At 49.1% G+C, this 72,089-nt stretch overlaps 1 protein-coding gene across 1 annotated transcript; it reads left to right on the top strand.

Annotated features, from left to right (window-relative positions):
* Nucleotides 1-33,076: 33,076 nt before the first annotated feature.
* LOC142664650 (uncharacterized) lies at nucleotides 33,077-63,393 on the top strand. Its single transcript, XM_075843849.1, has 9 exons — nucleotides 33,077-33,234; nucleotides 33,723-33,896; nucleotides 33,981-34,104; nucleotides 36,665-36,819; nucleotides 37,311-37,484; nucleotides 37,560-37,683; nucleotides 49,330-49,427; nucleotides 49,592-49,706; nucleotides 61,046-63,393. The coding sequence occupies exons 1-9, from the start codon at nucleotides 33,157-33,159 to the stop codon at nucleotides 62,857-62,859; spliced, it is 2,856 nt and encodes a 951-aa protein (XP_075699964.1). The 5' UTR covers nucleotides 33,077-33,156; the 3' UTR covers nucleotides 62,860-63,393.
* The last annotated feature ends 8,696 nt before the right edge of the window (nucleotides 63,394-72,089 follow it).

Below are 72,089 nucleotides of genomic sequence, written 5' to 3'. Positions count from 1 at the left end.
CACTGGATCCATATGTAGGAAACACACAGTGACTGAATACCTGACTACTGTATATCTGTCTATATATATCACACACTTCCCTCTACACCTGCAATTCCATGTTTATTTAATCAAAGTCTAAATGTTGCGTCCTGAGATTTGCGGATACAGTTTAAAGTGGTCGGGCGCAGAGGACATTTATTAAGAGCTCCCTGACAACCCAAAAAAAAAAAAAAAAAAAAAAAAGTTGCCTGGTACGCCCCGGGACAATGACACCTCTGCTTATTAGGGAATTCTACATTTCAAGAGAGGGAACCCACAGTGAAGACCCTCATCTTTTATTAGTCACACAAAGTACCTGTATTAAGGAAAACAACTACTCCAAGTTTTCTCTCCACAAGGGATGGGAAACCACTGAGGTGTTGGAGGAAGCTCTACGGTTTTATAACACCAAGTTTCCTTTTACCTGGTGCGGTTATGAAGAATGAGAAAATAATATATGATTACATTTAGTTAATTGGTTTTCAGTGAGCCCATGACTGCACCATTAGAGAGACGGCCTCCCTCCTGGACAGGAGACAGAAGCTCTATAAAGAGAGGGAACACCCCCATCCTCCTCTGTAGCAAGACTCATGGAGCTATTAGGACAAATACGTCAATATTTGTATTTATTTTTAAATGAAGACGACCCCCACTGTCCTCCTCAATATATTCAATAATCAGCCATAACATTAAAACCACTGACAGGTGACGTGAAGAACATTGACAATGGCGCCTGACAAGGGAGGAGATATTTGGCAGCAAATGAACAGTTTTTAAAGTTGATGTGTTGGAAACATGGCAGGCAAAAGAATCTGAGCGACTTTGACAAGGGCTAAATTGTGATGGCTAGACGACTGGGTCAGAGAATCTCCAAAATGGAAGGTCTTCTGGGGTGTTCCTAGTATGCAGTGCCTAGTACGTATCAAAAGTGGTCCAAGGAAGGACAACTGGTGAAAGGGTCATTGATGTGCGTGGGGAACAAAGGCCTGGCCGTCTGGTCCGATCCCACAGGAGAACTACTGCAGAACAAACTGTTCAAAAACATAATGCTGGCTATGATTGAAAGGTGTCGGAACACACAGAGCGCCTCTCATTGTGGCCAGCCGCGTCTACACAAGCGCCATTTCGCAAAAGCGCCTCATTGCGGCAACTTCACTATGGAATGACCACTTGCTCCATTTTGCCTGAATTTTGGATAATTAAATTTACTTCAGAATTATTGGATTTTTGGATTCGAATATTTTGCTTTCTGAACACATTTAATTTAGGGCGGAGATTTTGTTGGATAATATAACGCACTGAGGATAAGGGGCCACAACTTCTTGTTATCTTTAGTTTCAGACACTGAAAATAAAAGATAAAAAGTAATGTAGGATCATATGATCTACCGGCTTTTAATCATGAGCGGATGTCATTTAATATTGTACTACTTACAGGCTATGTACACCTTTGAACTGAATTCTTTTTATTGTTCATTTGCTTCCCAAATGTCAAATTAAGCAACTTACTAAATTAAAATGTCATTAAAAAGGTCCTACCACTTGGCTGCTGTAGAGTCTGTGTAACTCCTGTAGACAGCTGGTCTCCTGCAAATTGTAACTCAGATCCGTCACTCCACTGCTGCTGACGGCTGACTCAACCGCTCTCCCTCCTTTCTTTTTTTAAGTGTTAGAGATAGCCGCGTGTGTGTGTGTGTGTGTGTGTGTGTGTGTGTGTGTGTGTGTGGGGTGGGGGGTTTGTACATAGCAGGTCAGAGTATAGAGAAATCATCTTGATAGCCTGTGTGCTCTCCTTCCGATATTCACTAATGATACTAATAGCGTGTGTGATCTTGTCTGTGCAACCCTCCGCTGCTATCTCTAACACAGAGAAGGGAGGGGGAAGAGCAGTTGAGTCAGCCATTAGGAGCAGTGCACTAACGGATTGGAGTTAGAATTTTCAGGAGACCAACTGTCTACAGGGGTTTTGCAAAGTCCACAGCAGCCAAATGGTGGGAAATTGTAATGAAGACTATTTAGAAAGTTGCTTCATTTTGCATTGAGAAAGAAAATTAACAAAGATAACAAATTCAGTTCAAAAAGGTGAACATAGCCTTTAAAAGGAACTGGTTAGTAGGTTTAAAGCCACTAAACCATGAGTATGCCGTCATGAAGTCGGAGTTTAGTGCTGTAAACTTGCTTACCTCAAAGAGGACATTTAGGGAATGGTTAGTAAGGTAAATGACAACTTACCGAAATAAGTCCAGCAGCATCGGGTGCATGCACATATGAAGCCGAGGACACTACACCTCACTTTACATGCGCAGTGAACTGTCCTCTGCTTCATATGCGCCTGATGTCGCTCCCGAGCTCCTTTCGGTAAGTTGTCATTTACTCTACGAACTATTCCCTAACGTCTGTTTATGAGGTAGGCAGGTATTGAACACTAGACCCCGGCTGTATATCGGTATGCTGGTGGTTTAGTAGCTCCAAACCTACTGACAGGTTCCCTTAGTTATTATTGGTTGATCAAGGTTTCTTAGAAGGTGTGAACCTCTACTGTTTCGATATCAATGTATTTCTAGGTTATTCATTATGTATAAAATCAGTTGCACATCCCGAATAGGTTATAGAATCACTGGTTGTGCAATTCCCAAAAGTCTGCTGGACACAGCCGGGAGTAAGCGTGCAAATAAAACCGCAACCCCAAATTAGTCACAACGCTGATCGAAAGAATCTAAGGCTACTTTGAGGTATTCGCCAGAGCCCACCGCAAGGCGGGATGGTTTTTGATGCACAGAACCCAGGTTGTTCTAACAGAGTTCAGTGTTGGATAAGGGGTGCAATGCAGGCTACACCTGAAAAGGTAACCAGCCAGCCAGAGGGTAAACAGAATGTCCAAAACGGAGCTAGTGGAAATCAGGTACAGCAGAGGTCACAACCAGCCGGGAGCAGATAACCAAAACCAATAAACAAGGGGTTAACGAGAGAAAAGCGGAGGTCAGTTTCCAAGTCGTCCAGAAGCCTAGGGCACAGGGTCAGTGAGAAAACGTTATATCCCAGATCTCAGCGTCTACCCCCCGATCCCATGCTGCCCTCTGATAGGGGAATATAAGAGACCTGACACATCCACACTAAATGGATTGTTCTAACTGGACAAATATTCTCAAAAAGGAGGCTGGTCCAGAGAGTAGGCGTGCGCCATGGGTCCTGCTGCTGAAAGATCCGACAATCAGCTCATATCACCGGACAAAACTGCGGGCGGTCACATAATTAATATGTATGTAATATTACACAACTCCCAATCACATGAACCCCAACAATATAATACAATGGAAGTCGCTCTTTAACCCTCTCACTGCTTGTCCGGAGCTGTGCTCATGCAGGAGGAAAGGAACGGAGCACAGCTCGGACAGTAGTGTTAGGGTATGTTCACACGAGGGCGTCCGTAACGGCTGAAATTACGGGGATGTTTCCGCCTGAAAACATCCCCGTAATTTCAGCCGTAACGGCATGTGCAGGCGCTTGAACGCCGCGTCCATTACGGGCGTAATTGGCGCCTCTATTCTTTGGAGTCAATGAATAACGGCTCCAATTACGCCCAAACAAGTGACAGGTCACTTCTTTGACGCGGGCGTCTATTTACGCGCCGTCATTTGACAGCGGCGCGTAAATATACGCCTCGTGTGAACAGACAAACGTCTGCCCATTGCCTTCAATGGGCAGATGTTTGTCAACGCTATCGAGGCACTATATTCGGACGTAATTCGGGACAAAAACGCCCGAATTACGTCCGTAATTCGTGTGTGTGCACATACCCTTACTGCAGGGAGAACGGCGTGTAATGAGCAGCAGCTTCTCCCTGCACAGTAACAGTAAAGTTTAACAGTCCATGACCACCCTGACCAGGTCTTCTACATTTCTAGCGTCCTGCTGCAGGATTACACTTGTTCTTGAGTTCAATCCCCCTGAAACTCCATTCCAATAAATTGTTTAAAATAAAATGTAACGGAGAGTAAAATAAATAAAGCATTATATCTCCGCACACACATTGTTCAACCTGTTTTACTTACAATCGGACAGATCCCTGGATCCGCATTCCTCATTACTACCAGTGACCCTGTGTATTGTGTCTTACAAGGAAGATCTTTAACCCTTTCTTATCTCTCTCCACACCTTACCATTACCAAATGCTGTGGGAGCCGGTTCCATGACTTTACGGTTCGGACAGTGATGTGTGGCATTAGGACGTTGTCATGAAATTGCATTCAACTCATCTGAATGTGGTTACTACAAATTCATGCACCTACTGCAGAAAGAACCACATTCAAATATATGGAAACTTCTGCGTGTGAACATAACCTAGTGCAGCACTGCAGCAAAGCGAGGAACGTGTGATCAGAGATCAGGAATCACCTGTTTATACTGCACATGATGAAATTAACACTTCAAAAAATAAACAAACAACATATAATATCTGTATCTTCTCACCTTGTGATGTGCACGGCCGGTAGTCCTCCATCATCACCTCCTCGTACAGATCCTTGTGTCCTTCTAGATACTCCCACTCCTCCATGGAGAAATAGACAGTGACATCCTGACACCTTATAGGAACCTGACACACACAATGATACAGTCATCACCCAGACACCTCCAGTGCTGTTACTGTAGAATTTCCCAGCATTCCCACCTCTCCAGTCAGCAGCTCAGTCATCTTGTTCTAAGATCTTCTTCTCATGTATCCGGGAGTGAGGGGGAGGCTCTGTGATGGGGCTCTGACTACTGCTCCATCCTCCTGGATGATGGGAGTCGTACAGTCACCCGATGTCTTCTTTACTATTGTGTACTCCTGTGTAAGGAGAGAGACACTTAGAGAACTGAGCACAGTATTTCCCCCTCAGTAGAAAGAGGGAGATTGTGACCCCACAGCTGTAATACTGGAGACCTCACGTACAAAAACACATTGAGAAAATAGAAAGAGGCCAAAACTAAAAAGGAAATAATATTGGGGGGACTAGATGGACCATGTGCTCTCCTCCTGCCGTCATCTTCTATGTTTCTATATAGAGGTCATCCTGATCCTCCTGGTTCCTTGTCATTGCTCTACACCATTACTATTGCTGCATTGGTGACATGACACATAACTGACCATATTGGTGACCATATTGGTGGCTGATCTTCAGCTTTTCTGCTGGTGGCTTCATGACGTCACTTGGAAGGTCTGGACGCTGTTATACAGGACACTGGATTCTTCCTATTACTTCCTATTATGTATTGTCCCTTTACTGTGTGCGACTTGTTCTAGAATGTAGAAAAGTTTACCTCTCCGCTCAACAGGTAGATGATCTCCAAGGTGAAGTCTAATATTCTTCTGCTCGTCTCATTCCTGTCCTTGTCCATCCTTGGTGGGTCATTCAGGAGAAGGAACGTTGTGGAGGAGAAGATGAGAAAACTGGAGGAACTGGAGGATCTAGCACTGCAGACGTCTTTATGAAGAAAGGAGAAGATGGAAATCATACAGGTAACAACATCATGTGTGACATACAGAACCTCACTTATTCATCATTGAGAGAAACATCTTCTCAGAGCCGTCACCACATGGAATATAAGGGTATTCCCAACACAGACATTTCTCCCCAGGATATGCCAGAAACGTATGGTAGATGCGGCTCCACCTCTGGGTGGCCTTGTTAGGAGGTTTCTGTAATTCCTATACAAGTGAATGGAGAGACACAATCTGTTCAGGTCCTCCTGTTATAAAATATGCTGCCAACAGATCAGACTAGTGGTCAATGTGACAGATGCCCTTTATGAATTAATGCCCCCCTAATAAAAGTGTTTACAGATATTAGAAGTTATCTCAGAGATCCTGGACCTTCAGAGACACCTAAATTTAGTATTTAATACAGTATTGACCTATTCCTTCTAGATTGTTTTACCACAGTTCATGGAAATCGGCCGGCCACGGCCGCCCACGCGGGAAGCCACGGCCGCCGAGTGTGACTTGTCCTCCACCTTCTACATTACTCTGTGCTGCTCCTTCTAGACCGGTACTCTGCTTCTACATTACTCTGTGCTCCTCCTTATTTTAGACCTGTCCTATGCTTCTACATTACTCTGTGCTCCTCCTTCTAGACCGGTCCTCTGCTTCTACATTACTCTGTGCTCCTCCTTCTAGAACTGTCCTATGCTTCTACATTAATCTGTGCTCCTCCTTCTAGACCTGTCCTCTGCTTTCTAAATTACTCTGTGCTCCTCCTTCTAGACCTGTCCTCTGCTTCTACATTACTCTGTGCTCCTCCTCCTAGACCTGTCCTCTGAATCTACATTACTTTATGCTCCTCCATCTAGACCTGTCCTCTGCTTCTACATTACTCTGTGCTCCTCCTCCTAGACCTGTCCTCTGAATCTACATTACTCTGTGCTTCTCCTTCTAGACCTGTCCTCCGCCTTCTACATTACTCTGTGCTCCTCCTTCTAGACCTGTCCCCTGCTTCTACATTACTCTGTGCTCCACCTCTACACCTGTCCTCTGCTAATACATTACTCTGTACTCCTCCTAGACCTGTCCACCTTCTACATTACTCTGTGCTCCTCCATCTAGATCAGTCCCCTGCTTCTACATGACTGTGCTCCTCTTACTAGACCTGTCCTCTGCCTACTACATTACTCTGTGCTGCTCCTTTTAGACCTGTCCTCTGCTTCTACATTACTCTGTGCTCCTCTTTCTAGACGTGTCCTCTGCTTCTACATTACTCTGTGCTGCTCCTTCTAGACCTGTCCTCTGCTTCTACATTACTCTGTGCTCCTCTTTCTAGACGTGTCCTCTGCTTCTACATTACTCTGTGCTCCTCCTTCTAGACCTGTTCTCTGCTTCTACATTACTCTGTGCTCCTCCTTCTAGACCTGTCCTCTGCCTACTACATTACTCTGTGCTGCTCCTTTTAGACCTGTCCTCTGCTTCTACATTACTCTGTGCTCCTTCTTCTAGACCTGTAATCTGCTTCTACATTACTCTATGCTGCTCCTTCTAGACCTGTCCTCTGCTTCTACATTACTCTGTGCTCCTTCTTCTAGACCTGTAATCTGCTTCTACATTACTCTGTGCTCCTCCTTCTAGACCTGTCCTCTGCTTCTACATTACTCTGTGCTCCTCCTTCTAGACCTGTCCTCTGCGCTCCTCCTTCTACACCTGTCCTCTGCTTCTACATTACTCTGTGCTCCTCCTTCTAGACCTGTCCTCTGCTTCTACATTATTCTATGCTGCTGCTCCTTCTAGACCTGTCCACCACCTACGACACAGTAGACCACACCATCCGGATACAAATTCTCTAGTCCCTTGACATCACAGACATGGAGCTCTCCTGGATCTCCTCATACCTTACCAACCAAAGACTTAGTATCTCCCACTCGCACACCACCTCCTCCTTGTCCCACTCTCTCTCTGTTACTGTCCCTCAAGGGTCTCTGTCCTGGGACCCTTACTCTTCTCCATCTAAACCTTAAGTCAAATTTATCTCTCTGCTCGAGGTTACCTCCCTGCTATCTAGAGTGTCTAAGGGTATGTTCACATGTCTTATTTTCGGCCGTTTTTCGGGCCGTAAATGCCCGAAAAATTGGAAGCAGAACGCCTCCAAACATCTGCCCATTGTTTTCAAATGGGAAAAAGGGCGTTCTGTTCCGACAGGTCATTTATTACGCAACAGCTTTGAAAAACGGACGGGTAAAAAAAATGGCCACGAAAATTGGGACGTTTTTCATAGACTCTATAGAAAACCGCTCCAAAAACGGCCGTAAAAAATGCCGCAAAAATCACGAGTGGCTTAAAAAACATCTGAAGATCAGGAGCGGTTTTCCTTTCAAGCTCTGTATTTTCAGACGTTTGAGTTTGAATGTGAACACACCCTTAGGGTATGTTCACACGCTTAGCTAAAAACATCTGAAAATACGAGAGTAGTTTGCAAGGGAAAACAGCTCCTGATTTTCAGACGTTTTTTAAAGAGGCTCTGTCACCAGATTTTGCAACCCCTATCTGCTATTGCAGCAGATAGGCGCTGCAATGTAGATTACAGTAACGTTTTTATTTTTTTTAAACGAGCATTTTTGGCCAAGTTATGACCATTTTTGTATTTATGCAAATGAGGCTTTCAAAAGTACAACTGGGCGTGTATTATGTGCGTACATCGGGGCGTGTTTACTACTTTTACTAGCTGGGCGTTCTGACGAGAAGTATCATCCACTTCTCTTCAGAACGCCCAGCTTCTGGCAGATCACGCTGTGACGTCACTCACAGGTCCTGCATCGTGTCGGACGAGCGAGGACACATCGGCACCAGAGGCTACAGTTGATTCTGCAGCAGCATCAGCGTTTGCAGGTAAGTAGCTACATCGATTTATCTGCAAACGCCGATGCTGCTGCAGAATCATCTGTAGCCTCTGGTGCCGATGTGTCCTCGCTCGTCCGACACGATGCAGGACCTGTGAGTGACGTCACAGCGTGATCTGCCAGAAGCTGGGCGTTCTGAAGAGAAGTGGATGATACTTCTCATCAGAGCGCCCAGCTAGTAAAAGTAGTAAACACGCCCCGATGTACGCACATAATACACGCCCAGTTGGACTTTTACTTTTAAACACACCCACTTGGACTTTTACTTTAAACACGCCCACTTGGACTTTTGCAAGCCTCATTTGCATAACTACAAAAATGGTCATAAGTTGGCCAAAAATGCTCGTTTTTTAAAAATAAAAGCGTTACTGTAATCTACATTGCAGCGCCGATCTGCTGCAATAGCAGATAGGGGTTGCAAAATCTGGTGACAGAGCCTCTTTAAGCCACTCGCGATTTTCACTGCGTTTATTTACGACCGTTTTTCAATGGAGTCAATGAAAAACGCCCTTAAAAACGTCCCAAGAAGTGTCCTGCACTTCTTTTGACGAGCCATCATGTTACGCGCCATTTTTTGACAGCGACGCGTAAAATAAAGGCTTGTGGGAACAGAACATCGTAATTCCCATTGAAAGCAATGGGCAGATGTTTTTAGGCGCATTAGGGGCGTTTTTTCAGGCGTAATTTGAGGCATAAAACGCCCAAATTAATCTGAAACCTCTGCGTGTTAACATACCCTAACAGTTATCTCCACCTTCACCTCCCGCTTCCTAAAGATCAACCTGGAGAAAACTGAATCATCTTTACCCCATTTCACTAACCCCCCCCCCCTCACCAGAACCATCAATCACAGGTAAAGGCTCACTTTCCCCGTCTCACAGGTCGCTGTATTGGGGTAACCTTTAGGCCGGGTTCACAGGGAGTTTTTTTGCAGGCGGAAATTCTGCCTCAAAATTCTGTTTTGAAGTTTGAGGCAGATTTTCCTCTGCCTGCACGCCGATTTTCTCTGCAATTTTCGCCCGCGGCCATTGAGCGTAGTAGTACTCAGCGAAATACGTTTTGTCTGCCTCCCATTGATGTCAATGGGAGATCAGAGGCAAAAACACCAGAAGATAGGTAATGTCCCTTCTTTCTCCCGCGAGACGGTTTTACTGCTCGCTGGAAAAAGACGCCTCCGTCTCCCATTGAAATCAACGGGAGGCATTTTCGGCCAGTTTTTGAAGAGTTCTGCGGTGCGGTTTCCACGTAAAAAAACTTGTCAAAAAAGAGTGTTAACATAGCCTTAATGTCAGACAGCACAGCCAAGCACCTCCAACTTCTTGCTGCCTACACCTCATAAACCCTCTAGAAGTCGTTTCTTCCTCACCCTCGAGCAGACATAAATGCCAGTACATATGCCCTCATCATCCACCGTCTAGACTACTCCACCACCCTCCTCTGTGGCTTCCCAACAAATTACACCCTCTATTACACCCCTCCTACAACACTGTGCCAAAAAAACGCACCAAAATCGCACAGAAATGACCTCATATAACCTTACCTTACTACTGCATCATGGGAAATCTCCTGACTGATAACAGCGGGAACACGAAACAACAGCGGTGAAAGGAAGTCATGTACAACCGACCAGCGCTGCTCCACCTCACAAACGGCAAGGACCTGTGATGACGTCCCCAAAACAAGGCCAGGTCTAAATGGGCGGGGCTTATATGTGGAGAGGAGGCATAGTCCCGTCCCCTCACAGAGAGAAACCACCCATGTCACGTGATCATCATCGCTTTACACATCGCAGGAGCCCCGCCCCTCATGTCAAGTGATCGTTATCAGTGCTCCACACAGCAGAGTGGTCATCATAGGTTTCTCATCCATCGTCCATTCGTCCCATTTCTAAGTTCCGCCCTCATGCATCGGTCACGTGGTCCTGATATTTTCACATGTCCTTCACCCACAGCCTCTCTCCGCGGATAAGCTCCGCCTCTCCTGCCCCGGTCACATGGTAGTGACGTCATCACAGGTCCTTCACCTATTTCCGTGTATGAGTTAGAGAGCAGCGCTGGTCGGGTGTTCTCTCTGTTATCAGCCATCCCTGTATGAGTGTGTATGCAGAGAGCTGTCAATCATTGAGTGACCCCGCCCACTGGACTCCTAGCCGGGATGTAACCCCTCCAGTGCCGGCCTCTTTGGGGTAAGTGGTTATTTCTGGTCTTTGTAGTGGTCGGATGGTTTGTGGGACGAGTCGTAGTTTGTAATGACATAATATTCGCTACATACAACTTATTCACTGACTTTTATACGTTTCTTGTTAATGTCGTTCACCGTGCGGTTTAAGGGAATGTTCACACGTAGCGAATACGACCCACAACACGCAAGGAAATCACCCCGAATATTCACCCCAAATGGTGGACGTATAATCCTCCCGAATATCTACTACAGAAATACAACAAGGCCGATCCTCACCTCTCCCAGCGTTACCATAGCAACACGCCCTGCTCTTCCGGCTGTGTCCAGGTGACCCCTATAATGACATGTGACCTCTCCAGCCTGTGATTGGCTGCAGGGGTCACATGACGCCTTCTTCTTTATATCTGTGTAACCTGCAGCGTTGCTGTGAACACGCGGCGGAGCCGCAGAGGATTCTGGGAACAATGGCGTTTGTTGCGGAACTTGACTTTCCCATTGAACTTAATGGGGAAATTCTGCAACAAATGCGCAGCGAATCCGCGGTATAAATCCGATATCCTGCGTGTTTATAATCCGCACCGCAGGTTAACCCCTTAATGACCAGGCCAGGTTCTGTTTTAGTTTTTCCCTCCCTGTCTTCTCAGATCTATAAGGCCTCATTCACACCACAGCGTCCGAGTGTCGGCCGATAAAAACGTCAGTTTTGATCCGTTTTTCTCAGGCGTTTTGCTTCCGTTCCGGGCCGTGTTTCCCTTTTTTAGCGTCCGTTTTAAAATCGGATGAATTTCATTTGTACATTTTTTGCCACACAACCCCCTTGTAGGAAGTGCCACACAGCCCCCTGTAATGCCACACAGCCCCCTGTCGGTAATGCCACACAGCCCCCTGTAATGCCACACAGCCCCCCTGTAGGTAATGCCACACAGCCCCCCTGTTGGTAGTGCCACACAGCCCCCCTGTAGGTAATGCCACACAGCCCCCTGTAGGTAATGCCACACAGCCCCCTGTAGGTAATGCCACACAGCCCCCTGTAGGTAGTGCCACACAGCCCCCTGTAGGTAATGCCACACAGCCCCCTGTAGGTAGTGCCACACAGCCCCCTGTAGGTAATGCCACACAGCCCTCTGTAGGTAGTGCCACACAGCCCCCTGTAGGTAATGCCACACAGCCCCCCTGTAGGTAATGCCACACAGCTCCTTGTAGGTAATGCCACACAGCCCTCTGTAGGTAGTGCCACACAGCCCTCTGTAGGTAGTGCCACACAGCCCCCCTGTAGGTAGTGCCACACAGCCCCCTGTAGGTAGTGTCACACAGCCCCCTGTAATGCCACACAGCCCCCCTGTAGGTAGTGCCACACAGCCCTCTGTAGGTAATGCCACACAGACCCCTGTAGGTAATGCCACACAGCCCCCCTGTAGGTAATGCCACACAGCCCTCTGTAGGTAATGCCACACAGCCCCCCTGTAGGTAGTGCCACACAGCCCCCCTGTAGGTAGTGCAACACAGCCCCCTGTAGGTAATGCCACACAGCCCCCTGTAGGTAGTGTCACACAGCCCCCTGTAATGCCACACAGCCCCCCTGTAGGTAGTGCCACACAGCCCTCTGTAGGTAGTGCCACACAGCCCCCTGTAGGTAGTACCACACAGCCCCCTGTAGGTAGTGCCACACAGCCCCCTGTAGGTAGTGCCACACAGCCCCCTGTAATGCCACACAGCCCCCCTGTAGGTAATGCCACACAGCCCCCTGTAGGTAGTGCCACACATCCCCCTGTAGGTAGTGCCACACAGCCCCCTGTAGGTAGTGCCACACATCCCCCTGTAGGTAGTGCCACACAGCCCCCCTGTAGGTAATGCCACACAGCCCCCCTGTAGGTAGTGCCACACAGCCCCCATGTAGGTAATGCCACACAGCCCCCCTGTAGTTAGTGCCACACAGCCCCCTGTAGGTAATGCCACACAGCCCCCCTGTAGATAATGTCACACATCCCCCCTGTATTTAGTGCCACACAGCCCCCTGTAGGTAATGCCACACAGCCCCCCTGTAGGTAGTGCCACACAGCCCCCCTGTAGGTAGTGCCACACAGCCCCCTGTAGGTAGTGCCACACAGCCCCCTGTAGGTAGTGCCACACAGCCCCCCTGTAGGTGATGCCACGCAGATCCCTGTAGGGAATGCCACACAGCCCCCTGTAGATGCCACACAGCCCCTTGTAGGTAATGCCACACAGCCCCCTGTAGGTAATGCCACACAGCTCCTTGTAGGTAATGCCACACAGCCCCCTGTAGGTAATGCCACACAGCCCCCTGTAGGTAATGCCACACAGCCCCCCTGTAGGTAATGCCACACAGCCCTCTGTAGGTAGTGCCACACAGCCCCCCTGTAGGTAGTGCCACACAGCCCCCCTGTAGGTAGTGCCACACAGCCCCCTGTAGGTAGTGCCACACAGCCCCCTGTAGGTAATGCCACACAGCCCCCTGTAGGTAGTGTCAGACAGCCCCCTGTAATGCCACACAGCCCCCCTGTAGGTAGTGCCACACAGCCCTCTGTAGGTAGTGCCACACAGCCCCCGGTAGGTAGTGCCACACAGCCCCCTGTAATGCCACACAGCCCCCCTGTAGGTAATGCCACACAGCCCCCTGTAGGTAGTGCTACACAGCCCCCTGTAGGTAGTGCCACACAGCCCCCTGTAGGTAGTGCCACACAGCCCCCTGTAGGTAGTGCCACACAGCCCCCTGTAGGTAGTGCCACACAGCCCCCTGTAGGTAGTGCCACACATCCCCCTGTAGGTAGTGCCACACAGCCCCCTGTAGGTAATGCCACACAGCCCCCCTGTAGGTTGTGCCACACAGCCCCCCTGTAGGTAATGCCACACAGCCCCCCTGTAGGTAGTGCCACCCAGCCCCCTGTAGGTAATACCACACAGCCCCCTGTAGGTAGTGCTACACAGCCCCCTGTAGGTAGTGCTACACAGCCCCCTGTAGGTAATGCCACACAGCCCCCCTGTAGATAATGTCACACATCCCCCCTGTATTTAGTGCCACACAGCCCCCTGTAGGTAGTGCCACACAGCCCCCCTGTAGGTAGTGCCACACAGCCCCCTGTAGGTAGTGCCACACAGCCCCCTGTAGGTAGTGCCACACAGCCCCCTGTAGGTAGTGCCACACAGCCCCCTGTAGGTAGTGCCACACAGCCCCCTGTTGGTAGTGCCACACAGCCCCCCTGTAGGTAATACCACACAGCCCCCCTGTAGGTAATGCCGCACAGCCCCCCTGTAGGTAGTGCCGCACATACCTCCTGTAGGTAGTGCCGCACATCCCCCCCTGTAGGTAGTGCCGCACATCCCCCCTGTAGGTAGTGCCGCACATCGCCCCTGTAGGTAGTGCCGCACAGCCCCCCTGTAGGTAGTTCCACACAGTTCCCTGTAGGTAGTGTCACACAGCCCCCTGTAGGTAATGCCACACAGCCCCCTGTAGGTAATGCCACACAGCCCCCTGTAGGTAATGCCACACAGCCCTCTGTAGGTAATGCCACACAGCGCTCTGTAGGTAATGCCTCACAGCCCCCTGTAGGTAGTGCCGCACATCCCCCCTGTAGGTAGTGACGCACATCCCCCCTGTAGGTAGTGCCGCACATCCCCCCTGTAGGTAGTGCCACACAGCCCCCCTGTAGGTAATTCCACACAGATCCCTGTAGGTAATGCCACACTGCCCCCTGTAGATGCCACACAGCCCAATGTAGGTAGTGCCACACAGCCCCCCCTGTAGGTAGTGCCACACAGCCACCTGTAGGTAATGCCACACAGCCCCCCTGTAGGTATTGCCACACAGCCCCCTGTAGGTAGTGCCACACAGCCCCCTGTAGGTAGTGCCACACAGCCCCCTGTTGGTAGTGCCACACAGCTCCCTGTAGGTAGTGCCGCACATCCCCCCTGTAGGTAGTGCCGCACATCCCCCCTGTAGGTAGGTCCGCACATCCCCCCTGTAGGTAGGTCCGCACATCCCCCCTGTAGGTAGTGCCGCACATCCCCCCTGTAGGTAGTGCCGCACATCCCCCCTGTAGGTAGTGCCGCACATCCCCCCTGTAGGTAGTGCCGCACATCCCCCCTGTAGGTAGTGCCGCACATCCCCCCTGTAGGTAGTGCCGCACATCCCCCTTGTAGGTAGTGCCGCACATCCCCCCTGTAGGAGGTGCCACACAGCCCCCTGTAGGAGGTGCCACACAGCCCCCTGTAGGAGGTGCCACACAGCCCCCTGTAGGTAGTGCTACACAGCCCCCTGTAGGTAATGCCACACAGCCCCCCTGTAGATAATGTCACACATCCCCCCTGTATTTAGTGCCACACAGCCCCCTGTAGGTAATGCCACACAGCCCCCCTGTAGGTAGTGCCACACAGCCCCCTGTAGGTAGTGCCACACAGCCCCCTGTAGGTAGTGCCACACAGCCCCCCTGTAGGTGATGCCACGCAGATCCCTGTAGGGAATGCCACACAGCCCCCTGTAGATGCCACACAGCCCCTTGTAGGTAATGCCACACAGCCCCCTGTAGGTAATGCCACACAGCTCCTTGTAGGTAATGCCACACAGCCCCCTGTAGGTAATGCCACACAGCCCCCCTGTAGATAATGTCACACATCCCCCCTGTAGGTAGTGCCACACAGCCCCCTGTAGGTAGTGCCACATAGCCCCCTGTAGGTAGTGCCACACAGCCCCCCTGTAGGTAGTGCCACACAGCCCCCCTGTAGGTGATGCCACGCAGATCCCTGTAGGTAATGCCACACAGCCCTCTGTAGGTAGTGCCACACAGCCCCCCTGTAGGTAGTGCCACACAGCCCCCCTGTAGGTAGTGCCACACAGCCCCCTGTAGGTAGTGCCACACAGCCCCCTGTAGGTAATGCCACACAGCCCCCTGTAGGTAGTGTCAGACAGCCCCCTGTAATGCCACACAGCCCCCCTGTAGGTAGTGCCACACAGCCCTCTGTAGGTAGTGCCACACAGCCCCCGGTAGGTAGTGCCACACAGCCCCCTGTAGGTAGTGCCACACAGCCCCCTGTAGGTAGTGCCACACAGCCCCCTGTAATGCCACACAGCCCCCCTGTAGGTAATGCCACACAGCCCCCTGTAGGTAGTGCTACACAGCCCCCTGTAGGTAGTGCCACACAGCCCCCTGTAGGTAGTGCCACACAGCCCCCTGTAGGTAGTGCCACACAGCCCCCTGTAGGTAGTGCCACACAGCCCCCTGTAGGTAGTGCCACACATCCCCCTGTAGGTAGTGCCACACAGCCCCCTGTAGGTAATGCCACACAGCCCCCCTGTAGGTTGTGCCACACAGCCCCCCTGTAGGTAATGCCACACAGCCCCCCTGTAGGTAGTGCCACCCAGCCCCCTGTAGGTAATACCACACAGCCCCCTGTAGGTAGTGCTACACAGCCCCCTGTAGGTAGTGCTACACAGCCCCCTGTAGGTAATGCCACACAGCCCCCCTGTAGATAATGTCACACATCCCCCCTGTATTTAGTGCCACACAGCCCCCTGTAGGTAGTGCCACACAGCCCCCCTGTAGGTAGTGCCACACAGCCCCCTGTAGGTAGTGCCACACAGCCCCCTGTAGGTAGTGCCACACAGCCCCCTGTAGGTAGTGCCACACAGCCCCCTGTAGGTAGTGCCACACAGCCCCCTGTTGGTAGTGCCACACAGCCCCCCTGTAGGTAATACCACACAGCCCCCCTGTAGGTAATGCCGCACAGCCCCCCTGTAGGTAGTGCCGCACATCCCTCCTGTAGGTAGTGCCGCACATCCCCCCCTGTAGGTAGTGCCGCACATCCCCCCTGTAGGTAGTGCCGCACATCGCCCCTGTAGGTAGTGCCGCACAGCCCCCCTGTAGGTAGTTCCACACAGTTCCCTGTAGGTAGTGTCACACAGCCCCCTGTAGGTAATGCCACACAGCCCCCTGTAGGTAATGCCACACAGCCCCCTGTAGGTAATGCCACACAGCCCCCTGTAGGTAATGCCACACAGCCCTCTGTAGGTAATGCCACACAGCGCTCTGTAGGTAATGCCTCACAGCCCCCTGTAGGTAGTGCCGCACATCCCCCCTGTAGGTAGTGACGCACATCCCCCCTGTAGGTAGTGCCGCACATCCCCCCTGTAGGTAGTGCCACACAGCCCCCCTGTAGGTAATTCCACACAGATCCCTGTAGGTAATGCCACACTGCCCCCTGTAGATGCCACACAGCCCAATGTAGGTAGTGCCACACAGCCCCCCCTGTAGGTAGTGCCACACAGCCACCTGTAGGTAATGCCACACAGCCCCCCTGTAGGTATTGCCACACAGCCCCCTGTAGGTAGTGCCACACAGCCCCCTGTAGGTAGTGCCACACAGCCCCCTGTTGGTAGTGCCACACAGCTCCCTGTAGGTAGTGCCGCACATCCCCCCTGTAGGTAGTGCCGCACATCCCCCCTGTAGGTAGGTCCGCACATCCCCCCTGTAGGTAGGTCCGCACATCCCCCCTGTAGGTAGTGCCGCACATCCCCCCTGTAGGTAGTGCCGCACATCCCCCCTGTAGGTAGTGCCGCACATCCCCCCTGTAGGTAGTGCCGCACATCCCCCCTGTAGGTAGTGCCGCACATCCCCCCTGTAGGTAGTGCCGCACATCCCCCTTGTAGGTAGTGCCGCACATCCCCCCTGTAGGAGGTGCCACACAGCCCCCTGTAGGAGGTGCCACACAGCCCCCTGTAGGAGGTGCCACACAGCCCCCTGTAGGTAGTGCTACACAGCCCCCTGTAGGTAATGCCACACAGCCCCCCTGTAGATAATGTCACACATCCCCCCTGTATTTAGTGCCACACAGCCCCCTGTAGGTAATGCCACACAGCCCCCCTGTAGGTAGTGCCACACAGCCCCCTGTAGGTAGTGCCACACAGCCCCCTGTAGGTAGTGCCACACAGCCCCCCTGTAGGTGATGCCACGCAGATCCCTGTAGGGAATGCCACACAGCCCCCTGTAGATGCCACACAGCCCCTTGTAGGTAATGCCACACAGCCCCCTGTAGGTAATGCCACACAGCTCCTTGTAGGTAATGCCACACAGCCCCCTGTAGGTAATGCCACACAGCCCCCCTGTAGATAATGTCACACATCCCCCCTGTAGGTAGTGCCACACAGCCCCCTGTAGGTAGTGCCACATAGCCCCCTGTAGGTAGTGCCACACAGCCCCCCTGTAGGTAGTGCCACACAGCCCCCCTGTAGGTGATGCCACGCAGATCCCTGTAGGTAATGCCACACAGCCCTCTGTAGGTAGTGCCACACAGCCCCCCTGTAGGTAGTGCCACACAGCCCCCCTGTAGGTAGTGCCACACAGCCCCCTGTAGGTAGTGCCACACAGCCCCCTGTAGGTAATGCCACACAGCCCCCTGTAGGTAGTGTCAGACAGCCCCCTGTAATGCCACACAGCCCCCCTGTAGGTAGTGCCACACAGCCCTCTGTAGGTAGTGCCACACAGCCCCCGGTAGGTAGTGCCACACAGCCCCCGGTAGGTAGTGCCACACAGCCCCCTGTAGGTAGTGCCACACAGCCCCCTGTAGGTAGTGCCACACAGCCCCCTGTAATGCCACACAGCCCCCCTGTAGGTAATGCCACACAGCCCCCTGTAGGTAGTGCTACACAGCCCCCTGTAGGTAGTGCCACACAGCCCCCTGTAGGTAGTGCCACACAGCCCCCTGTAGGTAGTGCCACACAGCCCCCTGTAGGTAGTGCCACACAGCCCCCTGTAGGTAGTGCCACACATCCCCCTGTAGGTAGTGCCACACAGCCCCCTGTAGGTAATGCCACACAGCCCCCCTGTAGGTTGTGCCACACAGCCCCCCTGTAGGTAATGCCACACAGCCCCCCTGTAGGTAGTGCCACCCAGCCCCCTGTAGGTAATACCACACAGCCCCCTGTAGGTAGTGCTACACAGCCCCCTGTAGGTAGTGCTACACAGCCCCCTGTAGGTAATGCCACACAGCCCCCCTGTAGATAATGTCACACATCCCCCCTGTATTTAGTGCCACACAGCCCCCTGTAGGTAGTGCCACACAGCCCCCCTGTAGGTAGTGCCACACAGCCCCCTGTAGGTAGTGCCACACAGCCCCCTGTAGGTAGTGCCACACAGCCCCCTGTAGGTAGTGCCACACAGCCCCCTGTAGGTAGTGCCACACAGCCCCCTGTTGGTAGTGCCACACAGCCCCCCTGTAGGTAATACCACACAGCCCCCCTGTAGGTAATGCCGCACAGCCCCCCTGTAGGTAGTGCCGCACATCCCTCCTGTAGGTAGTGCCGCACATCCCCCCTGTAGGTAGTGCCGCACATCGCCCCTGTAGGTAGTGCCGCACAGCCCCCCTGTAGGTAGTTCCACACAGTTCCCTGTAGGTAGTGTCACACAGCCCCCTGTAGGTAATGCCACACAGCCCCCTGTAGGTAATGCCACACAGCCCCCTGTAGGTAATGCCACACAGCCCTCTGTAGGTAATGCCACACAGCGCTCTGTAGGTAATGCCTCACAGCCCCCTGTAGGTAGTGCCGCACATCCCCCCTGTAGGTAGTGACGCACATCCCCCCTGTAGGTAGTGCCGCACATCCCCCCTGTAGGTAGTGCCACACAGCCCCCCTGTAGGTAATTCCACACAGATCCCTGTAGGTAATGCCACACTGCCCCGTGTAGATGCCACACAGCCCAATGTAGGTAGTGCCACACAGCCCCCCCTGTAGGTAGTGCCACACAGCCACCTGTAGGTAATGCCACACAGCCCCCCTGTAGGTATTGCCACACAGCCCCCTGTAGGTAGTGCCACACAGCCCCCTGTAGGTAGTGCCACACAGCCCCCTGTTGGTAGTGCCACACAGCTCCCTGTAGGTAGTGCCGCACATCCCCCCTGTAGGTAGTGCCGCACATCCCCCCTGTAGGTAGGTCCGCACATCCCCCCTGTAGGTAGGTCCGCACATCCCCCCTGTAGGTAGTGCCGCACATCCCCCCTGTAGGTAGTGCCGCACATCCCCCCTGTAGGTAGTGCCGCACATCCCCCCTGTAGGTAGTGCCGCACATCCCCCCTGTAGGTAGTGCCGCACATCCCCCCTGTAGGTAGTGCCGCACATCCCCCTTGTAGGTAGTGCCGCACATCCCCCCTGTAGGAGGTGCCACACAGCCCCCTGTAGGAGGTGCCACACAGCCCCCTGTAGGAGGTGCCACACAGCCCCCTGTAGGTAGTGCTACACAGCCCCCTGTAGGTAATGCCACACAGCCCCCCTGTAGATAATGTCACACATCCCCCCTGTATTTAGTGCCACACAGCCCCCTGTAGGTAATGCCACACAGCCCCCCTGTAGGTAGTGCCACACAGCCCCCTGTAGGTAGTGCCACACAGCCCCCTGTAGGTAGTGCCACACAGCCCCCCTGTAGGTGATGCCACGCAGATCCCTGTAGGGAATGCCACACAGCCCCCTGTAGATGCCACACAGCCCCTTGTAGGTAATGCCACACAGCCCCCTGTAGGTAATGCCACACAGCTCCTTGTAGGTAATGCCACACAGCCCCCTGTAGGTAATGCCACACAGCCCCCCTGTAGATAATGTCACACATCCCCCCTGTAGGTAGTGCCACACAGCCCCCTGTAGGTAGTGCCACATAGCCCCCTGTAGGTAGTGCCACACAGCCCCCCTGTAGGTAGTGCCACACAGCCCCCCTGTAGGTGATGCCACGCAGATCCCTGTAGGGAATGCCACACAGCCCCCTGTAGATGCCAATCAGCCCCCTGTAGGTAATGCCACACAGCCCCCTGTAGGTAATGCCACACAGCCCCCTGTAGGTAATGCCACACAGCCCCCCTGTAGATAATGTCACACATTCCCCCTGTAGGTAGTGCCACACAGCCCCCTGTAGGTAGTGCCACACAGCCCCCCTGTAGGTGATGCCACGCAGATCCCTGTATGGAATGCCACACAGCCCCCTGTAGATGCCACACAGCCCCCTGTGGTAGTGCCACACAGCCCCCTGTAGGTAGTGCCACACAGCCCCCTGTAGGTAGTGCCACACAGCCCCCTGTTGGTAGTGCCACACAGCCCCCTGTAGGTAGTGCCACACAGCCCCCTGTAGGTAGTGCCACACAGCCCCCTGTTGGTAGTGCCACACAGCCCCCCTGTAGGTAATACCACACAGCCCCCCTGTAGGTAATGCCGCACAGCCCCCCTGTAGGTAGTGCCGCACATCCCTCCTGTAGGTAGTGCCGCACTTCCCCCCCTGTAGGTAGTGCCGCACATCCCCCCTGTAGGTAGTGCCGCACATCCCCCCTGTAGGTAGTGCCGCACAGCCCCCCTGTAGGTAGTTCCACACAGTTCCCTGTAGGTAGTGTCACACAGCCCCCTGTAGGTAATGCCACACAGCCCCCTGTAGGTAATGCCACACAGCCCTCTGTAGGTAATGCCACACAGCGCTCTGTAGGTAATGCCACACAGCCCCCTGTAGGTAGTGCCGCACATCCCCCCTGTAGGTAGTGACGCACATCCCCCCTGTAGGTAGTGCCGCACATCCCCCCTGTAGGTAGTGCCACACAGCCCCCCTGTAGGTAATTCCACACAGCCCCCCTGTAGGTAATGCCACACTGCCCCCTGTAGATGCCACACAGCCCAATGTAGGTAGTGCCACACAGCCCCCCCTGTAGGTAGTGCCACACAGCCACCTGTAGGTAATGCCACACAGCCCCCCCTGTAGGTATTGCCACGCAGCCCCCTGTAGGTAGTGCCACACAGCCCCCTGTTGGTAGTGCCACACAGCTCCCTGTAGGTAGTGCCGCACATCCCCCCTGTAGGTAGTGCCGCACATCCCCCCTGTAGGTAGGTCCGCACATCCCCCCTGTAGGTAGGTCCGCACATCCCCCCTGTAGGTAGTGCCGCACATCCCCCCTGTAGGTAGTGCCGCACATCCCCCCTGTAGGTAGTGCCGCACATCCCCCCTGTAGGTAGTGCCGCACATCCCCCCTGTAGGTAGTGCCGCACATCCCCCCTGTAGGTAGTGCCGCACATCCCCCTTGTAGGTAGTGCCGCACATCCCCCCTGTAGGAGGTGCCACACAGCCCCCTGTAGGAGGTGCCACACAGCCCCCTGTAGGAGGTGCCACACAGCCCCCTGTAGGAGGTGCCACACAGCCCCCTGTAGGAGGTGCCACACAGCCCCTTGTACGTAATGCCACACAGCCCCCTGTAGGTAATGCCACACAGCCCCTTGTAGGTAATGCCACACAGCCCCCTGTAGGTAATGCCACACAGCCCCCCTGTAGGTAGTGCCACACAGCCCCCCTGTAGGTAGTGCCACACAGCCCCCTGTAGGAGGTGCCACGCAGCCCCCTGTAGGAGGTGCCACGCAGCCCCTGTAGGAGGTGCCACGCAGCCCCCTGTAGGAGGTGCCACGCAGCCCCCTGTAGGAGGTGCCACGCAGCCCCCTGTAGGAGGTGCCACGCAGCCCCCTGTAGGAGGTGCCACGCAGCCCCCTGTAGGAGGTGCCACGCAGCCCCCTGTAGGAGGTGCCACGCAGCCCCCTGTAGGTAATGCCACACAGCCCCCTGTAGGTAATGCCACACAGCCCCCCTGTAGGTAGTGCCACACAACCCCCTGTAGGTAATGCCACACAGCCCCCCTGTAGGTAGTGCCACACAACCCCCTGTAGGTAATGCCACACAGCCCCCTGTAGGTAATGCCACACAGCCCCCCGTAGGTAATGCCACACAGCCCCCCGTAGGTAATGCCACACAGCCCCCCGTAGGTAATGCCACACAGCCCCCCGTAGGTAATGCCACACAGCCCCCCGTAGGTAGTGCCACACAGCCCCCTGTAGGTAGTGCCACACAGCCCCCCGTAGGTAGTGCCACACAGCCCCCTTTAGGTAGTGCCACACAGCCCCCTGTAGGTAATGCCACACAGCCTGTAGGTAATGCCACACAGCCCCCTGTAGGTAATGCCACACTACCCCCTGTAGGTAGTGCCACACAGCCCCCTGTAGGTAATACCACACAGCCCCCTGTAGGTAGTGCCACACAGCCCCCTGTAGGTAATGCCACACAGCCCCCTGTAGGTAGTGCCACACAGCCCCCTGTAGGTAATGCCACACAGCCCTCTGTAGGTAGTGCCACACAGCCCCCTGTAGGTAATGCCACACAGCCCTCTGTAGGTAGTGCCACACAGCCCCCCTGTAGGTAGTGCCACACAGCCCCCTGTAGGTAATGCCACACAGCCCCCTGTAGGTAATGCCACACAGCCCCCTGTAGGTAGTGTCACACAGCCCCCTGTAATGCCACACAGCCCCCTGTAGGTAGTGCCACACAGCCCTCTGTAGGTAGTGCCACACAGCCCCCCTGTAGGTAATGCCACACAGCCCTCTGTAGGTAGTGCCACACAGCCCTCTGTAGGTAGTGCCACACAGCCCCCCTGTAGGTAATGCCACACAGCCCTCTGTAGGTAGTGCCACACAGCCCCCCTGTAGGTAGTGCCACACAGCCCCCCTGTAGGTAGTGCCACACAGCCCCCTGTAGGTAATGCCACACAGCCCCCTGTAGGTAGTGTCACACAGCCCCCTGTAATGCCACACAGCCCCCCTGTAGGTAGTGCCACACAGCCCTCTGTAGGTAGTGCCACACAGCCCCCTGTAGGTAGTACCACACAGCCCCCTGTAGGTAGTGCCACACAGCCCCCGGTAGGTAGTGCCACACAGCCCCCTGTAGGTAGTGCCACACAGCCCCCTGTAGGTAGTGCCACACAGCCCCCTGTAATGCCACACAGCCCCCCTGTAGGTAATGCCACACAGCCCCCTGTAGGTAGTGCTACACAGCCCCCTGTAGGTAGTGCCACACAGCCCCCTGTAGGTAGTGCCACACATCCCCCTGTAGGTAGTGCCACACAGCCCCCTGTAGGTAGTGCCACACATCCCCCTGTAGGTAGTGCCACACAGCCCCCCTGTAGGTAATGCCACACAGCCCCCCTGTAGGTAGTGCCACACAGCCCCCCTGTAGGTAATGCCACACAGCCCCCCTGTAGGTAGTGCCACACAGCCCCCTGTAGGTAGTGCCACACAGCCCCCTGTAGGTAATGCCACACAGCCCCCTGTAGGTAATACCACACAGCCCCCTGTAGGTAGTGCTACACAGCCCCCTGTAGGTAATGCCACACAGCCCCCCTGTAGATAATGTCACACATCCCCCCTGTATTTAGTGCCACACAGCCCCCTGTAGGTAATGCCACACAGCCCCCCTGTAGGTAGTGCCACACAGCCCCCTGTAGGTAGTGCCACACAGCCCCCTGTAGGTAGTGCCACACAGCCCCCCTGTAGGTGATGCCACGCAGATCCCTGTAGGGAATGCCACACAGCCCCCTGTAGATGCCACACAGCCCCTTGTAGGTAATGCCACACAGCCCCCTGTAGGTAATGCCACACAGCTCCTTGTAGGTAATGCCACACAGCTCCTTGTAGGTAATGCCACACAGCCCCCTGTAGGTAATGCCACACAGCCCCCTGTAGGTAATGCCACACAGCCCCCCTGTAGGTAATGCCACACAGCCCTCTGTAGGTAGTGCCACACAGCCCCCCTGTAGGTAGTGCCACACAGCCCCCTGTAGGTAGTGCCACACAGCCCCCTGTAGGTAATGCCACACAGCCCCCTGTAGGTAGTGTCACACAGCCCCCTGTAATTCCACACAGCCCCCCTGTAGGTAGTGCCACACAGCCCTCTGTAGGTAGTGCCACACAGCCCCCGGTAGGTAGTGCCACACAGCCCCCTGTAGGTAGTGCCACACAGCCTCCTGTAGGTAGTGCCACACAGCCCCCTGTAATGCCACACAGCCCCCCTGTAGGTAATGCCACACAGCCCCCTGTAGGTAGTTCTACACAGCCCCCTGTAGGTAGTGCCACACAGCCCCCTGTAGGTAGTGCCACACATCCCCCTGTAGGTAGTGCCACACAGCCCCCTGTAGGTAGTGCCACACAGCCCCCCTGTAGGTAGTGCCACACAGCCCCCCTGTAGGTAGTGCCACACAGCCCCCCTATAGGTAATGCCACACAGCCCCCCTGTAGGTAGTGCCACCCAGCCCCCTGTAGGTAATACCACACAGCCCCCTGTAGGTAGTGCTACACAGCCCCCTGTAGGTAATGCCACACAGCCCCCCTGTAGATAATGTCACACATCCCTCCTGTATTTAGTGCCACACAGCCCCCTGTAGGTAATGCCACACAGCCCCCCTGTAGGTAGTGCCACACAGCCCCCCTGTAGGTAGTGCCACACAGCCCCCCTGTAGGTAGTGCCACACAGCCCCCTGTAGGTAGTGCCACACAGCCCCCTGTAGGTAGTGCCACACAGCCCCCCTGTAGGTGATGCCACGCAGATCCCTGTAGGGAATGCCACACAGCCCCCTGTAGATGCCACACAGCCCCTTGTAGGTAATGCCACACAGCCCCCTGTAGGTAATGCCACACAGCCCCCTGTAGGTAATGCCACACAGCTCCTTGTAGGTAATGCCACACAGCCCCCTGTAGGTAATGCCACACAGCCCCCTGTAGGTAATGCCACACAGCCCCCCTGTAGATAATGTCACACATCCCCCCTGTAGGTAGTGCCACACAGCCCCCTGTAGGTAGTGCCACATAGCCCCCCTGTAGGTAGTGCCACACAGCCCCCCTGTAGGTAGTGCCACACAGCCCCCCTGTAGGTAGTGCCACACAGCCCCCCTGTAGGTGATGCCACGCAGATCCCTGTAGGGAATGCCACACAGCCCCCTGTAGATGCCACACAGCCCCTTGTAGGTAATGCCACACAGCCCCCTGTAGGTAATGCCACACAGCTCCTTGTAGGTAATGCCACACAGCTCCTTGTAGGTAATGCCACACAGCCCCCTGTAGGTAATGCCACACAGCCCCCTGTAGGTAATGCCACACAGCCCCCTGTAGGTAATGCCACACAGCCCCCCTGTAGATAATGTCACACATCCCCCCTGTAGGTAGTGCCACACAGCCCCTGTAGGTAATGCCACACAGCCCCCCTGTAGGTAATGCCACACAGCCCTCTGTAGGTAGTGCCACACAGCCCCCCTGTAGGTAGTGCCACACAGCCCCCTGTAGGTAGTGCCACACAGCCCCCTGTAGGTAATGCCACACAGCCCCCTGTAGGTAGTGTCACACAGCCCCCTGTAATGCCACACAGCCCCCCTGTAGGTAGTGCCACACCGCCCTCTGTAGGTAGTGCCACACAGCCCCCGGTAGGTAGTGCCACACAGCCCCCTGTAGGTAGTGCCACACAGCCCCCTGTAGGTAGTGCCACACAGCCCCCTGTAATGCCACACAGCCCCCCTGTAGGTAATGCCACACAGCCCCCTGTAGGTAGTGCTACACAGCCCCCTGTAGGTAGTGCCACACAGCCCCCTGTAGGTAGTGCCACACATCCCCCTGTAGGTAGTGCCACACAGCCCCCTGTAGGTAGTGCCACACATCCCCCTGTAGGTAGTGCCACACAGCCCCCCTGTAGGTAATGCCACACAGCCCCCCTGTAGGTAGTGCCACACAGCCCCCCTGTAGGTAATGCCACACAGCCCCCCTGTAGGTAGTGCCACCCAGCCCCCTGTAGGTAATACCACACAGCCCCCTGTAGGTAGTGCTACACAGCCCCCTGTAGGTAATGCCACACAGCCCCCCTGTAGATAATGTCACACATCCCCCCTGTATTTAGTGCCACACAGCCCCCTGTAGGTAATGCCACACAGCCCCCCTGTAGGTAGTGCCACACAGCCCCCCTGTAGGTAGTGCCACACAGCCCCCTGTAGGTAGTGCCACACAGCCCCCTGTAGGTAGTGCCACACAGCCCCCCTGTAGGTGATGCCACGCAGATCCCTGTAGGGAATGCCACACAGCCCCCTGTAGATGCCACACAGCCCCTTGTAGGTAATGCCACACAGCCCCCTGTAGGTAATGCCACACAGCTCCTTGTAGGTAATGCCACACAGCTCCTTGTAGGTAATGCCACACAGCCCCCTGTAGGTAATGCCACACAGCCCCCTGTAGGTAATGCCACACAGCCCCCCTGTAGATAATGTCACACATCCCCCCTGTAGGTAGTGCCACACAGCCCCCTGTAGGTAGTGCCACAGAGCCCCCTGTAGGTAGTGCCACACAGCCCCCCTGTAGGTAGTGCCACACAGCCCCCCTGTAGGTGATGCCACGCAGATCCCTGTAGGGAATGCCACACAGCCCCCTGTAGATGCCAATCAGCCCCCTGTAGGTAATGCCACACAGCCCCCTGTAGGTAATGCCACACAGCCCCCTGTAGGTAATGCCACACAGCCCCCCTGTAGATAATGTCACACATTCCCCCTGTAGGTAGTGCCACACAGCCCCCTGTAGGTAGTGCCACACAGCCCCCCTGAAGGTGATGCCACGCAGATCCCTGTATGGAATGCCACACAGCCCCCTGTAGATGCCACACAGCCCCCTGTAGGTAGTGCCACACAGCCCCCTGTAGGTAGTGCCACACAGCCCCTGTAGGTAGTGCCACACAGCCCCCCTGAAGGTGATGCCACGCAGATCCCTGTATGGAATGCCACACAGCCCCCTGTAGATGCCACACAGCCCCCTGTAGGTAGTGCCACACAGCCCCCTGTAGGTAGTGCCACACAGCCCCCTGTAGGTAGTGCCACACAGCCCCCTGTAGGTAGTGCCACACAGCCCCCTGTAGGTAGTGCCACTCAGCCCCCTGTAGGTAGTGCCACACAGCCCCCTGTTGGTAGTGCCACACAGCCCCCCTGTAGGTAATACCGCACAGCCCCCCTGTAGGTAATGCCGCACAGCCCCCCTGTAGGTAGTGCCGCACATCCCTCCTGTAGGTAGTGCCGCACATCCCCCCTGTAGGTAGTGCCGCACATCCCCCCTGTAGGTAGTGCCGCACATCGCCCCTGTAGGTAGTGCCGCACAGCCCCCCTGTAGGTAGTGCCACCCAGCCCCCTGTAGGTAATACCACACAGCCCCCTGTAGGTAGTGCTACACAGCCCCCTGTAGGTAATGCCACACAGCCCCCCTGTAGATAATGTCACACATCCCCCCTGTATTTAGTGCCACACAGCCCCCTGTAGGTAATGCCACACAGCCCCCCTGTAGGTAGTGCCACACAGCCCCCCTGTAGGTAGTGCCACACAGCCCCCCTGTAGGTAGTGCCACACAGCCCCCCTGTAGGTAGTGCCACACAGCCCCCTGTAGGTAGTGCCACACAGCCCCCTGTAGGTAGTGCCACACAGCCCCCTGTAGGTAGTGCCACACAGCCCCCCTGTAGGTGATGCCACGCAGATCCCTGTAGGGAATGCCACACAGCCCCCTGTAGATGCCACACAGCCCCTTGTAGGTAATGCCACACAGCCCCCTGTAGGTAATGCCACACAGCTCCTTGTAGGTAATGCCACACAGCTCCTTGTAGGTAATGCCACACAGCCCCCTGTAGGTAATGCCACACAGCCCCCTGTAGGTAATGCCACACAGCCCCCCTGTAGATAATGTCACACATCCCCCCTGTAGGTAGTGCCACACAGCCCCCTGTAGGTAGTGCCACATAGCCCCCTGTAGGTAGTGCCACACAGCCCCCCTGTAGGTAGTGCCACACAGCCCCCTGTAGGTAGTGCCACATAGCCCCCTGTAGGTAGTGCCACACAGCCCCCCTGTAGGTAGTGCCACACAGCCCCCCTGTAGGTGATGCCACGCAGATCCCTGTAGGGAATGCCACACAGCCCCCTGTAGATGCCAATCAGCCCCCTGTAGGTAATGCCACACAGCCCCCTGTAGGTAATGCCACACAGCCCCCTGTAGGTAATGCCACACAGCCCCCCTGTAGATAATGTCACACATTCCCCCTGTAGGTAGTGCCACACAGCCCCCTGTTGGTAGTGCCACACAGCTCCCTGTAGGTAGTGCCGCACATCCCCCCTGTAGGTAGTGCCGCACATCCCCCCTGTAGGTAGGTCCGCACATCCCCCCTGTAGGTAGGTCCGCACATCCCCCCTGTAGGTAGTGCCGCACATCCCCCCTGTAGGTAGTGCCGCACATCCCCCCTGTAGGTAGTGCCGCACATCCCCCCTGTAGGTAGTGCCGCACATCCCCCTTGTAGGTGGTGCCGCACATCCCCCTTGTAGGTGGTGCCGCACATCCCCCTTGTAGGTGGTGCCACACATCCCCCCTGTAGGAGGTGCCACACAGCCCCCTGTAGGAGGTGCCACACAGCCCCCTGTAGGAGGTGCCACACAGCCCCCTGTAGGAGGTGCCACACAGCCCCCTGTAGGAGGTGCCACACAGCCACCTGTAGGTAATGCCACACAGCCCCTTGTAGGTAATGCCACACAGCCCCCTGTAGGTAATGCCACACAGCCCCCTGTAGGTAATGCCACACAGCCCCTTGTAGGTAATGCCACACAGCCCCCTGTAGGTAATGCCACACAGCCCCCTGTAGGTAATGCCACACAGCCCCCCTGTAGGTAGTGCCACACAGCCCCCTGTAGGAGGTGCCACGCAGCCCCCTGTAGGAGGTGCCACGCAGCCCCCTGTAGGAGGTGCCACGCAGCCCCCTGTAGGAGGTGCCACGCAGCCCCCTGTAGGAGGTGCCACACAGCCCCCTGTAGGTAATGCCACACAGCCCCCTGTAGGTAATGCCACACAGCCCCCCTGTAGGTAGTGCCACACAACCCCCTGTAGGTAATGCCACACAGCCCCCCTGTAGGTAGTGCCACACAACCCCCTGTAGGTAATGCCACACAGCCCCCTGTAGGTAATGCCACACAGCCCCCTGTAGGTAATGCCACACAGCCCCCCGTAGGTAATGCCACACAGCCCCCCGTAGGTAATGCCACACAGCCCCCCGTAGGTAATGCCACACAGCCCCCCGTAGGTAATGCCACACAGCCCCCCGTAGGTAATGCCACACAGCCCCCCGTAGGTAATGCCACACAGCCCCCCGTAGGTAATGCCACACAGCCCCCCTGTAGGTAGTGCCACACAGCCCCCTGTAGGTAGTGCCACACAGCCCCCCTGAAGGTGATGCCACGCAGATCCCTGTATGGAATGCCACACAGCCCCCTGTAGATGCCACACAGCCCCCTGTAGGTAGTGCCACACAGCCCCCTGTAGGTAGTGCCACACAGCCCCCTGTAGGTAGTGCCACACAGCCCACTGTAGGTAGTGCCACACAGCCCCCTGTAGGTAGTGCCACACAGCCCCCTGTAGGTAGTGCCACTCAGCCCCCTGTAGGTAGTGCCACACAGCCCCCTGTTGGTAGTGCCACACAGCCCCCCTGTAGGTAATACCACACAGCCCCCCTGTAGGTAATGCCGCACATCCCCCCTGTAGGTAGTGCCGCACATCCCTCCTGTAGGTAGTGCCGCACATCCCCCCTGTAGGTAGTGCCGCACATCCCCCCTGTAGGTAGTGCCGCACATCCCCCCTGTAGGTAGTGCCGCACATCGCCCCTGTAGGTAGTGCCGCACAGCCCCCCTGTAGGTAGTTCCACACAGTTCCCTGTAGGTAGTGTCACACAGCCCCCTGTAGGTAATGCCACACAGCCCCCTGTAGGTAATGCCACACAGCCCTCTGTAGGTAATGCCACACAGCGCTCTGTAGGTAATGCCACACAGCCCCCTGTAGGTAGTGCCGCACATCCCCCCTGTAGGTAGTGACGCACATCCCCCCTGTAGGTAGTGCCGCACATCCCCCCTGTAGGTAGTGCCGCACATCCCCCCTGTAGGTAGTGCCACACAGCCCCCCTGTAGGTAATTCCACACAGATCCCTGTAGGTAATGCCACACTGCCCCCTGTAGATGCCACACAGCCCAATGTAGGTAGTGCCACACAGCCCCCCCTGTAGGTAGTGCCACACAGCCACCTGTAGGTAATGCCACACAGCCCCCCTGTAGGTAGTGCCACACAGCCCCCTGTAGGTAGTGCCACACAGCCCCCTGTTGGTAGTGCCACACAGCTCCCTGTAGGTAGTGCCGCACATCCCCCCTGTAGGTAGTGCCACACATCCCCCCTGTAGGTAGGTCCGCACATCCCCCCTGTAGGTAGGTCCGCACATCCCCCCTGTAGGTAGGTCCGCACATCCCCCCTGTAGGTAGGTCCGCACATCCCCCCTGTAGGTAGTGCCGCACATCCCCCCTGTAGGTAGTGCCGCACATCCCCCCTGTAGGTAGTGCCGCACATCCCCCCTGTAGGTGGTGCCGCACATCCCCCTTGTAGGTGGTGCCGCACATCCCCCCTGTAGGAGGTGCCGCACAGCCCCCTGTAGGAGGTGCCACACAGCCCCCTGTAGGAGGTGCCACACAGCCCCCTGTAGGAGGTGCCACACAGCCCCCTGTAGGTAATGCCACACAGCCCCCTGTAGGTAATGCCACACAGCCCCTTGTAGGTAATGCCACACAGCCCCCTGTAGGTAATGCCACACAGCCCCCTGTAGGTAATGCCACACAGCCCCCCTGTAGGTAGTGCCACGCAGCCCCCTGTAGGAGGTGCCACGCAGCCCCCTGTAGGAGGTGCCACGCAGCCCCCTGTAGGAGGTGCCACGCAGCCCCCTGTAGGAGGTGCCACGCAGCCCCCTGTAGGAGGTGCCACACAGCCCCCTGTAGGAGGTGCCACACAGCCCCCTGTAGGTAATGCCACACAGCCCCCTGTAGGTAATGCCACACAGCCCCCCTGTAGGTAGTGCCACACAACCCCCTGTAGGTAATGCCACACAGCCCCCCTGTAGGTAGTGCCACACAACCCCCTGTAGGTAATGCCACACAGCCCCCTGTAGGTAATGCCACACAGCCCCCCGTAGGTAATGCCACACAGCCCCCCGTAGGTAATGCCACACAGCCCCCCGTAGGTAATGCCACACAGCCCCCCGTAGGTAATGCCACACAGCCCCCCATAGGTAATGCCACACAGCCCCCCGTAGGTAATGCCACACAGCCCCCCGTAGGTAATGCCACACAGCCCCCCGTAGGTAATGCCACACAGCCCCCCGTAGGTAATGCCACACAGCCCCCTGTAGGTAGTGCCACACAGCCCCCTTTAGGTAGTGCCACACAGCCCCCTGTAGGTAATGCCACACAGACCCCTGTAGGTAATGCCACACAGCCCCCTGTAGGTAGTGCCACACTACCCCCTGTAGGTAGTGCCACACAGCCCCCTTTAGGTAGTGCCACACAGCTCCCTGTAGTTAATGCCACACAGCTCACTGTAGGTAATGCCACACAGCCTATCTTTACACGGCCCCATAGACTTCTATGTGAGCTGTGCGGCCTGGGAGAATGGCCGAAAATAGGACATGCTCCATTTTTTGATGGCCCGGGCTGTCAAAAATTGGCCGTGTAAATTGCCCCATTTGGGGTCTGTTGTTCCTACTGTGGCCGTGTCAAAAAACGTCCGTCACATGGCCGGGAATCCCGGTCGTGTGAATAGGTCCTAACTTTTGTGTTTTCCTGACAGTGGCGCGGTGTGAGGATTATATTCTGCGGGACGAGTTGTAGATTTTCAGAGCGTCATATAAAGTATCACATAATGTCACTGCAACTGAAAAACTTCTATGTGGGGTGAAATGGGGAAAATCTGTGATTCCTCCAATGTATTTTTGGTTTCGTTTTTACTGCGTTCACCGTGCGTTAAAAGCAACATAATAAATTTATTCTGCGGTCGATACGATTACGGTGATAACAAATTGTTATTGTTTTTCATGATGTGCGACATTTGCAAAAAAAAGCTTTTTGTTTCAAGTTTTTATATATTTTTTCTGCCGCCAGATTCTCATAGTTGCCAACAGTCCTGGATTTACAGAGACAGTCCTGACAAATTACTGTACTGATCTTGTCCCGATCCGCTCCTTGCTCTGCCATTTACTCTTCCTGGAGCGGAATCCCCGGCCAGGACGTCGGCAACACTCTGGCTGGGGATTCCACTCTTATAAGGAGCCCCAATTGCCTATCTATAGGGAGTGGTGTTTGTGGCGCTATCTACAAGGGAGTGTGTGTGGCGCTATCTACAGGGGGTGTGTGTGTTTGCCACTATCTACAGGGTGTGTGTGTGTGTGTGCGTGTGTGTGTGCGTGCGTGTGTGCGTGCGTGTGTGCGTGCGTGCGTGCACCACATCTTGTAAGATGTCAGCAATGTCTCCCCAGTATCCGCCATGTGTCAGGAGTCAGGTCTTCATTGTCTGGGGGGGAAATGTCTTCATTTTACTCTTCTCACCTGAGAGATCTGCCATAAATGTCTGATATATGGGGGTCCCCACGACCCGCCTGGTGAGGTGATGACTACATCCAGGGGGAGAATAAATGGAGAGGAGACCACACATGTGCATGACTGTCTCCATTCACTTGTAAAGGAATTCCAGAAACAGCCGAGAAGATATTTCTTTCAATGATGAATAAGTGAGGTTCTGTATGTCACACATGATGGTGTCCCCTGTATGATCTCCATCTTCTCCTTTCTTCATAAAGACGTCTGCAGTACTAGATCCTCCAGTTCCTCCAGTTTTCTCATCTTCTCCTCCACAACGTTCCTTCTCCTGAGTGACCCACCAAGGATGGACAAGGACAGGAATGAGATGAGCAGAAGAATATTAGACTTTACCTTGGAGATCATCTACCTGTTGAGCGGAGAGGTAAACTTTTCTACATTATAGAATAAGTCACACATAGGGAAGGGACAATACATAATAGGAAGTAATAGGAAGAATCCAGTGTCCTGTATAACAGCGTCCAGACCTTCCAAGTGACGTCAAGAAGCCACCAGCAGAAAAGCTGAAGATCAGCCACCAATATGGTCCGTTATGTGTCATGTCACCAATGCAGCAATAGTAATGTTGTAGAGCAATGAGAATGACAAGGAACCAGGAGGTTCAGGATGACCTCTATATAGAAACATAGAAGATGACGGCAGGAGGAGAGCACATGGTCCATCTAGTCCCCCCAGTATTATTTCCTTTTTAGTTTTGGCCTCGTTCTACTTTCTCAATGTCTTTTTGTAGGTGAGGTCTCCAGTATTACAGATGTGGGGTCACTAGAGGTCTATACAGCGGGGTCACAATCTCCCTCTCTACTGAGGTGGAATACTGTGTTCAGTTTTCTAAGTGTCTCTCTCCGTACACAGGAGTACACAATAGTGAAGAAGACATCGGGTGACTGTACGACTCCCATCATCCATGAGTCAGGAGGATGGAGCAGTAGTCAGAGCCCCATCACAGAGCCTCCCCCTCACTCCCGGATACATGAGAAGAAGATCTTAGGACTGATCTACAAGATGACTGAGCTGCTGACTGGAGAGGTGACACTGCTGGGAATGCTGGGAATTTCTACAGTAACAGCACTGGAGGTGTCTGGGTGATGACTGTATCATTGTGTGTGTCAGGTTCCTATAAGGTGTCAGGATGTCACTGTCTATTTCTCCATGGAGGAGTGGGAGTATCTAGAAGGACACAAGGATCTGTACGAGGAGGTCATGATGGAGAACTACCGGCCGCGCACATCACAAGGTAAGAAGATATAGATATTATAGCAGAGGACAGGTCTAGAAGGAGGAGCACAGAGTAATGTAGAAGCAGAGGACAGGTCTAATAGGAGGAGCACAGAGCAGCGGAGAGGTCTAGAAGGAGGAGCACAGAATAACGTAGAAGCAGAGGACCGGTCTAGAAGGAGGAGCACAGAGTAATGTAGAAGCAGAGGACAGGTCTAGAAGGAGAAGCACAGAGTAATGTAGAAGGTAGAGGACAGGTCTAGAAGGAGGAGCACAGAGTAATGTAGAATGCAGAGGACGGGTCTAGAAGGAGGAGCACAGTAATGTAGAAGCAGAGGACAGGTCTAGAAGGAGGAGCACAGAGTAATTTAGAAGGTAGAGAACAGGTCTAGAAGGAGCAGCATAGAGTAATGTAGAAGCAGAGGACAGGTCTAGAAAGAGGAGCACAGAGTAATGTAGAAGCAGAGGTTGGGTCTAGAAGAAGGAGCACAGAGTAATGTAGAAGCAGAGGACAGGTCTAGAAGGAGGAGCACAGAGTAATGTAGAAGCAGGGGACAGGTCTAGAAGGAGCAGCATAGCGTAATGTAGAAGGCAGCGGACAGGTCTAGACGGAGAAGCACAGAATAATGTAGAAGCAAAGGACAGGTCTAGAAGGAGGAGCACAGAGTAATGTAGAAGCAGAGCACAGGTCTAGAAGGAGGAGCACAGAGTAATGTAGAAGGTAGACACAGGTCTAGAAGGAGGAGCACGGGGTAATGTAGAAGCCAGAGGACAGGTCTAGAAGGAGGAGCACAGAGTAATGTTGAAGCAGAGGACATGTCTAGAAGGAGGAGCACAGAGTAATGTTGAAGCATTGGACAGGTCTAGAAGGAGGAGCACAAAGTAATGTAGGAGGCAGAGGACCGGTCTAGAAGGAGGATCACAGAGTAATGTAGAAGCAGGGGACAGGTCTAGAAGGAGCAGCATAGAGTAATGTAGAAGGCAGCGGACAGGTCTTGAAGGAGGAGCACAGAGTAATGTAGAAGGCAGAGGACAGGTCTAGAAGGAGGAGCACAGAGTAATGTAGAAGCAGAGGACAGGTCTAGAAGGTGGTGGACAGGTATAGAAGGAAGAGTGCAGCGTAATGTAGAAGGCAGCGGACAGGTCTAGAAGGAGGATCACAGAGTAATGTAGAAGCCGGGGACAGGTCTAGAAGGAGGAGCACAGAGTATTGTAAAAGCAGAGGACAGGTCTAGAAGGAGGAGCACAAAGTAAATTAAGAGGCAGAGGACAGGTTTAGAAGGAGGATCACAGAGTAATGTAGAAGGTAGACACAGGTCTGGAAGGAGGAGCACGGGGTAATGTAGAAGCCAGAGGACAGGTCTAGAAGGAGGAGCACAGAGTAATGTTGAAGCAGAGGACATGTCTAGAAGGAGGAGCACAGAGTAATGTTGAAGCAGAGGACATGTCTAGAAGGAGGAGCACAGAGTATTGTAAAAGCAGAGGACAGGTCTAGAAGGAGGAGCACTGAATAATGTAAAAGCAGAGGACAGGTCTAGAAGGAGCAGCATAGAGTAATGTAGAAGGCAGCGGACAGGTCTAGAAGGAGGATCACAGAGTAATGTAGAAGCAGGGGACAGGTCTAGAAGGAGGAGCACAGAGTAATGTAGAAGCAGAGAACAGGTCTAGGAGGATCACAGAGTAATGTAGAAGCAGAGGACAGGTCTAGAAGGAGGAGCACAGAGTAATGTAGAAGCAGAGGACAGGTCTAGAAGGAGGAGCACAGAGTAATGTAGAAGCAGGGGACAGGTCTAGAAGGAGCAGCATAGAGCAATGTAGAAGCAGAGGACAGATCTAGAAGGAGGAGCACAGAGTAATGTAGAAGCAGAGGACGGGACTAGAAGGAGGAGCACAGAGTAATGTAGAAGCAGAAGAGAGGTCTAGAAGGAGGAGCACAGAGTAATGTAGAAGCAGAGGACAGGTCTAGAAGGAGGAGCACAGAATAATGTAGAAGCAGAGGACAGGTCTAGAAGATGGAGCACAGAGTAATGTAGTAGCAGGGGACAGGTCTAGAAGGAGGAGCACAGAGTAATGTAGAAGCAGAGGACTGGGCGGCCGTGGCCTCCCGCGCATGCACACTGGGCGGCTGATTTCCATGAACCGTGGTAAAACTATCTATAAGGAATAGGTCATTACTGAAATAAATACGAAATTTAGATGTCTCTGAAGGTCCAGGATCTCTGACGTAACTTCTAATATCTGTAAAGACTTATATTAGGGGGGTATTAAGTCACATTGACCACCAGTCTGTTCCGTTGCAGCAAATTACATAGCAGGAGGACCTGAACAGATTGTGTCTCTCCATTCACTTCTATAGGAGTTACAGAAAGCTCCTAAAAAGGCCATCAGAGGTGGAGCCGCATCTGCCAGACATTTCTGGCCTGTCCTGGGGAGAAATATCCGTGTTGGGAATACCCCTTTATTCCATGTGGTGACGGCTCTGAGAAGATGTTTCTCTCAATGATGAATAAGTGAGGTTCTGTATGTCACACATGATGGTGTCCCCTGGATGATTTCCATCTTCTCCTTTCTCCATAAAGACGTCTGCAGTACTACATCCTCCAGTTTTCTCATCTTCTCCTCCACAACGTTCTTTCTCCTGAGTGACCCACCAAGGATGGACAAGGACAGGAATGAGATGAGCAGAACAATATTAGACTTCACCTTGGAGATCATCTACCTGTTGAGCGGAGAGGTAAACTTTTCTACATTATAGGTCAAGTCGCACATAGGGAAGGGACATTACATAATAGGAAGTAATAGGAAGAATCAAGTGTCCTGTATAACAGCGTCCAGACCTTCCAAGTGACGTCAAGAAGCCACCAGCAGAAAAGCTGAAGATCAGCCACCAATATGGTCAGTTATGTGTCATGTCACCAATGCAGCCATAGTAATGTTGTAGAGCAATGAGAATGACAAGGAACCAGGAGGATCAGGATGACCTCTATATAGAAACATAGAAGATGACGGCAGGAGGAGAGCACATGGTCCATCTAGTCCTCTCAATATTATTTCCTTTTTAGTTTTGGCCTCGTTCTATTTTCTCAATGTCTTTTTGTAGGTGAGGTCTCCAGTATTACAGATGTGGGGTCACTAGAGCTCTATACAGCGGGGTCACAATCTCCCTCTTTCTACTGAGGGGGGAATACTGTGCTCAGTTCTCTAAGTGTCTCTCTCCATACACAGGAGTACACAATAGTGAAGAAGACATCGGGTGACTGTACGACTCCCATCATCCATGAGTCAGGAGGATGGAGCAGTAGTCAGAGCCCCATCACAGAGCCTCCCCCTCACTCCCGGATACATGAGAAGAAGATCTTAGAACAGATCTACAAGATGACTGAGCTGCTGACTGGAGAGGTGGGAATGCTGGGAAATTCTACAGTAACAGCACTGGGGGTGTCTGGGTGATAACTGTATCATTGTGTGTGTCAGGTTCCTATAAGGTGTCAGGATGTCACTGTCTATTTCTCCATGGAGGAGTGGGAGTATCTAGAAGGTCACAAGGATCTGTACGAGGAGGTCATGATGGAGGACTACCGGCTGCGCACATCACAAGGTAAGAAGATGCAGATATTATATTTTGTTTGTTTATTTGTTGAAGTGTTAATTTCGTCATGTGCAGTATATACAGACAGGTGATCTCTGATCTCTGATCACACGTTCCTCGCTTTGCTGCAGTGCTGCACTAGGTTATGTTCACACGCAGAAGTTTCCATATATCTGAATGTAGTTCTTTCTGCAGTAGGTGCATGAAATTGTAGTAACCACATTCAGACGAGTTGAATGCAATTTCATCACAAAGTCCTAAAGCCGCACATCACTGTCCGAACCATAAAGTCATAGAACCTGCTCCCACAGGATTTGGTAATGGTAAAGTGTGGAGAGAGATAAGAAAGGGTTAAAGATCTTCCTTGTAAGACATAATACACAGGGTCACTGGTAGTAATGAGGAATGTGGATCCAGGGATCTGTCCGATTGTAAGTAAAACAGGTTGAACAATGTGTGTGTGGAGATATAATGCTTTATTTATTTTACACTCCGTTACATTTTATTTTAAGCATTTTATTGGAATGGAGTTTCAGGGGGATTGAACTCAAGAACAAGCGGAATCCAGCAGCAGGACGCTAGAAATGCAGAAGACATGATCAGGGTGGTCATGGACTGTTAAACTTTACTGTTACTGTGCAGGGAGAAGCTGCTGCTCATTACACGCCGTTCTCCCTGCAGTAACACTACTGTCCGATCTGCGCTCAGTACTTTTACCCCTGCATGAGCACAGCTCCGGACAAGCAGTGAGAGGGTTAATGAGCTACTTCCATTGTATTATATTGTTGGGGTTCATGTGATTGGGAGTTGTGTAATATTGCATACATATTAATTATGTGACCGCCCACAGTTTTGTCCGGTGATATGAGCTGAGTATTGGATCTTTCAGCCGAAGGACCCATGGCGCACGCCTACTCTCTGGACCAGCCTCCTTTTTGAGAAGATTTGCTCAGTTAGAACAGTCCATTTAGTGTGAATTTGTCAGGTCTTTTATGTTCCTCTATCAGAGGGCAGCATAGGATCGGGGGGTAGACGCTGAGATCTTGGATATAACATTTTCTCACTTACCCTGTGCCCTGGACTTCTTGGAAACTGACCTCAGCTTGTCTCTCGTTAACCCTTTGTTTACCGGTTTTGATTATCTGCTCCCGGCTAGTTGTGACCTCTGCTATACCTGATTTCCACTCGCTCTGTTTTGGACTTTCTGTTTACCCTCTGGCTGTCTGGTTACCTGTTCAGGTGTAGCCTGCATTGCACCCCTTATACAACACTGAACTCTGTTAGAACAACCTGGGTTTTGTGCATCAAAAACCATCCCGCCTTGCGGTGGGCTCTGACGAATACCTCAGAGTAGCCTTTGATTCTTTCGATCAGAGTTGTGACGGATATGGGGTTTCGGTTTTATTTGCACGCTTACTCCCGACGATCTCCAGCAGAATTTTGGGAATTGCGTAATCAGTGATTCTATAACATATTCGGGACGTGCAGCTGATTTTATACCATAATTAATAACATAGAAATACATTGATATCGAAACAGTAGAGGTTCACACCTTCTTAGAAACCTTGATCAACCAATAATAACTAAGGGAACCTGTCAGTAGGTTTGGAGCCACTAAACCACCAGCATACCGATATATAGCCGGGTTCTAGTGTTCAATACCTGCCTACCTCATAAACAGACGTTAGGGAATAGTTAGTAAAGTAATTTACAACTTACCGAAAGGAGCTCGGGAGCGACATCAGGCGCATATGAAGCAGAGGACAGTTGACTGCACATGCACAGTAAAGTGAGGTGTAGTGTCCTCGGCTTCATATGTGCATGCACCTGATGCTGCGGGAATTCTTCCGGTAAGTTGTCATTTACTTTACCAACCATTCTCTTAATGTCCTTTTTTTGAGGTAGGCAGGTTTAGAGCGCTAAACTCCGGCTTCATGACGGCATACTGGTGGTTTACTGGCTTTTACTGGCTTTAAACCTACTAACCGGTTCCTTTTAAAGGCTATGTTCACCTTTTTGAACTGAAATTATTTTTCTTGTTAATTTTCTTTCTCAATGCAAAATTAAGCAACTTTCTAAATTGTCTTCATTACAATTTCCTACAATTTGGCTACTGTGGACTTTGCAAAACCCCTGTAGACCGTTGGTCTCCTGCAAATTCTAACTCAAATCCGTCAGTGCACTGCTCCTAATGGCTGACTCTACTGCTCTTCCCCCTCCCTACTCTCAGTGTTAGAGATAGCAGCGGAGGGTTGCACAGACAAGATCACACAAGCTGTTAGTATCATAGTGAAGATAGGAAGGAGAGCACACAGGCTATCAAGATGATTTCTGTGTACTCGGACCTGCTATGTACCACCCCCCCCCTCCCCCACACTCACGGCTATCTCTAACACTAAAAAATGAAAGGAGGAGGGAGAGCAGTTGAGTCAGCCGCCAGCAGCAGCGGAGTGACGGATTTGAGTTACAATTTGCAGGAGACTGGCTGTTTACAGGAGTTACACAGGCTCTACAGCAGCCAAGTGGTAGGACCTTTTTAATGACATTTTATTTTAGTAAGTTGCTTAATTTTACATTTAGGAAGCAAATGAACAATAAAAATAATTCAGTTCAGAGGTGTACATAGCCTGTAAGTAATACAATATTAAATGACATCCGCTCATGATTAAAAGCCGGTAAATCATATGATTCTGCATTACTTTTTTTTTATTTTCAGTGCCTGAAACTAAAGATAACAAGAAAATGTGGCCCCTTATCCTCAGTGCGTTAGAGCCAAAAACGGATATTATCCAACAAAATCTCTGCCCAAAATTAAATGCGTTCAGAAAGAAAAATATTCTAATCCAAAAATCCAATAATAATTCTGAAGTTCATTTAATTATTCAAAATTCAGGCAAAATGGAGCAAGTGGTCATTCCATAGTGAAGTTCTCCTACATTTCCCTCCTCTCCTGATTCTATCACTCTTAGTAAGAAAGGTTTAGTAAACAACAAGGAGAAATTCTTCTCTTCTACTAACATTATTGTATTATCTGCAGTATACATTGCCACCATATTATTCATAGTTGATACACATCTGTTACTGGCCCATAAGATTATTTTAATATCTTTGTATATAAGAAATCTTATGGCCATACCTTGAACCATTACCTGAGGCGTCTCATTCAACCATCTGTTTGGCCTTCGTCGGGCTGATATACGTCAGCAATACAACTGTATAGAATAGCGTACTACACTACAATATTCCATTCTGCGGAGTCCAGTAAAAAACATATACCCTAAACATAATTTATTTTTTTTTACAATGGGGGCCTATATGTGGCAGATGGCACTATATGGCATCCGTCACAGGACTCCGTTAAACGGATAATGTGAGAAGCTCCATTGCAGATTCGTTCCAGCTGAGCAGCTGACTAGGGGGAAGGGGTTAACTGGACACAGGTGGTATAAATTAGCCAGTAGAACTAATTTTGAGCTTTCTATTTCTGAGCTTGGTGGTTGAAGTGGCTTGTGATCCAAGTGGAGTTTTAAAACCGGAGTTGAAAAGAGGAGTTGAAGCCCCAGTAAGTACTCTTCTTTTCTTTTACTTTGACAATTGTTCACTGTTTTGTTGTAACTTGGATAATGGATAGCAAGATTGGAGGTTTTCTTCAGTGCACAGTTTGCCATATGTATACACAACTGGAGCCGGAGTTCCAGGGTGAATATCTCTGTGGCAGATGTGAGCATGTTGTTCACCTGGAAGCTCGCATTAGAGATCTGGAGGAGCAGAATGCAACACTGAGGAGGATAGACAATCTTGAGCTGAGCTTGCTGCTCACGGAGCATGCAGTTAGTGGGTTAGAACTGGAGGGTGAAGACATGGGTGAGCAGGATCAGGTAAGTAGCTGGGTTAATGTAGTAGGGGCAGTAGAAAGGGGTCAAAGAAAAGGAAGGCCAATCCGGTTTCTGACATTCCAAGCAAAATTGCCAAGTTGGGTGATGATGCGATGTTGTCGGTCTCAGAAATGGCAGCCCTAGTGGATACTGATCTCCCTAACAGCCGGGAGAACAGCCCATCTAGTAGTCGGCGGGATGGTAATGCAGGTAAGCCAAGACAATTGATAGTTGTAGGGGATTCTATAATCAGAAAGACGGATAGAACAATTTGTCGCCAAGACTGCCTCAACCGAATGGTTTGCGGTCTCCCTGGTGCCAGGGTTCGGCATGTGGTGGAACGGGTGGACAAATTGCTGGGAGGGGCTGGTGATGATCCAGCTGTTGTGGTCCATGTCGGTACCAACGACAGAATAAATGGTAGGTGGAGGAGCCTTAAGAATAATTTTAAAGAACTAGGCTACAAGCTGAAGGGAAGGACCTCCAAGGTAGTATTCTCAGGAATACTGCCTGTGCCATGCGCATCACAGGAAAGACAGCGGGAGCTCAGGGAGTTAAATGCATGGCTTAAGTCTTGGTGTAGAGGAGAAGGCTTTGGGTTCCTAGGGCACTGGGCTGACTTTTCATTGGGGTACAAACTGTATTCTGCAGATGATTTGCACCTAAATGGAAGGGGGTCCGCTGTTCTAGGGGAGAGAATTCTAGCTGGGGTAGCGGAGTGTTTAAACTAGGGCTGAGGAGGGAGGCCAATGTAGAAAATAAAGGGGTAGTTACGTTAGAGAGGGGTCAGACTATATTGGTGGGGGAGAAACAGACGGTGGGGAGAGGACTAGGCAACAAGATAAGGAGATCCTTTCGTTACAAAACAACAGTGAAAATAAAAAAGCCCAAATGTCAAATAATCACATTTCTGATACTAGAAGTGAACATTTAAAGGCAAGTTAAAGTGTATGTTCACAAATGCCATAAGTCTAGCAAGCAAAATGTGGGAGCTGGAGGCCTTGATACTGGAAGAAAATATAGATATAGTTGGTGTTGCTGAAACATGGGTGGACTCTTCACATGATTGGGCTGTAAATCTACAGGGTTTTACACTGTTTCGGAGAGACAGGGCAAATAGGAAAGGTGGTGGTGTATGTCTGTATGTGAGAAGCGATATGAAGGTGAGTGTGAATGAGACATTAGAGGGTGAAGATTGTGAGGAGGTTGAAACCTTGTGGGTGGAATTACAAAGGGAGGTAAACACTGAAAAAATTACTTTTGGTGTAATCTATAGACCCCCCAATATAATTGAGGAGATGGAAGTTCAGCTATATAAACAGATGGAGCGGGCTGCACAGGCGGGTACTGTAGTGATAATGGGAGATTTTAATTACCCGGATATTAATTGGTGTCATGGTTCGGCTTCAACTGCAAAGGGGAGACATTTCCTCAACCTGTTGCAGGAAAATTTTATGGGCCAGTTTGTGGAAGACCCAACTAGAGGTGAAGCTCTGTTGGATCTGGTCATTTCTAATAATGCAGAGCTTGTTGGGAATGTCAATGTTCGTGAAAACCTCGGTAACAGTGATCATAATATAGTTATATTTTACCTATACTGTAAAAAACAAACACAGGCTGGGAGGGCAAAAACACTTAATTTTAAGAAGGCCAATTTCCCCAGGATGAGGCGGCAATTCAGGATATGGACTGGGAAGAACTAATGTCAAATAATGGAACAAATGATAAATGGGAGATTTTCAAATCTACTTTTGGTAATTATAGTGCAAAATGTATTCCTACATGTAACAAGTATAAACGACTAAAATTAAACCCCACATGGCTTACACCTTCTGTAAAAAGGGCAATACGTGACAAAAAAAGGGCATTTAAAAAATACAAATCTGAGGGTACAGCTGTAGCCTTTGTAAAATATAAAGAGCTTAATAAAATCTGTAAAAAGATAATAAAATCAGCAAAAATACAAAATGAAAGGCAGGTGGCCAAGGATAGTAAAACAAATCCTAAAAAATTCTTCAAGCATATAAATGCAAAAAAGCCAAGGTCTGAATATGTAGGACCCTTAGATAGTGGTAATGGGGAGTTGGTCACAGGGGATCAAGAGAAGGCAGAGTTACTAAATGGGTTCTTCCGTTCTGTATATACAACAGAAGAAAGAGCAGCTGATGTAGCCGCTGCCAGTGCTGTTAATATATCAGTTGATATACTGAATTGGATGAATGTAGATATGGTGCAAGCTAAATTAAATAAAATAAACGTACACAAGGCCCCGGGAGCAGATGGGTTACACCCTAGAGTTCTTAAGGTGCTTAGTTCAGTTATTTCTGTCACCCTCTTCATAATATTTAGAGAGTCTCTCATGACTGGTATAGTGCCAAGGGACTGGCGCAGGGCAAATGTGCCTATTTTCAAAAAGGGCTCTAGGTCTTCGCCGGGTAATTATAGACCAGTAAGCTTAACATCAATTGTGGGGAAAATGTTTGAGGGGCTATTGAGGGACTATATACAGAATTATGTGACAATAAATAGTATTATAAGTGACAGCCAACACGGTTTTACAAAGGATAGAAGCTGTCAAACCAACCTAATTTTTTTATGAAGAGGTAAGCAGAAGCCTAGTTAGAGGGGCCGCTGTGGATATAGTGTTTTTGGACTTTGCAAAGGCATTTGACACTGTCCCCCATAGACGTCTAATGGGTAAATTAAGGACTATAGGTTTAGAAAATATAGTTTGTAATTGGATTGAGAATTGGCTCAAGGACCGTATCCAGAGAGTTGTGGTCAATGATTCCTACTCTGAATGGTCCCCAGTTATAAGTGGTGTACCCCAGGGTTCAGTGCTGGGACCACTATTATTCAACTTATTTATTAATGATATAGAGGATGGGATTAATAGCACTATTTCTATTTTTGCAGATGACACCAAGCTATGCAATATACAGTAGTTCAGACTATGGAAGATGTTTGTGAATTGCCGGCAGATTTAAACAAACTAAGTGTTTGGGCGTCCACTTGGCAAATGAAGTTTAATGTAGGTAAATGTAAAGTTATGCACCTGGGTACGAACAACCTGCATGCATCATATGTCCTAGGGGAGTCACTTGTTGAGAAGGATCTGGGTGTACTTGTAAATCATAAACTAAATAACAGCATGCAGTGTCAATCAGCTGCTTCAAAGGCCAGCAAAATATTGTCGTGTATCAAAAGAAGCATGGACTCGCGGGACAGGGATTTAACATTACCACTTTACAAAGCATTAGTGAGGCCTCATCTAGAATATGCAGTCCAGTTCTGGGCTCCAGTTCATAGAAAGGATGCCCTGGAGTTTGAAAAAATACAAAGAAGAGCAAGGAAAGCTAATAGGGGGCATGGAGAATTTAAGTTATGAGGAAAGATTAAAAGAACTAAACCTATTTAGCCTTGAGAAAAAACGACTAAGGGTTGACATGATTACCTTATATAAATATATGAATGGCACATACAAAAAATATGGTGAAATCCTGTTCCATGTAAAACCCCCTCAAAAAACAAGGGGGCACTCCCTCCGTCTGGAAAAAGAAAGGTTCAACCTGCAGAGGCGACAAACCTTCTTTACTGTGAGAACGGTGAATTTATGGAATAGCCTACCGCAGGAGCCATCACAGCAGGGACAGTAGATGGCTTTAAAAAAGGCTTAGATAATTTCCTAGAACAAAAAAATATTAGCTCCTATGTGTAGACATTTTTTACTTCCCCTTTCCCATCCCTTGGTTGAACTTGATGGACATGTCTTTTTTCAACCGTACAAACGATGTAACTATGTAACCGTTATCACTGGAGCTTCCTTGGGCTAAATCAATCCTTGCAATACTGTGTATCTCCGCCTCGGAGGATCGGAAGAGGTTGACCTGATCTTGCTCCTTGAATAACATTCTCTAGAACAGAGACAATAGAGCCTGCAGTGTGCACGGTGGATGTGACCCCCTTCTCCTCGCCACACCAGCACAGCAGTATATATCGTGCCCCCGGCTCATGCTTAGTCATGTCCACCTTGCGGTGCTCGTGCCACAGACAAGAACACTCCCCCCACTTCCGGCCCGCACCTCATAGCTGGGCAAAATACATACTCCCCGAATGAGGCGGCTGCAAGAGTGGAACAAACTACAATACATACAGCATGACAGGCATTGTTTCTATGAACTATACATAGTATGTGGGGAACAAGGAGGAGTATGGAAGAGGTGAAGGCGAGGTGGGGTGATCACTGTTTACCTCTGTTACACTGACTGCATCTTCCGCATGGGAGTAGTAAAGATCATCCTTGTTCCCCTATACTGTGTATTGTTCAGTGAAGCGCTGCCTGCGTGGGGAAATGGGCTGTATAGGCCACATATCTCATTGTATGTCTATTGAGTGAGATACGTTGCAGCTTTCCGTGGAAGGTATACTTCGGGAGTCCTCTTGATGTGTAACTCAGATGGAAGGCTCAAAACTGGGTTTGCACAGAGCCTAAGATATACACCCATCAGCCATAACATTAAAACCACCTTCCTAATATTGTGTATGGCCCCTTCGTGCCAACAAAACACTCTGAAGGTTCCTGTTGTATCTGGCACAAGACGTTAGCAGCAGATCCTTTAAGTCCTGTAAGTTGTGAGGTGGGGCCTCCATGGATCGGACTTGTTTTTCCAGCGTGTCCTACAGATGATTGATCGGATTAAGATCTGGGGAATTTGGAGTTGAAGTGAACACTTTGAGCCCTGAACACTTTGAAGTCATTGAACTCTTTGTCATTATTCAGGAATGGTTGAAGGAACATGTTTGCAGTGCGGCAGGGCACATTATCCTGCTAAAAAAGAGGCCACTGACATTTGACAATACTGCTGCCATGAAGGGGTTTACTTGATATATGACCATGTTTAGGTAGGTGGTATGTTTCAAAATAACATCTACGTGAATGCCAGGACCCAAGTTTTACCAGCAGAACATTGGCCAAAGCATCTCACTTCCTCAGTCGCCAGCCACTCTGCAATTTGTTCTACAGTAGTTCTTCCCATCTCTACCCCAGGAAAGCAACGCACACGCACCTGGCCGTACGTTTGATGTAAAAGTTAACTTGATTAATCAGATCGTGCAACTTTCTTCCATTGCTTTATGGTCCATTTCTGATGTCCATTGTAGAAGCTTTTGCCAGACGACAGATATCAGCACTAGGACTAGTCCGCAGTGATGCAGCCCTAAATGCAGCGAGCTGAAATGCTCTGTGTGTTCTATCGAGGGCTAGATAGCACCAGGTCCTCAGGTAGGTGCATACGTAGGGGCCAAACCCAGTAAGGTATGAAGAAGATACAATGTATACCAACGGGAGTAATTTTCAAGGTAGATATTTATTATTTTGCCAGTAATGTTTCAGTCATATCCTTGACATTCCTCAGGCACTGTAGTATGCTGGTTCCTGTGAAATGGCGCTTGTGTAGATGCGGCTGGCCGCAATGAGAGGCGCTCCTGCAAAATGGCGCTTGTGTAGACGTGGCTGGCCACAATGAGAGGTGCTCTGTGTGTTCTGACACCTTTCAATCATAGCCAGCATTATGTTTTTGAACAGTTTGTTCTGCAGTAGTTCTCCTGTGGGATCGGACCAGACGGCCAGGCCTTTGTTCCCCACGCACATCAATGACCCTTTCACCAGTTGTCCTTCCTTGGACCACTTTTGATAATTACTAACCACTACATACTAGGAACACCCCAGAAGACCTTCCATTTATGAGATTCTGTGACCCAGTCGTCTAGCCATCACAATTTAGCCCTTGTCAAAGTCGCTCATATTCTTTTATCTGTCCATGTTTCCAACACATCAACTTTAAAAACTGTTCATTTGCTGCCAAATATCTCCTCCCTTGTCAGGTGCATTGTCAATGTTCTTCACGTCACCTGTCAGTGGTTTTAATGTTATGGCTGATTATTGTATATATTGAGGAGGTCAGTGAGGGTCGTCTTCATTTAAAAATATTGACGTATTTGTCCTAATAGGTCCATGAGTCTTGCTGCAGAGGAGGATGGGGGTGTTCCCTCTTTTTATAGAGCTTCTGTTTCCTGTCCAGGAGGGAGGCAGTCTCTCTAATGGTGCGGTCATGGGCTCACTGAAAACCAATTAACTAAATGTAATCATATATTTTTATTTTCTCATTCTTCATAACCGGACCGGGTTAAAGGAAACTTGGTGTTATAAAACCGTAGAGCTTCCTCCAACACCTCAGTGGTTTCCCATCCCTTGTGGAGAGAAAACTTGGAGTAGTTGTTTTCCTTAATACAGGTACTTTGTGTGACTAATAAAAGATGAGGGTCTTCACTGTGGGTTCCCTTTCTTGAAATGTAGAATATATGGACAGTGACATTAAGGACTCCTCCTGGAGTAAAAACCCCGGCCAGAGCCCTGCAGACGTTCTGGCCAGGGATTTTGCTCTTGGAGAAGCCCCTGACGTCACTATCCATATATGGACAGTGACGTCAGGGGCTCCTCCAGGTTTCCACTACTAGAGGGAGCCCCAATGGCACTATCTACAGGGAGAGGGGTATAGCACTATCTACAAGGGTGTGTGTGTGGCACTATCTACTGGGGGTGTTTGGCATTTTCTCCTAGGGGGGAGTGTGGCCTTATCTACAAAGGAGCTGTGTGGCAGTATGTACAAGGGAGGCTGTGTGGCAGTATCTTTAAGGGAGGTTGTGTGGCAGGATCTACAAGGGGGGGTGTGGCTCTATCTACAGGGGGCGTTTGGCACTCTACAAGGGGTGGTGTAGTACTATCTCCTAGGGGTGTCTGTGGCAATATCTACAAGGGGGGCTGTGTGGCAGTATCTGCAAGGAGGGGCTGTTTATATAGCAGTATTTACAAGAGAGTGTGTTTCAGTATCTACAACGGACTGTATGGCAGTATCTGCAAGGAGGGGCTGTTTATATAGCAGTATCTACAAGGGAGTGTGTTGCAGTATCTATAAGGGGGGCTGTGGGGCAGTATCTGCAAGGAGGGGCTGTTTATATAGCCGTATCTACAAGGGGGGTGTGGCAGTGTCTACAAGGGGGGCTGTGTGGCAGTATCTGCAAGGAGGGGCTGTTTATATAGCAGTATCTACAAGGGTGTGTGTGGCAGTAACTACAAGGCGGGGGGTGTGGCAGTATCTACAATAGGGGGTTGTGTGGCAGTAACTACAGGGGGGCTGTGTGGCACTAATTACAGGGGGTGTGACACTATCTACGAGAGAAGGCTGATCATTATGTCACCATGTAGTCTCATTAGCCTCCGTTATACAATCTGTTGTAGTCCGGCACTTACCTCATTCATTTATTTTATTTTCATTTATTGTTCTGGTAACTTCCTTCTAGAACTATATCGCTTGTAAAATGTACAAATGGTTTTATACTCGTTACATTAAAAAAAAATGACACCTCATTGATTGGTAGAGAAAGCAAACATGGCGAGGGAGAAGGAGATGTTGGGGGGCAAACTGAATCTTTTCCCCGGGTGCTGAAGATCCAAACTACACCTCTGCTATAAAGTCATTTAACCCAAGTTCATTTGAAAAAAATATTCTTGCCCGTTTAGGGTGAAAATCTGATTGATATTAAGGTTGAGGTTAAAGATGAAGCAGAAGAGGAGACGGATGTAGTGGCTGATCAGTGTAAGGAGGGGGGGACGTTCATTAGTTGTAAAGACAAACCTCTATTGAGGGTCACCTAGATAGCACTCCCATCATCTCATCATCCCATGTAAATAACCTATTCCATCACTGTGTGTTTCCTACAGATGGATCCAGTAGGAGAAATCCACCAGAGAGAAGTCCCAGTCCTCTGTATTCCCAGGACTGTGCAGAGGAAAATCACAATGTGCCAGAGAATCATCAGGTAGGTGAAGCTGAGCCCTATACCACATCTATATAGGGGGGTGTGGAGCTTTATGGTCCTGCGGTCATAGATGGGGTCATAGATTTTGGTGGTTTCTTATGTTGATCTGTTAGATTCTTCGCACTCTGTTGTATTGTACTGAATTATTACATATGTGATATCAGGGGGAAGATCTGACTAATATTAAAGTGGAGGATGAAGCGGAAGAAGAGCGGGTGAGGGGCGATCACCCGTGTAAGAGTGAAGTGGAGGAGGAAATTCCAGGAGGTGTTACCAGAGGTCAGTAATAATGAATTTAGAAAGTGAATTGGGAGGTTTGGTAAGGTGGGGTTCCTCCTTAGTTCTACATTACAGTAACACGTCAGACAATGTGTTATACATAGTGCCGGAGCTGAGGGAGCTGTGACTGCACATAGAAGTTCTCTACAAGGTGATCTATGACTCCGGTCATGCACTAGGCTTAGCATCAGATTTTGGGGGGCACCAGGAGCCTGTAAAAATGACAATAATTCAATACATTAGTATGTCTGACGATCGCTGGTTCAAATCCCGTGCAGGGATTAATAAAAAGTGTTAAAAATTTTTTTTAGTGGTGTACAAAAAATGTAAAAAAAATCTTTTCCCGCATTTCCTTTTAAAGTATTGTAAAAAATAAACAAAATTGGTATCACCGCCTCCGTAAAAAGTCTGAATTATTACAATATGACATTATTTAAATCGCATTGTGAACACCGTAAAAAAAACATGAAACTGCCAAAATCGCTATTTTTTTTGGTCACTTTAGCGCTAAATAATAATGTAATAAAAAGTGAACAAAAAGTCGTATGTATTAACAAAAACTACAGCTCGCCCCACAAAAAATAAGCCTTTACTCTGCTCAATCAAGAAAACAAAAAAATAACCGGCAGGATAAAGGTAACGTGATTTATACAGAACAACGAACGCCACATTAAAAAAATAATTCATTTTTTTGATCAGTTTGCCTAAAACAAATTGAATAAAAAGTGTTTAAAAAGTTGCACGTACCCCAAAATGGTACTAATAAAAAGCCCTCAAACCACTACGTCTATGAAAAAATAAAAAAGATATGGCTCCCATTAGTCAAGGATGAAAAAATATGCAGATGAGCCGGTCCAAGGGGAACTTTCCTTCTGTTTCAGGAGGCGATTATCAGGGCTCTAATATTTGGGAACCAGGAAGAGAAGGGCCCGAACATATCTGCTGGAAGCGAGGGGGCCGTATTATACCAGGACAACACTTTCCCAGCAAAACTCCCCAAACCACAAAGGTGCAGATTGTGGACCAAAAGGGGATAGGAAAGCACAGCATTTATCAGTGTGACACCGGCCTGTGCATAAAGGATTCATCACAGCGTAACACACATCTATGTAGAATTGTATTATTTACCCCATTATTATACCCTCTTATTATACCCTGATGTACTCCTCACACCTTATATATACCCTGATGTACTCCTCACATATTACATATACCCTGATGTACTCCTCACATATTACATATACCCTGATGTACTCCTCACACATTACATATACCCTGATGTGCTCCTCACATATTACATATACCCTGATGTACTCCTCACACATTACATATACCCTGATGTGCTCCTCACATATTACATATACCCTGATGTACTCCTCACATATTACATATACCCTGATGTACTCCTCACATATTACATATATCCTGATGTACTCCTCACAGATTACATATACCCCGATGTACTCCGCACATAATACATATACCCCGATGTACTCCGCACAGTTTACATATACCCCGCTGTTCTCCTTACACATTACATATACCCTGCTCACAGATTACATATACCCTGATGTACTCCTCACAGATTATATATAATCTGATGTACTCCTCACCGTTTATATACATCCTGATGTACTCCTCATGATTTACATATACACTGATGTACTCCTCACATATTACATATGCCCTGATGTACTCCTCACATATTACATATACCCTGATGTACTCCTCACATATTACATGTAATGTCCGTGGCTGCGGGCTGTCCGCTCCAGCCTCCCGCTGACAGCCGCAGCCACGAGTCGGCAAGCGCTGGCCCCAGCCTCCTCCTCCGGAGACGCCAGCGCTTGCATCCACTCACCTCCGCCGGAGCACGCAGGGTGCCGGACATCTTGAACAACCTTTGACCCGTGAGTACCCTGGGCTGTAAGAGGGGTCCAGCCCCCTAGTTCGATGCCTGAGCATTGTTAGTCTTTCCCAGTCTGTCTCGCAAATGGTCCCTTAGTGTCTCCCGTTCCGGCTGTTACCCGTGCCCTGTTACCGTTCCTGTATTCCGTATTGTTCCTGTGTCTGCTACGTCAAGTGCCATCTGCCACGTCAAGTGCCATCTGCCACGTCAAGTGCCATCTGCCACGTCAAGTGCCATCTGCCACGTCTAGTGTCTTCTGCCACGTCAAGTGTCTACTGCTTCATCGGATACTGCCCGCCACGTCTGGCGCCACTTTCCGCACCTGCCTCCATCCGTGCTGAAGCCACAGCCACCGCCCGGACTATTTCAGGTACCCAAGCATTACTGTCTGCCATTTACTTCCGCATAGACTGTGACCTGGTCAGCTGCCTCCCCGCTATGGCGGAGCGGCCTAGTGGGTCCACATACCCTGTGCTCGTGACAGTACGCTCAGGCCATGGAATCCTCTGGCCAGCCCAAGACCCCAGTACAGAAGATTCAGACAGAGATGCATGACCTACGCACACGTCAGGATCAACTCCTTGAGGCAGTGAATTCTATCCTGGTCGGCCTGGATCTACTCGCTGTTCCACCTCCGGTTCTTCCTCCTGAGGCTGTTGACGTGCCACTGCCTGTTCCTCCCCCTGTTTGTTCCGGATCCTCAGTTCCTCTGCCCCTTCCTCCTCGCTTCGACGGTGATCCCAGAGCATGTAGAGGATTTCTCAATCCATGCACGGTGCATTTTAGGCTACGGCCTCATCTCTTCCCCTACGAGGAGGCCAAAGTGGCATTTATTATCTCCCTCCTCGCTGCCAAGGCCCTCGCTTAGGCGAACCCAATCTTGGAGCAACAAGGACCTGTATCCTCGGACCTAGCCTTGTTCCTGCAGTCCGTTCGTGCCGTGTTCGAGGAGCCGGGTCGAACATCCTCTGCCGCAGCCACTCTGTTGACCCTCAAGCAAGAAGGCTCCACAGTAGGGGAGTATGCGATCTCCTTCCGTACCCTAGCAGCCGAGCTGGCATGGAACAATGAGGCACTGGTGGCGACCTTCTGGCAGGGACTGTCCTCTCACATCAAGGACGAACTGGCAGCCCGCGACCTTCCTTCTACCTTGGATGCCCTCATCCTGTTAGCCACCCGGGTTGATATGAGAATCCGGGAGCGCTCTCAAGAGGTTCGTAAGGAGAGCCGGGCCCACAGACCAGCACCCTCTGCCCAGAGACCACTATTGTCCACTCCTAGTGTGCTACCTGAGGAACCCATGCAGGTAGACAGAGTCCGAGTATCTGAACAGGAGAAGCAGCGCAGACGCTCCTCTGGACTTTGTATGTATTGTGGCCTCAAGGGTCATTTTGTGCGCCAATGCCCACAGAAACCGGGAAACTCCAGTACCTAGGGTTGGTCGGAGAGGCAACTCTACGTGGAACGTCTCCAAACGTTAAAACCTCTTCCAAATTATCGATACCTGTGGCCATCGTCACTGGACAGACATCACATCCTTCCTCCGCCTATCTTGACTCTGGAGCGGCTTCTAATTTTATCCACCAGGATCTAGTGGATCGGTTTCAACTACCCACAGTCCGTCTGGAGAGACCCCTGGCAGTTGCCTCTGTGAATGGTCTACCGTTGCCTGATCCGATCATGCTCCTCACTGAGCCGTTGACACTACGGGTCGGAGCTCTTCACTCAGAACAGATCACCTTCCTGGTACTACCCAAGGCTATCGATCCTATCCTGCTGCGTCTGCCATGGCTCCGTCTACATGCCCCGACACTCGACTGGAGTTCTGGAGAAGTTCTTCAATGGGGTTTCAGATGCCATAGTCATTGCCTGTCACAAGTCCGTCCTGTTGTGCCCCCTCTGCCTCAGTCACTCTCCGATCTACCTTCTCAGTATGCCAGTTTTGCGGATGTCTTTTGCAAACGAGAGGCTGAGACGCTGCCTCCACATCGGAATTATGACTGTCCCATTGAACTGGTTCCCAATGCTTCTCTTCCCCGTGGACGAGTATATCCTCTCTCCTTGCCAGAGATTTTATCGATGTCAGCCTATATCAAGGAGAACTTGGAGAGGGATTTTATCCGAAAATCTTCCTCCCCGGCCGGGACAGGCTTCTTCTTCGTTAAAAAGAGAGATGGATCTCTCCGACCCTGCATTGACTACCGTGGTCTCAATCAGATCACGGTCAAGAACAAATACCTGTTGCCACTTATTTCCGAGCTGTTTGATCGCATACGAGGAGCCAAAAAAATTTCCAAGCTAGATCTGCGGGGGGCCTATAATCTAATCCGGATTCGCCGGGGTGACGAATGGAAGACGGCATTTAACACCCGCGATGGGCACTACGAATACCTAGTGATGCCCTTCGGACTGTGTAACGCTCCCGCAGTATTTCAGTAGTTCATTAATGATACCTTCCGAGATCTCCTCTATATGTGTGTTGTAGTTTATCTCGATGATATTCTAATTTTCTCCCCAGATCTGATGACCCATCGGAGGCATGTTCGTCAAGTTCTCCTGCGACTAAGAGAGAATCGCTTGTATGCCAAGTTAGAAAAATGCACCTTTGAAAGAGGTCTTTGCCCTTCCTGGGCTACGTCATCTCGGATCAAGGCCTTAAGATGGACCCTGAGAAGCTAAAGTCTGTCCTGGAATGGCCACGTCCTCAAGGCCTAAGGGCCATACAGCGGTTCCTGGGTTTCGCCAATTTCTACCGGCAGTTTATTCCGAACTTATCTTCTCTGACGGCTCCAATCTCTACCCTTACCAAGAAGGGCGTAAACGCCAAGGTGTGGACTCCAGAGGCAGAGTCCGCATTCATTAGCCTCAAGAAAGCCTTCACTTCAGCTTCAATCCTCCATCACCCTGACGTATCTCAGCAGTTCTCATTAGAGGTGGACGCTTCCTCTGTTGGTGCAGGCGCACTTCTGTTCCAGAGGAGCTCCAAAGGAAAGGCAGTAGTATGTGGCTACTACTCAAGACTGTTTTCTTCTGCTGAACGCAATTACTCCATTGGAGATCGGGAGCTACTGGCTATCAAATTGGCCCTGGAGGAGTGGAGACATCTTTTAGAAGGCGCAGCTCACCCCATCCTGATCTTCACTGACCACAAGAACCTCCCCTACCTTCAGTCCGCTCAAAGACTGAATCCTCGTCAAGCCAGGTGGTCACTGTTCTTCACCCGTTTCCAATTTCTGCTCCACTACCGTCCCGCTGACAAGAATGTGAGGGCCGATGCCCTGTCCAGATCATTTGAGACGGAAGACACGGTGGAGTGCCTTCAGACGATCATAGACCCATCCTGCGTTGTCACCGCCAATCCTGTGCAGCTTAGAAATATCCTTCCGGGGAGAACTTTTGTTCGGTTGGCAGACATAAATAGAATTCTCCACTGGAGACACAGTTCTAAACTAGCTGGGCACGCCGGCATCCGTAAAACCCAAGACCTGATTGCTCGTCACTTTTGGTGGCCCACGCTACCTAAGGATGTTCTGGACTTTGTCTCTGCTTGCACGGTGTGTGCCTCTAATAAAGTGACTCACTCCAAGCCTGCCGGCCTGCTTCAACCTCTGCCTGTACCCAGTTGCCCCCTGGCAACACATCACTATGGACTTCGTCACAGACCTTCCTCTCTCAGCAGGATGCAACACCATCTGGGTGGTGGTGGACCGGTTCTCTAAGATGGCACATTTTATCCCGCTGACCGGCCTACCTTCTGCTCCCCGACTGGCGAGTCTCTTCATTCAGCACATATTTCGCTTGCATGGCTTGCCTCTTCACATTGTGTCTGACCGGGGGGTTCAGTTTACCTCTAAATTCTGGAGAGCACTCTGTAAACTCCTGGATGTGAGTTTGGATTTTTCCTCTGCCTATCACCCCCAATCCAATGGGCAAGTTGAGAAGATCAACCAGATCATTGAAAATTATCTCCGCCACTTCATCTCTTCTCAGCACGATAACTGGGTACAGATTCTTCCTTGGGCTGAGTTTTCATATAACAACCACACAAGTGAGTCCACCACTTCCACTCCGTTTCACATCGTGTACAGTCAACATCCCAGAGTCCCTCTTCCGGTGTCGACTTCATCTCAGGTTCCCGCTGCTGACTCTGCATATGGGGACTTCCTGCAAATCTGGCAACAGACCCGGTCCTCTATTTTGCTGGCAGTAGATCGCATGAAGCGAAAGGCAGATACTAAGAGAAGAGAGCCGCCTCAGTATCTTCCGGGGACTAAAGTCTGGCTATCCTCTCGGAACATTCGCTTGAAGGTGCCCTCATACAAGTTCGCTCCCAGGTTCCTTGGACCATTCGAGGTCCTGCAGCAGATCAACCCTGTCGCCTACAAGCTTCGGCTGCCTCCTACCCTCAGGATTCCCAACTCCTTCCACGTCTCCCTCCTGAAGCCTGTGATCCTAAACCGCTATTCCAAGACTCCCAGCCCTGCGGTTACTCCCAGCGGCTCCTCGGACATCTTTGAGGTCAAGGAGATCTTGGACACCAAGAGAGTGAGAGGAAAGACCTTTTATTTGGTGGATTGGAGGGGGTTTGGTCCCAAAGAGAGGTCCTGGGAACCAGAGGAGAACCTCAATGCCCCTACTCTTCTAAAAAAGTTCCTCTCTCGCTCCAGTCCCAAGAAGAGGGGGCGTAAGAGGGGGGATTGTGTAATGTCCGTGGCTGCGGGCTGTCCGCTCTAGCCTCCCGCTGACAGCCACAGCCACGAGTCGGCAAGCGCTGGCCCCAGCCTCCTCCTCTTGAACGACCTTTGACCCGTGAGTGCCCTGGGCTATAAGAGGGGTCCAGCCTCCGATGCCTGAGCGTTGTTAGTCTTTCCCAGTCTGTCTCGCAAATGGTCCCTTAGTGTCTCCCGTTCCAGCTGTTACCCGTGCCCTGTTACCGTTCCTGTATTCCGTATTGTTCCTGTGTCTGCCACGTCAAGTGCCATCTGCCACGTCAAGTGCCATCTGCCACGTCAAGTGCCATCTGCCACGTCAAGTGCCATCTGCCAAGTCAAGTGCCATCTGCCACGTCTAGTGTCATCTGCCACGTCAAGTGTCTTCTGCCACGCCAAGTGTCATCTGCCATGTCAAGTGTCTACCGCTTCATCGGATACTGCCCGCCACGTCTGGCGCCACTTGCCGCACCTGCCTCCATCCGTGCTGAAGCCACAGCCACCGCCCGGACTATTTCAGGTACCCAGGCATTACTGTCTGCCATTTACTTCAGCATAGACTGTGACCTGATCAGCTGCCTCCCCGCTACGGCGGAGCGGCCTAGTGAGTTCACATACCCTGTGCGCGTGACATTACATATATCCTGATGTACTCCTCACATATTACATATATCCTGATGTACTCCTCACATATTACATATACCCTGATGTACTCCTCACATATTACATATGCCTCCACATTATAAACTGAATCACCAGTAATACCCCAAACAGAGCTACTACCAAGCAAAATCCAGGCTCCAAAAGCCAAAAGATGCTGCCTCAATACTGAGCCCTACACTGTGCCCAAACAGCAGTTTACTACCACATATATGGTAATGCTATAACCGGAAGAACCCTTTTAACAATTTTTGGGGTGTGTGTCTCCAATAGCACAAGCTGGGCACAACATATTGGACTCTGAAATAGCATATCTGTGGAACAATTACAATTTTCACTTTTTACCATCCCCAGCGCATTAATTTCTGGAAAAACACCTGTGGGATCAAAATGCTCTACACACCTAATAAATGTCTTAAGGTGTCGTTTCCAAAATGTGGTCACTTTTGGGGGGTTTCCACTGTTTTGGAACCCAAAGGTGTTTTGCAAATTAAACATGGCTCCCAGAAACAAATCCATCGAATCTGTGCTTCTTCTCTTCTGAGAAGTTTACGAGCACATATGGGGTATTTCCGTACTCTAGGGAATTTTCTTTACAAGTGTTGGGGAGCTTTTTCTCCTTTTTATTTGTTAAGAAAATTAACAATTTTGAGATAAAACTAAAAATTTGCTTGATTGAGCGGTGTGACAGCTTATTTTTTTGCGGGCCGAGCTGTAGTTTTTATTAATACCATTCTGCGATACATGTGAATTTTTTGAACGCTTTTTTTGGGGGAGCTAAGGTGACAAAAAAACAACAATTCTGGCGTCTTTAATTATATTTTAAATTTTTTTGTACAGCGTTCACCGTGTGGGTTAAATAACATAAAACGGGCGGAATCAAGTGATCTTTGATTCCACCCGTTGCAGTAAGGTGTCGGCTATATTACACAGCCGATACTTGTTGAGTATGGAGCCTGCTCAGCCCGTGAGCGTGCTCCATACTTCACTATAACGCTTTTTACCTACATGTAGGTGACAATGCGTTAAGGTAGGGGTTCATGTGTCATTTTTACTTCATTTATTTTTGTTTGTTTTTTAACTTTTATTTTTATGGCCTTTCCATCAGAAAAGGCATTTGGGGAACTTTTATTATTTCATTTTATTTTTTTTACACTATACTTTTCCTCTGTAACTGGTGCTTTACAATAGGGGAGATCAGCCCTGTTATAGTGACTATTGTTCGTGATAGGGCTGTGCTTATTCTAGTAAGATACAGCAGCAGCCTCCTAGTACCGGCTTCTCGGCGATCATGTGACTAGTCACGTGACCACCGGGATCAATAGATGCAGCAGCGCTCATTGAGCGTTGTGTACGTGAGTGCAGAGAAGACAAGTGGTAAAAAATACTTTTGTCTTCTTTCCAGGGTCCTTGGCAGTCTCTGACGGCCGGGCACCCGACATTTAGCTGCTCAATCACTCAGGCAGCAAACTTAAACCTGCACCATGTATACACAGTGGGCAGTCCTCAACCGGTTAAACATCATTTTAGGAGACAATCGAAATGAAAAAACACATATTTTGGTTATTTTTTTTGTACTTTGTCATTTATTTGGTTCTTCTATTACAAATCTTCTAATAATAACAGCTGAGAAGAAAGATCCTCATTATAATTCTATATTTAATATGAGCCTGGAACATGAATTGAGGAGCTATTAGAAAACACAGAGGGCCCTATGACAACTCTGCACACAAGTCACAAGGGGGCATGTTGTCTTCTGGATATTTCCATAGTGCAACCTTAGTCTGCAATATCCAGCAATCAGATCTCCGCTATCTACTATACACTAAATAGCTTTTTGGAACATGTCTTCTTTAAATGGACACTAACTGTTCAAACAACTTGTGGTAATCTAATAGTATTCCTGATATATATCAACTTTGTAATTTACTTACTGTTATAGTTTAGCATTTATCCATGAAAATTCTATGTGAAGTTAGCGTCACATAGGATTCGAGGACCCACTGGGCTGTACCGCCTTGGCGGTATGGCAGCTGGCCAACAGGGCGCAGGTCACAATCTATAGTATGTACAAGGTACCTGTGGCAGCTCGGACAGTAGCAAGGCAGGCTCGGCTGGGACTAAGCAGCAGGTAGACGTCAGGTGTGGAGTAGCACGACAGGCGTGGTCTACAGCACAGCACGGCACTTGACCAGGATAGCACGGGATACAGGAACTGGGAACTGGAAAACACTTGGAGACCATTTGCTTAGACAAACTAGGATACTACAAACAACGCTCAGGCAAGGATCAGAAGGGCAGGGGCTTTCTTACAGTTCAGGAAATCATGTGAGTTGATGATGATTGTTTTCATGTGCACGCTGGCCCTTTAAGAGCGGGCACGAGCGTGCGCGCACACCCTACGGGACACAGCGGACCGGAGGTGAAATGAGCGCTGGCGTCTCCTAGGAAGGAAATTGGGACCAGTGCTCACAGATCCATGGCTGCGTGCGTCGGGAGGTAAGTAAACCCGATGGACACTACAGTTAGTGCCACTAGGTGAGAGACACACGGACGCTGCTGCTTATAGAAGTCTATGGGAAAAGAAGGGCAATCAGAAGGAGGGAGCAGGAGCACAAAGACACAGATGCTGTTGTCAATAAAAGTCTTCGAAGAGGAGAGGGGGAGCAGAAGCAGAGAGAGTAGACATAGGCTGCTGGTAAGAGTTATATGTCACCTCTGTGCTGGATTTTCCGCTACACTGCTGCTTACTTCTGTATGATGTTCTCCATGCTGCTGCAGCTTCTAAGGATGTCCTACAGTGAGATAGTAGACCAGGGTGGCTCTCTGCTCTGTGTGCATTGTATAGAAGACATGATAGCAGTTAGGCTCCATCCACTACCTCAGGGAAAACTGAGATTTAAAGATAGAGCCTGCAGAGGGAAAACTGCTAAAGAATACCAGATACAAGTCATGTAATGGCCAGAAATAGTGTTATTGCTCCTGTACAGACATATGACAAATTATTCTGAAAAGTCGTCTAAAAATTAGGTTCGCTTTAAGGGTCTTTATGAAGTTTTCAAAGTGGGTTTAAAGATGTGGTTTTTATATTGGATTAAAAAAAACAGAGCCATGATTATTAGGAAGCACCTATTTTAACCAGTTGCTGACTGCCCATAGATTATAAATGTCCTGGTGGTCCACACCTATCTCTGCAAGGACGTTTTAAAACATCCAGCTGAGTTTTCTCCTCTCCGACTCTCCCACTCCTTCACAGTTAAATATATCACTTATTTTAAGCCCTATATGTTTTGAGAAAACAAGACCAAATACATATAGGTTGGCAGAGAAATAGAAGAACAATTTACTATTAAATTGTCACATGACTAAAACGTGAATGAGGCCACTTCATTTCATTAGGTTCACATTATCAGTACTTGACAGAACACTCTTTCCCCTTAGAACAGCCTGAATTCTTAGTGAAATGATATTACTATGTACTGGAAACCTTTATTCCAGCTTCTGATTATTAACTTCACTCTGCCTATTCCACTACATCCCACAGATGTTCTATAAAATTGAGTTTCGGTGACTGTTCAGCCATTTGGATATGCAGACCTCATTATCATGTCCATGAATTCATCCTGTGATTTGTCACATGACACATTATCTTGTTAAATGTAGACTGCGGCCAAGATTAGACTGTAACAATATTAAGTTAAGATTGTGTATGCCTCATTAGTATTTAAACAGCCACATGTGTTGGCAAAGAACAGCCTTCATTGCCAGACAAGGCTCTGCTTTTCAAAAAATATAATTTTATTAAGTCAAGCTTTAGGTAATAAATTAATAGTGGAGGACCAGAAATCCTGGACTGTCATGGATTTATTTTAAAGTGTTATACAAAGTGTTATAAGGCTGGAATGGAGTCAAAAGTCATGGCTTAAACTTCTTCCTGCTTGATCCATTTCTGACTTTGGCTCAAAACACTGCATGTGTGTTTCCAGTCTAATACGAATGTTATAAATTTGTCAACTTTTCTATTGTGAAACAAGATCAATTTTTTTTTTTAATCCTAACAGAAAATCCCAGTAAAATCTCTGAGGGAAACTTCACGTTATTGCTAAATTATAAAGATGAAGATATGATGCAGCAGTCTTCAGGAGAAAACCCCATTACCCTTAATCTACATCCAGGACTTCACAGTACAGATCTATCATATAATTTCACTAATCATGAGGAATCTTCTCCTGACCAATCACAGATTGTTACCACAATTACAGCTCAGAAAGGGGGTAAAAGGTTTCATTGTGGTAAACAGGTCACAAAAATCTCAGGTCTTCTAACAAACAGAAGAATTCACACAGGAGAGAAGCCATATTCATGTGCAGAATGTGGGAAATTGTTTAAATATATATCAGCTCTTGTTAGACATGAGAGAAGTCACACAGGAGAGAAGACATATTCATGTGCAGAATGTGGGAAATGTTTTACAGATAAATCACATCTTGTTAAACATGAGGGAAGTCACACAGGAGAGAAGCCATATTCATGTTCAGAATGTGGGAAATGTTTTACAAAAAAATCACATCTTGTTAAACATGAGAGAATTCACACCGGGGAGAAGCCGTATTCATGTTCAGAATGTGGGAAATGTTATACAGATAAATCAAGTCTTGTTAGACATGAGAGAAGTCACAGAGGAGAGACACCATATTCATGTGCAGAATGTGGGAAATGTTTTACAGATAAATCATATCTTGTTACACATAAGAGAAATCATACAGGAGAGAAGCCGTATTCATGTTCAGAATGTGGGAAATGTTATACAGATAAATCAAGTCTTGTTAGACATGAGAGAAGTCACAGAGGAGAGACACCATATTCATGTGCAGAATGTGGGAAATGTTTTACAGATAAATCAAGTCTTGTTAGACATGAGAGAAATCACAGAGGAGAGACCCCATATTCATGTGCAGAATGTGGGAAATGTTTTACAGATAAATCAAATCTTGTTATACATGAGAGAATTCACACGGGAGAGAAGCCGTATTCATGTTCCGAATGTGGGAAATGTTTTACAAATAAATCAAGTCTTGTTAGACATGACAGAAGTCACACAGGGGAGAAGCCGTATTCATGTTCAGAATGTGGGAAATGTTTTACAGATAAATCAAGCCTTGTTATACATGAGAGAATTCACACAGGGGAGAAGCCATATTCATGTTCAGAATGTGGGAAATGTTTTACAGATAAATCATATCTTGTTACACATGAGAGAATTCACACAGGAGAGAAGCCGTATTCATGTTCAGAATGTGGGAAATGTTTTACAGATAAATCATATTTTGTTAGACATGAGAGAAGTCACACAGGAAGGAAGCCGTATTCATGTTCAGAATGTGGGAAATGTTTTACACATAAATCATATCTTGTTATACATGAGCGAATTCACACAGGAGAGAAGCCGTATTTATGTTCAGAATGTGGGAAATGTTTTACAAACAACTCAAGTCTTGTTAGACATGACAGAAGTCACAGAGGGGAGAAGCCATATTCATGTTCAGAATGTGGGAAATGTTTTACAGATAAATCAAGTCTTGTTATACATGAGAGAATTCACACAGGAGAGAAGCCGTATTCATGTGCAGAATGTGGGAAATGTTTTACATATAAATCACATATTGTTACACATGAGAGAAGTCACACAGGGGAGAAGCCGTATTCATGTTCAGAATGTGGGAAATGTTTTACAGATAAATCAAGACTTGTTAAACATAAGAGAAGTCACACAGGAGAGAAATTATATTCGTGTTCAGAATGTGGTAAATGTTTTACTACTAAAGGCAAGCTTAGGGCTCATCAGAGAAGTCACACAGGGGAGAAGCCATTTTGATGTTCTATTTGTGAAAGATGTTTTACAAAGAAATTTACATTTTAGAACTCCGCAGAGAATTCACATGAAGTAGAAACCATAATCTCGTTTAGAATGTGGGAAATGCTATGAGAACAAAAAAAAAAAAAGATTTTAAACACATCAGATTATTCACCGACTTTAACCCCTTAGTGACCAGCCTATTTTAGGCCTTAATGACCAAGCTATTTATTAAATTTTTCTATCGTCTCATTCAAAGAGCTAGAACTTTTTTATTTTTGTCGACATAGCTGTATTAGGTCTTGTTTTTTTGCAGGACAAGTTGTATTTTGTGACAGCAGCATTTTGGGGTACATAGAATTTATTGATTAACTTTTATAAAAAAAAATTGGGGGAATAGAAAAAAACCTCAATTTCGCCACACTTTTTTGCATCCTAAATTTACGCCGTTTACCGTGTGGTATAAATAACGATTGCAACAATACCAAATTGATATAGATTTTGTATGTTTTACTACTTTTATCCAGTAAAAACACTTTTTAAAAACAAATGATTTGTTTTTGTGTCTCCATATTTGAAGAGCCATTTATTTTTTTATTTTTCCGCCGATGCAGTTGTATGAGGGCTTTTTTTTTGCGGGATAACTTGTAGTTTTTATTGGTACCATTTTGGAGTACATGCGACTTTTTGATCACTTTTTAATCATATCTTTTTAAGGCAGGATTCACAAAAAACATCAATTTTTTTTTTTGCATGGTTTTTTATTTTATTTTTCACGGCGCTCACAGTCATGTAATAACTTTATAAAAAGTTAATTTAAAAAAACGAATGAAAAAAAATGAAAAACCCACATTTTCCCCTTAGCAAATGCTTTATTATTAAAAAAATAGTGAAAAAGTTACACATATTTGGTATCACCATGTCCAACAGGGCTTAGGAAGAGGTATTAGGTGTCCCGATGCGTGGTGTGGACCCACTGAGCTATACCACGTAGCGGTATGGCAGCTGGCCAAACAGGTAAGTACAGAGTTCAATTAATTCAGCGAGTGTACCTGTGACAATCGTAGGCGGTAGCAAAGCAGGCAAGTCCAGGACCAGGCGGCAGGGGAAGTCGTCAGGTGAGGCATAGCAGGTCAAGCATAGACTGTAGCAAAACACGGCAATAGCACAGCACGGCACTCGAACTAGGTAGCACGGATACAGGAGCAAGGTACAGTGGGAAACTGGAAGAAACGGGGACCATAAGCACGACAAACGATGGGTAACAAACAACGCTCTGGCAAAGAGCAAGAGGACAGAGCCCTTTTTATATCCCAGGGCACCCTGGGGTAGATTGCAGAGTTCCTGCAAAAATGTGCGCACTGGCCCTTTAAGGCCGGAGACACTCGTAGTCCGGAAGTGAGTACCGGCGCTTCACAGGAGAACGACGCAATGAGGTAAGATGGCCATGGCCACGGTCGTCGAGGTTAACGACCGAACGACGGACCGTGGCCATAGACGTTACAGTATCCCTCCTCTTACGCCCCCTCTTCTTTGGACCAGAGCGGGAGAGAATCTTCCTCACGAGTACAGGAGCATCAATGGTCTCTGACTCCCAAGACCTCTCCTCTGGACCGAACCCCCTGCAATCCACTAAATAAAGAGTCCTTCCTCCCACCTTCGTGGTAGCCAGAATCTTCTTTACTTCGAAAGATCCCGATGAGCCGCCAGGGGCCACTGTGGAGCTAGGAGTCCTGGAGTAGTGGTTCAGGACCACAGGTTTCAGCAGGGAGTCGTGAAATGAGTTAGGAATCCTGAGGGTAGGGTGGAGCCACGGCTTGAAGGATACCGGGTTGATCTGTAGCAGGATTTCGAAGGGGCCAAGGAACCTAGAGGAAAATTTGCACGACTGCACCTTCAGCCGGATATTCCTAGAAGCCAGCCAGACTTTAGTACCTGGAAGGAACTGCGGGGGCGCCCGCCTTCTTGTATCTGCCTTTCTCTTCATGTGGTCCACCGCCAACAGGATAGAATATCGGGTCTGTTGACATATCTTTAGAAAGTCCCTGAAGGTTGAATCGGCTGCAGGCACCTGGGACATAGTAGAAACAGGAAGAGGTATCCGAGGATGTTGGCCGTAGACGATGAAGAATGGACTGGAAGTGGTCGACTCACTGGTGTGGTTGTTATAAGAGAACTCTGCCCATGGGAACAACTGCACCCAATCATCATGGCGCCTGGAAACAAAGTGACGTAGATAGTTCTCCATAATTTGGTTAACTCTCTCGACTTGCCCATTGGACTGGGGATGATAGGCCGAAGAGAAGTCCAATTTTACACCGAGGAGGCCGCAGAGTGCTCTCCAAAACTTTGAGGTGAACTGTACCCCTCGGTCTGAGACAATATGCAGGGGCAAGCTGTGCAGACGGAAGATGTGTTGTATGAAGAGGTCAGCCAATCGCGTAGCAGACGGCAGGGCGGTCAAGGGAATGATGTGAGCCATTTTGGAAAATCGATCCACCACCACCCAGGTCACACTGCAACTCGCAGAAGAAGGAAGATCCGTGACAAAGTACATAGCGACATGTTGCCACGGGGCAACGGGCACAGGCAGTGGTTGGAGCAGGCCAGCAGGTCTGGAGTGAGCAACTTTATTTGCTACGCATACTGTGCAGGAGGAGACTAAGTCCATAACGTATTTGGGTAGTGTGGGCCACCAGAACTGACGGGTGATTAGATCTTGGGTCTTACGAGCACCCGCGTGACCTGCCAGCTTAGAACTGTGACTCCAGCGAAGAATTCTTCCTCGGTCAGCCAGACGTACAAAAGTCCTACCCGGAGGAATGTCTCTAACTTGCAGGGGATTCACAGAGAAGATGCAGGATGGGTCAATAATATTCTATGGAGATTCCATAGCGTCTTCGGTTTCAAAAGATCTAGACAAGGCATCGACCCTCACATGCTTGCCGGCGGGTCGGTAGTGGAGTTCGAACCGGAACCGAGCAAAGAACAACGACCACCTGGCTTGACGAGGATTCAACCGCTGGGCAGTCTGTAGGTAGGTCAAATTCTTGTGATCCGTGAAGATCAGGATAGGATGAACCGCACCCTCCAGTAGATGTCTCCACTCCTGCAGAGCCAGCTTGATGGCCAGTAACTCCCGGTCCCCAATCGAGTAGTTGCGCTCTGCGGACGAAAACAGCTTGGAATAGTAGCAACATACTACAGCCTCGCCTTTCGATCTTTTCTGGAGCAGCAGTGCACCAGCACCAACCAAGGAAGCGTCCACCTCTAACGAAAACTGAAGGGATACAATAGGATGGTGCAGAATGGAGGCAGACGTGAAGGCTTTCTTTAAGAAGGGCATTCTCTAAGAAGGGCATTCATACCCTTCTTAGTGAGGGTGGAGATAGGAGCAGTTAAAGATGAGAAGTTGGGGATGAACAGTAGGTAGAAGTTGGCAAATTCTAGGAATTGTTGTATGGCACTTAAACCTTGGGGGCGTGGCCACTCCAGGACAGCCTTTACCTTCTGGGGGTCCATCTTGAGGCCCTGATCAGAGATAATATAGCCGAGGAAGGATAGAGACTTCTTCTCAAAAACACACTTCTCCAACTTGGCATAAAGGCGATTCTCTCTTAGACGGAGCAACACCTGGCGGACATGACTCTGATGAGTTACTGGATTTGGGGTAAAAAATCAAAATGTCATCGAGATACACCACAACACAAACATAAAGGAGATCACAAAAATGTCTGACAAATTCTTGAAATACTGCGGGGGCGTTACACAGGCCGAAGGGCATGACTAAGTATTCGTAGTGCCCATCACGAGTATTAAAGGCAGTCTTCCATTCGTCACCTCGACGAATCCCAATCAGATTATAGGCCCCCCGCAGGTCCAGTTTAAAAAAAAATTTGCGCCACGTATTCGATCAAACAGTTCAGAAATCAAAGGCAGAGGGTACCTGTTCTTCACCGTAATCTGGTTTAGGCCTCGGTAGTCAATGCAAGGTCGTAACGATCCATCTTTCTTTTAAACAAAGAAGAACCCCGCTCTGGCCGGGGATGAGGATTTACAATTGAAACCCCTCTCCAGGTTATTTTTAATGAAGGCCGACATGGCCTGGGTCTCTGGCAAGGAGAGAGGGTACACTCTACCACGAGGAGGAGACTATTCAGGGACCAAGGCGATCGGACAGTCATATGCCCGGTGTGGCAGCAAGGTCTCAGCCTCCTTTTTATTGAAGACATCGCAGAACATGAAGAAACAAGAAGGCAACCCTGTCAAAGACTGAAGATGGGCAGTCTGTGGTGACTGGATATGGCCCAGACAGCGATGAAGGCACTTCGAGCCCCACTGGAGGACCTCTCCAGAGTTCCAATCCATGACGGGGCATGCAGACGAAGCTAAGGCAAACTCAGCAGCACGGGGTTGACGGCCTTGGACAGGACGAACAGGGAGATGAGTTCAGCATGAATGGCTCCCACTTGGAGTCTCAATGGCTTGGTTATGGACACAACTGGGTCTGGCAATGGCAGTCCATCCACGGAGGCAACGATCGGCCTTTCAAGCGGGATAATCGGCAACTTAAGGAGATCCACATGGTCCTGGCAGACTAAGTTGGCTGCAGAGCCGGAGTACAGATATGCGGAGACCTGATGGGACCTCTCGCCAGCAATGATGGTTACGGGAATGAATAGTTTGGAAGAGAGTTCTTGATTCAATGTGTTGACGCCCAGGGTTGTCTCTCCAACCAAACCTATGCGCTGGGGATTTTTGGCTTGTGAGGACACAGACGCACGACATTTCCAGCGAGGCCGGAATATAAGCAAAGTCCAGAGGTGCGCCTGCGCTGTTTCTCCTGGACCGATAATTTTAGTCGGTCTACTTGCATCGGGACCTCAGGCAAAGCAATAGAAGCAGGCAAGAGGGGTTGCTGAAAGTTGGGCGCCAGTCTAGTGCACCGACGCTCCTGACGAACCTCGTGAGATCTTTCCCTCAGCCTTATGTCTACCCGATTGGCAAGCAGAATCAAGTCGTCCAAGGCATAAGGCAGGTCTCGAGCGGCTAGTTCATCCTTGATCTCGGACGATAGGCCATGCCAATAGTATGCCACGAAGGCCTCATTGTTCCAGGATAGCTCTCCTGCCAGAGTCCGGAACTGGATCGTATACTCGCTCACGGAGGTGTCCTCTTGGCGAAGGTTGAAGATGGCAGTGGCTGCCGATGAGACTCGCCCAGGCTCCTCAAAAACGGTTCGGAATATTCGCACAAACTCCTGGAAATCTCGGGTCTCTTGTCCCTGACGTTCCCAGATCGGATTAGCCCATGCCAGGGCCTTGCCAGTCAGGAGGGATATGATGAATGCGATCTTGGCTCCATCTGACGGAAATGCTCGAGAGTGCAGGGTAAAATTAATGTGGCATTGGTTCAGAAACCCCCGACAAGCACTGGCGTCTCCATCGAACCGAGAGGGCAATGGCAGTGAGAACCGAGGATCCGGACAGGAACTGCAAGGAGGAGTAACCGGAGGATCGGCTTGAAGAACTTGCATAGAGGCAAGAAGAGAAGCAACTAGCGTCCCTAGCTGCTGCGCCATAGAATCCACTGCTACGAGCTCGGAGATCCAGCAGATCCGCCTGCATGACTTGGGAGGGTGCCAGCCCTTGAATTGACCAGCGGAGATACTCGTAATCTGGAAGTGAGTGCCGGCGCTTCACAGCAGGACGACACTGCAATGAGTTAAGATGTCCATGGCCACGGTCGTTGAGGTTAACGACCGAACGATGGACCGCGGCCATACACGTTACATTAGGTATGCATGCAAGAGCTATTTGTATGTGGATTTTTTTAAATGACCGATTTTTCGTGAAAATTCACCGATGAATATAAAATAAGTGCAGTATCGATTTCACAGTTTTTTCACACTTCCATCTGAAAACAGATTTGACATGGTATAATGACATGAGAAAGATGTTTAACGCCCCTGGGCACATATACCACCCAGAGTGCAAAATTCTTGCGAGGTCTCAGAACACTGCTGTGAGTACCTCACCAGTAAGTACCTTTATGTGCTATTTTACTGTGAGCTCTATGTCAATCGCCTGAAAACTATGAGTCAATCTGGCAGTTAATAATATAACTGCTGGTTTCAGTGCTTCAGAACGTTCATCCTCTAACCATCAAACATCAATGTACTTTCTCTACCCCCTCACTCTAAAGCCATATTTATTGTATATTAAGATGTTAGTAAAGGAATACAAGTATGTATATGTTCTCTACTGATCACTTTCTAGTTGAATGTGAGTAGGGGACTCCAAGTATGTGTATGTTCTCTACTGCTCACTGTATTATGTGATACTTATTGCATAGTTAGTATTGAGTACAGGAATACAAGTATGTGCATGTTCTTTACTGATCACTGTTTTATGTGATATTTATTGTATATTTACATGTGAGTACAGGTATACAAGTATGTGTATGTTCTCTACTAATCATGGTCTAATGTGATATTTATTGTATAGTTCGATGTGAGTAGAGGAGCAAAGGCATGAGCATGTTCTTTACTGATCATTGCCTTATGTGATATTTATTGTATTGTTATATATGAGTACAGCAAATCAAGCATGAGCATCTTTTCTACTGATCACTGTCTTATGTGATATTTATGGTATAGAACAACAACCTAAAAGAAATGAGTCAAAGACCGAGTTTATAATAAAGAATTTATAATTTTTATTATTGCACAACAAAACAGATAAATATATTTACTCACAAGTTTAAAAAGACAAGGATGACTACCACAGTGTGGAAAAAGAAGCCAGACACATGTGTATAATGGGGCTACTATTGTAGGATATGCATGAAAAGGATATATGAGAAACCAAGGTGCATAAATAAGTTAATAAATAAATAAATTACTAACAACTGGGTATGTCTATCAAAAGGACTGAATGAGGTCCCAAATGAAAGTATATGATCGTACTCATTGGTGTAGCCTAATACATAGTGTTACATAATTCATTAATACAGAGTACACATGCAGCTAAGTGACAGTAGCTTACCCATATTATGACACACTGTTGTCTGGCATCACACCCGACCCGCGTTTCGGCGAAGAACGCCTTCGTTCGGTGGACCCCCGGTCATTTACTCATTTATTCTAGGTTGTTGTTCTTAACATATTATATGAGTTATCGCTAATGTTACCAGTATTCATGGGTATTCACCTTTGTATGCCCTTCCCCTATATATTATATATATATATATATATATATATATATATATATATATATATATATATATATTAAAGTAATGTACTTTACATGACTTTCAAAGGGGTATTTTGGTTGTCCTCCGCATTGGTTGTGGATATTTATTGTATAGTTAGATGTGAGTATAGGAATACAAGTATGTGCATGTTCTCTACTGATCACCTCTTATGTGATATTTATGGTATAGTAAGATGTGAGTACGGGAATAGAAGTGTGTGTATGTTCTATACTGATGATATATGTGATATTTATTTTATGGCAAGATGTGAGTACAGGAATACAAGTATGTACATATTCTCTACTGATCAATGTCTTATGTGATAGTTATTGTGTCGTTAGTATTGAGTACAGGCACACAAGTATGTGTATGTTCTCTACTGATCACTTTCATATCTGATATTTATTGTATGGTAAGATGTGAGTACAGGAAAACAAGTATGTGCATGTTCTCAACTGATCACTGTCTTATGTGATTATTGTATATTAAGATGTTAATACAGGAATAAAAGTATGTTCATAATCTCTAAAGATCACTGTCTTATGTGATAATTATTGTATCGTTAGTTTTGAATATGGGAATACAATTATGTGCATGTTTTCTACTAATCACTGTCTTATGTGATATTTATTTTATAGTTAGATGTGAGTACACTAATACAAGTATGTGTATGTTCTCTACTGATCACTCTCTAGTTAAATATTAGTAGGGGAATACAAGTATGTGTATGTACTCTACTGGTCACTGTCTTATGTGATATTTATTGTCTAGTTAGTATTGAGTACAGTAATACACGTATGTTTATGTTCACTACTAATCACTGTGTAATGTGATATTTATTGTATATTGATATGTGAGTTTAGGCATTCAAGTATGTGTATGTTCTCTACTGATCACCTCTTATGTGATAATTATGGTATAGTTAGATGTGAGTACGGGAATATAAGTGTGTGTTCTATACTGATCACTGTCATATGTGATATATATTGTATAGTTTGATGTGAGTACAGGAATACAAGTATGTGCATGTTCTCTACTGATCACTTCATATGTGAAATTTATGGTATAGTTAGATGTGAGTACGGGAATATAAGTGTGTGTATGTTCTATACTGATCACTGTAATATGTGATATTTATTGTATGGTAAGATGTGAGTAGAGGAATTTAAGCATGTGTATGTTCTCTACTGATCAATATCTTATGTTATAATTATTTTATAGTTAGTATTGAGTACAGGAACACAAGTATGTGTATGTTCTCTACTGATCACTGTCACATGTGATATTTATTGTAAAGTTGGTATTGAATACAGGAATACAAGTATGTTCATGTTCTCTAATGATCACTGTCTTATGTGATAATTATTGTATACCTAGTTTTGAGTACGGGAATACAATTATGTGCATGTTTTCTACTAATCACTGTCTTATGTGATATTTATTTTATAGTTAGTATTGAGTACTGGTATACAAGTATGTGTATGTTCTCTACTTATTACTGTCTTATGTAATATTTAAGATATAGTCAGATGTGGGTACAGGAATACAAATAAGTGCATGTTCTCTACTGCTCACTGTCTAATATGATATTTATTGTATAGTTAGTATTGAGGACTGGTATACAAGTTTGTGTATGTTCTCTACTGATCACTCTCTAGTTAAATATTAGTAGGGGAATACAATATATGCATGTTCTCTACTGATCACTGTCTAATGTGATATTTATTGTATATTTAGTATTGAGTACAGGAATACAAGTTTGTGTATGTTCGCTACTGAACACTGTCTAATGTGAAATTTATTGTATATTGAGATTTGAGTACAGGAATATAAGGATGTTCATGTTCTCTAATGATCACTGTCTTATGTGATAAATATTGTATAGTTAGTATTGAGTACAGGATTACATTATGTGCATGTTCTCTACTAATCACTTTCTTATGTGATATTTATTTTATAGTTAGATGTGAGTACAGGAATATAAAGACGTGCTTCTT

This window comes from Rhinoderma darwinii, chromosome 1 (genome assembly GCF_050947455.1).
Source record: "Rhinoderma darwinii isolate aRhiDar2 chromosome 1, aRhiDar2.hap1, whole genome shotgun sequence".
Lineage (NCBI taxonomy): Eukaryota > Metazoa > Chordata > Amphibia > Anura > Rhinodermatidae > Rhinoderma > Rhinoderma darwinii.
The sequence above is the reverse complement of the archived record's forward strand: the minus strand, read 5'-3'. Positions and strand labels throughout refer to the sequence as shown.

What these genes read in the sequence shown, in the direction of transcription:
- LOC142664650 (XM_075843849.1), top strand. Translation starts at nt 33,157, where the DNA reads ATGGACAAGGACAGGAATGAGATGAGCAGAAGAATATTAGACTTTACC. An exon ending in CTGAGCTGCTGACTGGAGAG is followed by an intron (nt 33,897 to 33,980) that starts GTGACACTGCTG and finishes TGTGTGTGTCAG; the next exon opens with GTTCCTATAAGGTGTCAGGA. An exon ending in CTGAGCTGCTGACTGGAGAG is followed by an intron (nt 37,485 to 37,559) that starts GTGGGAATGCTG and finishes TGTGTGTGTCAG; the next exon opens with GTTCCTATAAGGTGTCAGGA.